The 72,089-nt window shown below is 44.8% G+C and overlaps 1 protein-coding gene across 2 annotated transcripts; it reads left to right on the top strand.

Annotated features, from left to right (window-relative positions):
* The first annotated feature begins 20,969 nt into the window (after window positions 1-20,969).
* Vps51 (vacuolar protein sorting 51) lies at window positions 20,970-70,127 on the top strand. 2 transcript variants are annotated; one of them, XM_077645716.1, is made up of 19 exons: window positions 20,970-21,127; window positions 21,450-21,595; window positions 21,691-21,834; window positions 21,925-22,080; window positions 22,148-22,221; window positions 22,280-22,412; window positions 22,474-22,562; window positions 22,638-22,761; window positions 27,114-27,229; window positions 27,690-27,789; window positions 29,258-29,575; window positions 36,075-36,194; window positions 37,932-38,039; window positions 38,112-38,204; window positions 45,068-45,115; window positions 63,070-63,417; window positions 66,826-66,938; window positions 69,854-69,932; window positions 70,021-70,127. In XM_077645716.1, exons 1-19 carry the CDS (start codon window positions 21,109-21,111, stop codon window positions 70,048-70,050), a joined length of 2,358 nt encoding a protein of 785 aa, XP_077501842.1. In that variant the 5' UTR covers window positions 20,970-21,108; the 3' UTR covers window positions 70,051-70,127. The 2 variants fall into 2 exon arrangements, with proteins under 2 accessions (XP_077501842.1, XP_077501843.1); XM_077645717.1 differs by having other exon boundaries at window positions 21,123-21,384.
* The last annotated feature ends 1,962 nt before the right edge of the window (window positions 70,128-72,089 follow it).

The following is a 72,089-nucleotide window of genomic DNA, read 5'->3' as shown; positions in this document are numbered from 1 at the left end:
CCAGCAAGCGTTAGAACTACGCCGAAACGCAACCGCTCAGTCAGCAAGCACGAGACAACCCTCACTAAGCTCTGCCAGGCTCTTTCCCCTTTTATACTACTGCCTAGTTCCTTACAGTAGTCAAGCAGCACTCAGAACGCGTCCACAAATGGGAAAATTGCACAAGAAAGCACGTCATCACTTTGAAACACTAAACAAAAGCAATATGTTAAAAATCCTGCCTCAGGAAGAAAACATCAGTAACAAACAACTTTGAGGCGGATTCCTACGTTAGGGGCCTCGACTTAAGCCATCGGCGTTACCGTTGAGACTCCCCTTTTTGTAACGCACCTCAAAGGAATATTGTTGCAAAGCGAGGCTCCAGCGCAGGAGGCGGCCATTTTTGGGAGAGATGGTCTGCAGCCATTGGAGAGGGCAGTGATCCGTCTCAATGATAAACCTCGAGCCGGCTAGGTAGCATGACAATTTCTGAACGGCCCACACGAGACACGCACACTCTTTCTCGGTGGCGCTGTACGCCTGCTCACGACAGGTCAGCTTACGACTAGCATACAAAACGGGGTGTTCCACTTCTCCATTTTCCCGTTGGCACAGTACAACGCCCATGCCTCGCTCACTAGCATCGCACTGAACAACGAACCCTTTTGTGTAGTCTGGCGACCGTAGCACAGGCTGGCTTGTTAGGGCGCTCTTTAGGGCGCTAAAAGCTCTTTCCTTTGTCTCGCCCCAGACGACTGGTTGGGGCTCTGTTTTTCTTAGAGCATCCGTCAGGGGAGCCGCGATATCGGAGTACCTGGGGATGTACCTCTTATAGTAGCCGGCGACACCTAAGAACGACCGAATATCGGTCTTCGTGCGCGGTTGCGGGAAGTCTCGCACAGCGGCCACCTTTATTTCAGAGGGGCGGCGACGACCCTGTCCAATCACGTGACCGAGGTAGATAACCTCGGCCTGTGCTAATTGGCACTTGGGAGCCTTGACTGTCAAGCCCGCTTCGCGCAGGCGGGTTAGCACTGCCCGCAAGTGTGCCATATGCTCAGACCAGGATGCGGAGAATATCGCTACGTCGTCTAAATACGGTAAAGCGAATTCTTCCTGTCCCCGCAACACTTTGTCCATGAGGCTTGAAAAGCAGTATGGCGCGTTCTTCAAACCAAAACTCAAAACTTTAGGACGGAATGTTCCCATTGGTGAAATGAACGCCGCATACCTACTAGCCTCTTCTGTAAGTGGAACCTGCCAATAACCCCTGACAGGATCTAGGGTGGAAATAAACTGAGCGCTACTAACTTTCTCAAGGCGCTCCTCGATGTTAGGGATCGGATAAATTTTATCCTTAGTGATGGAATTAAGCCTGCGGTAGTCGACGCAAGGACGAGGTTCCTTGCCCGGTACCTCAACTAAAATCAAAGGGGAGGTATAATCACTCTCACCTGCCTCAATAACACCGAGCTGTAGCATTTTCTTTACCTCGGCCTCCATAATATCGCGCTGGCGGGGTGACACCCGGTACGCCTTGGATCGTACTGGCTCTGGGGAGGTAAGTTCTATATCATGAGTAAGGACAGAAGTCCTACCAGGCCTCTTAGAGAACTGACCTTGAAACTCTTGTAAGAGTTGGTGTAGCTCGGTTTTCTGCTCAGCCGACAGCGGTGCTTTAATGATTAAGTCACTAATGACCTGATCAGTGTCTTCCCTGTTCGTCACTGAGCCTAGTCCCGGAAGCTCGACCGGAAGCTCTTCTAACTTTCCCGTGTCGGGCATTTCCTCTCCAGTACCTGGTGCCTTCAACGCTACAGGCTCAATTTTATTCAGTTCGAACGTGCTCTGAATATCAGCTTGCTGCGCCTCCGACCCTTTCTCATTGTTCGACAACGTCGGCCCCGCAACTACCGCCTTTGCAGCGAGCTCCCGAACTCTCGATCTGGTTAAGGCCTGAACGCTAGCCTCCCCAAACAAAAGCCCCTTTTCGCGCAGGAGGTGATCGGACCTGTTCGAAAATAGGTACGGGTACTGGGGGGGGGGGGGGCAGCACAGATGACACCGCGGCCTCCGTCTCAAGTGCTCCGAAAGGTCCTTCAATAAGCACTTTTGCTACGGGCAGACACACGCTATGAGCTTCCACGACTTGCTTGATCCATGCGCACTCGCCCGTGATCATATCGGGTTCTACGTAAGAGGGGTGAACTACATCCATTGTAGCTGCGGAATCACGAAGCACTCGGCACTCTTTCCCGTTCACGAGGAAGTCTCGCATGTAAGGCTCGAGAAGCTTCATGTTCTCGTCAGTGCTACATAATGACAAACACACGACTTCTCTTTTTGTTTCTGGACACTGCGCCGAAAAGTGACCCGGCTTCTGGCACGTATAACACACGCGCGCTTGCCTCCTCGCGAACCGCTTTCTGCGTTCGGCTTCGGCTGCCGCCGTCTCCTTACGTTCGGTCGGACTACTTTCACTCGCATCCGCACTACGTGTGTCCCCCCTTGCTCTCATGGGTGTGAACTTCGGCCTCTCAGACTTGGAGCCAAATTCACCCTTTTGACCGTCCTTAGCTCCGCGAGCCCGACGCGTCACAAACTCCTCGGCTAGCTCGGCGGCTTTAGCCACTGTACTAACGTCTGGCCTATCCAAGACCCAGTACCGCATGTTCTCAGGTAACCGACTATAAAACTGTTCTAGCCCGAAACACTGCAGAATTTTCTCGTGGTCACCAAACGCTTTCTCTTCTTTGAGCCACTCCTGCATGTTTGACATAAGCCTGTAGGCAAACTCTGTATATGACTCGCTTCTGCCTTTTTCATTTTCCCGAAACTTCCGACGGAATGCCTCCGCTGACAGCCTGTACTTTTTTAGCAGACTCGATTTCACTTGGTCGAAATCCTCTGCCTCCTCTCTCTTCAAGCGAGCGACTACGTCGGCCGCCTCGCCGGGTAACAAAGTGAGCTAGCGCTGTGGCCACGTTTCCCGAGAGAACCCCTGCTTCTCGCACGTTCGCTCAAAGTTAACCAGGAACAAACCAATGTCCTCTCCAAGCTTAAACGGCCGCATCAGGTCAGTCATTTTGAACGATACCCGTTCTCCTGCACCGTGTGCCTGACTTCCGTTACGAGCGCGTTCCATCTCTACCTCGAGACGCTTCATTTCCAAAGCGTGTTGACGGTCGCGCTCTTCTTTCTCTTTTTGCTCTTTACGTTCGCGCTCCTCTTTTTGCTCTTTACGTTCGCGCTCGTCTTTCTCTTTTTGCTCTTTACGTTCGCGCTCGTCTTTCTCTTTATCTTTTTGTTCTTTACTTTCGCGCTCGTCTTTCTCTTTTTGCTCCCTCTCCTCAATGGCCTCAAGGCATTCCGACAGCTCGTCATCCTCAGCCTCCAACTCAAGAATAGCCCTTAGCAGTTCTGGTTTTCTGAGTTTGTCTGAGACATCCAGACCCAACTCTCTTGCAAGCTCCAACAATTTCGGTTTGCGCAACGACTTCAAATCCATGGCTGCTCCGAATGCTGCTTTCTCTACTGCCTACTATTGTCTTGCCGCAAACTAACCCGGCAGCAACGACAACCACAATTACCAGCTCTGTTTCTGACACTAACAAAATCCTGGCAAAACTCAGAAGAAGAAAGTCCCGCACTCACCAAACCTCGCAGCCAAGAATTCAACGCAGTCGTTCCGCTGCAGGCAACCAGTCATCACACAGGGCTCGTTGCACTGCTCCCGGATGGTCGTTGTGCTGCTCAGCATACAGTTGACCGCATATCTTCGCTGCTGGCCTCCGTTGTCGCGATCTCACGGCTGGCAACCAGTTGTTGCAAATGGGTTGCAAGCACCAAGGGTAGCGTTGGCCTGGCGGCCTGGGGCACAGCTGGAAACATCCGAAGGTCCTGGCAAAGGATGAGTCGACTGGCAACAGAACAACTTGTTTATTCTGGCATCGCAAAAGAGCAGCCGGTCAGGGCGACCACGTTACTCGACGGAAGAAATCGAAGTCTCTCTTTGTCGTCCGGGGCAGCTGCCTTTATACCCACGGAGTCGAGGGCAAGAAGGAACGGCTCGGGATGAGGCGCCCGATACGGCGACGCTCGGACATGTTCAGACGTGACGTGCGCGTCCGCCGGGCCGGCGCCGGTCAGACCTCCTCGCCTCCCAGTTGGGGAGCTCCTCTCCCCGGCTGCCACGCTTTGACAAGCGTGGGCACCAACATGCACACACATACACGCACACACGAAGACACGTGGCATTGAAACCTGCCTGGACGCGCTTGGCGGGAGGCGTTGCGGCAGCGATGAACGGGTCCAAATGAACTTTGAACGCCACTTTGAACGAAGCCCCGGCGTCCGTTGTATCCGCGCCGGCTATACCGCGCGTCGTAGGCGAAACGTAACAACGGTAGTTGCTGCTGCTGTGCAAAAGGCCGCTAGCGTGAACGCGCGGGAGGCTTCCTGCAGAATATTGCAGATTTTTTTCTCAATTCACGGAGTTTAAAATTTTCCAGTGTAGGAAATTAGGGGACTAGGCCTTACATGGCTGAACTATCACCCTCAAGCTCGGCTTCAAGGTTTATAAGGTGCTGCTATGCTTCTACCTTGTCTTTGTAGTCCCTGCATTGCTTGCACTGTAATGATTTCATCAGACGTCATGACAGGGAGATGTTTTCCTTGCCCAGGTTTGTCATAAATAAAAATGTTTTCTATTCTACAGGGAAGTTCAATTGCTGGTTGGCAAGACGTCTTGACATTTTAAATGTAGATGCCCACAATATCACATGCTTTTGGGCCAATACTATTGTCAGCTAGTCATCATGAAAGCAACTTTGCTTTTAATACGCTTGCTGTGCTTGCGAACTTGTGCAAGTGATCTGCACAGACGTCGATGAACATAAGTAAAGTTCTGGCAGTTTTCACAGTATGCAACATAAGTGGTTACAACAAACATTTTAAGAGTAAATAATGTGGTTTTCTCTAAGCCGTATTTCCCGAGAAATGGAAGCAGAGGCTGTTATTCAAGCGAGCATTAAACGCTGAGCATGCATATATACTCCTCACATGTGGTGCATGAGAAGCACTTGCAAGCTAACAATCAGACCACCAGATTACTTCCAAGTGACAAACACATGAAGGGTGCTGGCCCTTGCTGTTCTGCTGACTGATTATGTCATCACCTTTTGACTAGCAGAGCTTTAAAGAGACAAGGAGGACAAATTTAAGTTCGCCTCTATCCACATGGCACTGTGTTCTAATCGTAAAGATACCACTTTCACCAAGAACAGAGCTTTTACATTCTAGAAAAGACAAAACGACATACAGGTGTCGCCACCATTGGCTGCTTTTGCAAGTCAAATGTGTGTGTCGACAAATTTTTTTGCATGGATCCCAGAGGCAATGTTGCACCACCACTCACTTCAAAACAGTGGCAATCCGTCCTTGTTGGTAAGCATCTCATGAGCTCAAAATTGACTGGCGGAAAGATCTTTAACCATTTGCAGTCCCTAGCAGGGGGCAACCCCTGACGACGTAACACGGCTGTTCTGGTCTGCTGTCGAGCACTGCCCAGCAAGCCTTTTCTTGGTTGAATTGTGCACGTTTCCTTCATTATACATGATGCGCCATCTCTTAAGCCAAGCGCTATCCAAATATCATTGTAGGGCTCGGGGACATGAACAAACACCAAAAATAACATTCCCTGAGTTGTTCTTGTACAGTTTCTTATTTTGCGGCAGTAAAAACTAGCATAGTAGTTTCAGTCCGGAATTACTGCAAAGTGGGCAAAGTTTCGGGCTGCAAAGGAGGAAGCCAATTTTCTCAGTGATAAGTCTTCTTGGTCATCAAAATACCTAAAAAGCAAAGAATAATTAATTGTTACACAGAACAACAATTGCATCACATTGTCCCTAGTGTCCCTTTAAAGGGAAGTGACCTTGACTTTTCTCAAGAGGTTATAGATGTGGATCTAGCAGAAAAACATAAATCTCACGCCCTCATTGTTGTTGGATTGGTCTGCACTTTGTAGCATTATTAGGCCTGTCCACAGCTGCGGCAGGGTGCAGTGTGTCTTGATGTGCAAATATATATTCTTGTTATTCCAAAGGAAGGCCATGGACACAAAAGCCTGCTCCCACTAATAAAATGCGATGTGCACTCTCATCAAAGAGCCGCAAGAGGTGATATGCTCCATACAGCAATGTCGGAGACGATGGATTCTCTTCTAAAGATTCACTCGACATTATTGTGCAGTCAAACTTGCTGTCAGTCATGCTCCAAGCACCTTCAGGTGTGCTGACGGGCAGTGATGATGAACAGGTACTCGCAACAGAACAGGTATTTGTGGTTTGCCTTCTTTTTCTACCTGTGAACAAGGCGACAGGCATTGTATATACAGGTACAGTGAATGCTTAAACTGAATTCGCAAGATGAGTTGAATCAAGGACAGCTATCACAAAAGAACAAGACTCATGCTTTCTTCCAGACTGTATAACTGTCCTAGTATGGTAGCGGGAAGCATGCGCGGCCATTTTGATATAAACTAGAAGGACTGCGGTTCTTCATGAGATGTTGTGCGCGATGCAGGCGCTTGTTTCGACTAGACCACGGTGCATATGGGCACCGTGCAGGAGCCCAGGGAGCAGCACTCTCGGCGAAGCGTGTTTCCAAAGACCCGAAGCTGCAGCAGCGGAAGTTCCGGTTACGTCACTAAACACAAAAACGCAAGCAAAACATAATGATTACGCCGCTTACATTTGTTCGAGCATACCACTTTTTGCACAGACTGAAATGCACTGTTAATAAAATGGTCAGCTGCATTAAAACTTCTCAACCGCAATCCGCCGCCTACATCGGCTGCGCATATCGCACCATCTACGCGCGATATGCGCAACGGGGGCGTGGCGTGCTCGCGTTCGCTGGCTTTTGCTTCTGCCGCGTGTGCACGTCTGCCTGGCCCATAGAGTTTCTTACTATTAACTAGAGGGAAAGCTGGCGCCCCGCCTATGGGAGTTTGCATGGAACTTCCTAGAGATCACCTGTACCACCATGGGCGCTCTATGCATCATGGGGCGTAGAGCTACCAACTGCAGAACTACAACTTTTGGCCAAAAAATAATGAAAAACAAACGTTGTTCGATAATGAAGAATGTCCTATCATTCAATATCCTGTCTATAAATTACAACGAGCAGAAAAGCATGTAAATGCAAATTTTGCTCAAAATAAGCGATGGCTTGCTCTCCTTTTGGCCGAGCATTGCAGACCACAAAAGCCAATATTTCGTGCTTAAAAGGCGCATTTTGAAAAGAAATATGTTTTTGAAAAAAAAAAATGTCGCTTACACATTTTAAAAGGTTTTTCCACAGCATTTCGTAAAACAAAAACCTTTTATTGGCATCGTGTGCTGTTGCGTTTTAGCTACTATGGCTTTTGCGCACTACTTTTACGCCGAAGTCGTCTGCACGCGGAGCACACCGCGGATACGGAATGGGACATCTCAGCAATGCCACTCTGTGTTCGTGAAAAGAACCTACTGTCGCGCAGCAAGTAGCTCATCGCCCCATGATGGTTTGCGCGCCCATAGAGATTCATGTGCAGCGCTGCCAGCTTTCCCTCTAGTAAGAAACTCTATGGCCTGGCCAGCCTGGCTGCGATGTTAACGCATCATGCCTAAGGAAGATGTAGCGGGGTGAAATCGCGCAGCGGACCGCCACTGTGCAGGTTCGAAAGGAAGAATGCTGTAGGTGTCATATGCCGCAGCACACGCGGTCACGTCGGGCTCCCGGTGCGTTTACTTTGCAAAATTTTGTTCAGAATTGGAAACCGCTGAAATGCGATCTATGCTAGTTATATATACAGCTTGTCGGGCCTTATACTTCAGTGAGGTTGTCTTTGAAAAACGACTATTCCATTTTCAGCCTCATGACAGCGAGACTGACCACAGCCCCAAATGAAACTATATGCCCGTCTTTGAATTTCAGCACACCGTTGTATTCTTCAATCGACAGAGGTGCACATGAAAACGTTCTGCCAGCACAGACAAAATGCATTTGCTTTCAAGACATTGTACGCCACCGTGATAACAATCTGCATACGAACAGAAGTAATAAATTTTGCATGGCCTTTGTTATAAATAGCGACAAGATAATTTTTTAAAACGGTGGTTTCTGTAAGATATGTGTATATGTAAGGCAAAAGTTTGGTTGCAAATGCAAAACTCTGTATGCACTATCTTAAATTTATTCTTTTGTTTGTGTGTGGCAGATTTCACTGCCATAAGGTTTGGCAATGTTGCCTTGCTGACTCTAACAAGGTGGCGAGCTGACGCAACCGTAGATGGAAGGCCACGGTGCATGTTAAGCCCAAAAACATGACCGAAAGCTTGAAAAGCTTGGGCACCGCCTAACCTCCCCTTAGGAGTGTAATTCAATAGCACAAGATCCCTCCCACACAATAACTCCTCCTCTTTCATGGGTTCGTAAATTGTGGGGAGTCCTCATACCACTCTTGGCACAGTGGTTAAGCCATGTGCCAGTGCCCCGGCAGGTGGCTGTTTCAAACAGAGCCACGGATGTAAAGAAATAAGGAAACGAAGAAGCAGAAACAGCAGTTCCCCGGAAAGAAGCGCCTAGCTTGAGTAAAGTGCTACAAAGCAGAAACAGACGGCAACAGAAACCTGGGCGCCCTTGGAGACACCCGAACGGCGGCGCCCCGAAGAGAGCGGACAAAGACCACCAACAGCCCGGCGCCTTTAATTGGCAGCGACATTAGGGAGAGCAGCGCGGTCGGCTACAGACGGCGCTCCAGCTACACGCCCGCAAGCGGTCTCCTTCGCGAATGAACTCCAGATGTCAAACACGGCGCAAGTGTGGGGGTGGGGACGCGACCACCAAACCATGTGCACGTGCGGGTGAGAGAGAAAGAGTGCCTCGTGGACATTGAGGGTGAAAAAGCGGGTGGACGGGGTCAGTGCAAAAAGAAGAGTCGTCGGAAGAAAGGCGCGCTCACACTAGCGGGAAGCTTCCCGCACCGGCACAGCGTCAACGTCGACGTTGCCTCGCAGCTCCTCAGAATGACGCTCACACTGCGCGCGTTTTCTCGCTGCGGTTGTCTTGGAATGTGGAGAGAGGAGGCGCTGAGGGAGGACCCGAACGAGCAGAAAGAGAAGGGGATAGTCACGTGACACCAGAGAAGACTGGAAAGCGCACTCTTTTCTCGCGTCGTCGTCTTGATCGTCTGCTAGCTCCCCTCCCGTCGCCCTGGCAAAGCAGCCGCCGAGTGCCCGGCCGGCCGGCCGGACGCGCGCAGCCTCCGCCTCCGCCGACGGGGTCACTCAACACCCTCTAAATACTTTGGGTCACTTAACTGGGACCGACGTCACGGTTCACGGTCGGCGCCCATTGGCTGTTCTCGTCAGCGGCACGGGAAAAATAGGTCCCGGACCCATCGCTGGCGGGACGGCAAAGGAGGCTGTCCGCGGGAGAAAAACCTGCTTGCGCGGGAAGCGGCACGCGGAAAACGTCCTGCGTTGCGCGTTTTCCCGCTAATGTGAGCGCGCCTTAATGCCTCTTGAATATAGACAATGTTTTTGTTATCGTTAAACAGTTTTGTCCCTGTGTGATTTTTCCGCTGTTATTCGAACCCCAAAAGTTTCAAAGTTCAGAGTTGTAGCATTATCGCTAGATTTAAAAGAAGCTACTAGATATACATTACAACGGATGGGGCTTGCGAGACATGGGTTGCTCCTCCCGAGCTCCCGCAAGGCTCATTTTTGCGGGTAGTTATTTGAGGGGCTGTCTTATCTCATACCCAAATGAGCTGATGCGCAGTTCCATGGTGAGCAGGTGGGAATTACATTGAAATTATTTGAATTAATTTCACTGCCACCTGCTTTTTCGTGACATGGATGGACAGAGGCCCACTTTCTTGTGAATGGGACCTCTAATGATGTCGCATTACAAAGGAATTATAAATTCCTTTTGCTAAGCTCCCATGTGCAGTCGCGTAGTGAGCCACACAGCGCGAGCATGACCACCCAGTTGAAAGCCTCACAGCTTTAGCATTTGGGCAGTAAAGTGAAATCACTTTTTATTAGGTTCTTTGCTGAGGGACTGCCAGCATTCGGAACCTGTACACCTGTGTGAAAGCAGACTGGCTGTTGAAGACACTGCAGGCTCGGAGCAACTTCCTAGTAGTCATTTAAACCTAAGAGTATCGTGCATATTATCTGTGCTGCAACAAAAACACGGCACGGTTGTCAGTCTGCTGAAAAGGTTGCAAGAGAAACTTCCTGGGCTTGCAATTAAAAAATCAGCTGGCTTCATCCTGACGGATTCCCTCTACGAATTAAGATAGCCTCGTAAGACCTTAGCAAAAGTTCTCTTTGTTAGCATTAATCGAAATATATTTCCATGGTCTAGGCATTCCAATGAATGTACACAAGAAAATTTCCAGGCATTGGGCTACCATTTATCACTCCATTGGTCTCTACGTATTGATAAACCTAGAATATGGCCTAATGACACAGATTTAGTTACTGACATACTTTTCTGGAAAGACAATCCAGAATTACAATATTAGCATGAAGCATGAGAAACTTGTGAGTTATTTGGCCACCGGGAGTAGAAAGTTAATTAGAATGTAGAAGGCTGCTAAGAATGCCCCTGTTACACAATTTCTGAAAATATGTCAACGTGGGAGTACAGTGACTACTTCCTAACTTCCAGTAGTGCTTAGGCTGGAGAACTGGTGCGTTTTTTTTATATTAAAATGCCATAAGACACAAATGCGTTAAAATACATGTAAAATCTGACAAGAATATAATGAAGTTAAGTATTCCAAGCCAATCCTGTCTCGGTGATGAGGCGCGGTATAGTTCAGTGCCTTGGATTTATTTCAACTGCCTGGAGTTTTCACGTGATTTGCAATAATGTGCAAATCAAACAAGGAATCAAACATGTAACATAGTTCGTGCAACAGAATGGCTTCGTCACTGCATCACCACAGAGGCCAGGTCACATTTTCTGGAGGTTTCACTTGACGACATCAATGAAACCAGCATGGCAAAAGAATGTACAATAGTAAAGGTGAACATGGAAGAGCAAAAATATCAATGAGAGCACTGAATTTGATACATATGTAACAATGATGGTCTATGAAGCTACACGCAGCAGTGCAACGTAATTTGTTACTTCACACTTACTCAGTAGAAATCTTTCCACAGTGGAACATTTTTCACCCTGTTGATGTGGCACACAGACATCAATATTGTGTTTCTGGTTATGGTTCATGTTTAACGTCCCAAAGCGACTCGGGCTACGGGACGCCGCAGTGGAGGGCTTCGTAAAATTTTCAACCACCTGAGCTTCTTTTATGTGCACTGACATCGCACAGTACACGGACCTCTAGCGTTTCACCTCCATCGAAATGCGACCGCCGCAGCCAGGATCGAACCCGCACCTCTCGGGTCAGCAGCCGAGCACCATAACCACTGAGCCACCGCAGCGGCTGTGTTTCTGATTAATTATGATCAATTATCTTTTCATTCGTATATCAAAACCATATACATACTTAACTTTGAACTACTTTATGTAAAGTAAAAGGCTGTTAACTTCAATAGTTTACCTTATGTGCCGATTAGCACATTGTAAGGGGCACTGACATATAATTGAATTGGGTGCTTTCAGGATGCCTATCAGCTTTCTCTTCATTAGGAAGTAAAAAAGAAACAATGCAACTTCTGAGCTTTTAAGTGAACTGTGAGCAGATCGCTTAGTGCTTGGACAAATAAAGCATTCATGAATTAGTTTTAGTTAACTGCAATGAAAAAAATTCTTTCATCGGCTTGAATCCATCTCTAGCACATCATTTCCTTTTACTCTCGGAACAGTGTTGTTGTGGTACCAAGCATGAACACTGCTTATTAATGAAGTACGAATGAGCATAAAAAGGATGCTTGAAAGTTAATGCTTACTGTATATTGCTGCAGAACTGACACACGGGCTAGTTGGTCTTCATCATCAGACGGGTCACATCTGGTACTAGGACTATCGTCTCCCATTTATCTCTATTTACAATGCCTTGCCCTGTGTCAGCTGTGGCTTCTTAAGTTCAGCAAGTTTCCAAAGGCCTGTGACTGTCTGCAGCCCATGTTTTGCTGCTGTTTTTCTGGTTCTTACCCTGCCTTGGAATGTGGGTGTCAGCTAATAAAGTTTTGTTGTTCTGCAGTCTCTTAACATTTGTGCTATCATTTTTCTTTAATAGGCGACTGTGCTATCCTTAAATGGGGGTTGGTGCAGGAGGTAACATGAACACAGCATGGCACAGGCTAGAAAGAAGTATTCTCTGAAATAAGCATACATACGGGGAGCAGTGTTACTTTTTCCGTATCAACTGAAAAAAAGCATCAAATCTAAGCCACTGTTAAGCACATGAATCATATCTTTTTTTAGAAAGTTAAAGCAAATGACAGCAATGTAATAAAAATAATTTATTCCTGCACGTGAATAGTACATGAGTTCGCTGCATCACCCAAACTGCAACATCTCGACAGGGTATAGTACCTGGCAGTCAGTACAAGTGGTGTAACACAAATCAGTTGCATAAAAGATGCACAAATCATACCACAAACATGCAGATAGGTTTTCAGTGAACTTTTTCAGTATGCACAGAAATCCCAGTGAGGTGCTGCATCTGCATTTGTGGATGCGACTTGAGCAGCATCAGAGCATTCTGTATGGAATGCAGTTCCTACAAACACAGACGAAATGAAATGTGCTGTAATCTGGAAAGTCATGTAAAAAGATATTAAGCCAGGCATGCAAAATGAGCACAGATAATCACTTTCAAAATTGGCGCCTCAAAGTTGCACAGTAGCCCTGGTATAGCTTTGGTAAGTTTGTCTTGGTTTGCTTGTCTTGCAAATGTTAACACATCAGGATGCATAAAATGTGCCCATTTTGTTACATAGTGACTTCATATGGTAGGAAAAAAACTATATCATTCAGACCTTTAAAACTGTTCTGACCCTTAATTTGCACATACGTGGTTGTAGCATGGTATAGTGGTCCGGCCGCCAAAGATGTTGACATTCCCCAGCACACCTGCCAAGCGTGAACAGATTCGATTTTTCATGGCTGCACAGTGGAATGGCGGCAGCATGCTGTCCCACTCGCATCTGACTGAGCGGGTCCTGTCAAATATATTTTCTGGAAACCCGGCAACGACTTGTGTGGGTACTTCTCCACAAATTTGGTGACTCTGAACTTCGCTTCTTTGCCCTCTGCTCCTGACCTGCGCTTGCCTCAACTGCTTAGCTAGACCTACCGCCGCCCAGAGCTCGAGTCCCCGGCTGCATTTGCCTGCCTGCCTTCCATCGTGCAAGCCACGGCCATGGATTCTTTCGCTCGTGCATCTACTCCGTTGCCTCTTACGCCACCTCCTCGCGAGCCCGTAGTCTCAGCCCTCAAGCTCCCCAACTTCTGGTCATCAGACTCAGAACTTTGGTTCCTGACCATCAAGGCCTTGTTCCGTCAGCACTATGCCACTTCGCAGGTGACCATGTTCGGCCACGTCATTTGGTGCGCTCACGCCTACAACTGCTGCGATTGTTTGCGACGACCTACGCTCTCCGCCTGCCGATCGCCCTTATGATCATCTTAAGGCGACGCTCATCCAGTGCACTTCTGAAACGGAGCAACGTCATCTGCAGAAGCTCCTTACCTCGGAGATCGCAAGCCTACCGAGCTGCTGTGTCGTATGAATGCCCTGGCTGGAAATGTGGCTACTGCACACAACAGCGCATTCCTGCAGTGGCTGCCTCCGGAGGTGCGCATGATCCTGAGCGTGCCTTCGTCTCAGACCCTGGAATCCCTTGCTAAGCTGGCCGATAAGATCGATGCCAGTAAGAAGGGAATCGGGTAGCGTTCAGGGACTGTGGCCTTGTTAAGCGCATGGTAATCACCGCACGGTCGCCAGTCACTGCTCTTTTTGGGCACCATGTGAAGGGGCAATGCCCAAGGACTGCAGGAGGGAGAGAGGCATGAAGCCAAGGTCCAGCATCTGTCCAAATTCATGTTTGGCAACAGCAAAGCGATACAGTGCGAGCCAACGAGCGTGAGCAAACATTGGAGGCCCCAGTCGTCACAAGGTTGTGAGAGAGCATAATTGATCACTGGAGAAGATAGAAATTTTTTCTGTGGACACTGGCATGCCCCTTATAAAAGTCTGAAAATTTTCCTCCCTTTGGTTTATGGGGTTTAACGCCTCAAAGCGACTCAGGCTATGAGGGACGCCGTAGTGAAGGGCTCCGGAAATTTCAACCACCTGGGGCATCGCTTAGTGTATACACAGGCCTCTAGAATTTTTCCTCCATCAAAATTCGACCGCCGCGGCTGGGATCGAACCCGCGGCTTTCAGGTCAGTAGCCGAACACTGTAACCACTTAGCCACCGCGGCGGCCCTTGGAGTATAATTAGTGCCTGAAGGGATGTATGACTTGGAAAGTCCACGTCTTAGAAAGAATTTCTAATAAAACAAAACATCTTGCAGTAAAAGGTTTTCAGATGATATTCTGAAGGACATGAATGTCTGGTTATCACTATGTGTTTTCAAAATTGCTGGTTATAATTTTTGTTTGAAGCAATTCTCTTCTAATAAATGTGCACAAGGCAAGATAGTAGACAATTTTTGTCTGCACTGACATCACACAGCACATGTAATTTTTCTTCCATCAAAATGTGGCGTGGATTTCATCGAGCGGCCTTTGGCTCGGCAGCCAAACGCCACAGCCACTGAGGTGGGTGGCTTTGTTCACATCCACTACAGTACTCTCACGGTGAAATCTCTGTACGTGTTTGCGTGGTGCTTAATTTTGCCCAGAGATCTGCCTCTGCAGAAGACAACAGGGTGATCCTCCGAAAGCAAGTGTGCAGATGGTGCTATTACGCTCTTTACTCAACTGCAACCATGTGCAGGCCAGAAATGCAGGAGGACCTCCAAAGTGTGACAGAATCTGGCAGTCATCCCTGAGTTTCAGTGCGAGCATCAGCTTCAATAATGTGGAATCTCTAGCTGTAAAGTGATTCTCTCTGCCAGTGTGCTAGCAGATGGTGTCAATAGCACACTACTCGGTACTAACAATAGCCAGGTCACAACAGCAGAAGGGCCTCCAAAGAATTTGGTAATCACACTGAACAGAATCTGCGATGTCACTCTTATGCCCTGTCTTCAAATGCTCCTGCTCAGGTCTTTTTATAAACAGGTTCATTATTTAGCCATTTCTGTCACTGCTCACAATGTAATCATCAAATAGCTGGAAGATGGAGCACTCACTTGGTTAATCCCATCACCTGAGGTTTTTGCGCGCTACATCAATGGCCCTTCCATATCAGAAAGGCGATTCACAACACATCCAAGTAGCATCGAAAAGCCACCCAGTTCACACTAGAAGGAGAAGTGAATAGACAGTTCTTTTTTTGAACCACCTTTTGATGCCGCGCTCTCATTTAGTGTGTACAATTAAGATGTGTGCCCACTCATGGCCTCTAAAAAGAAAGCAGTTTCACTCCTCTTCCCTCGGGTAAATACAAGCACATGGCCAAAAGACATGAAAGGCGACGAGAAAAATGTCTGCAAAGATCTTTGCGCAAGAGGCTACTCAAAGCCATCGTAAACTCACCGGAACGGCAGCTGCCAGGCTCTTCGCAATGAAAAGTGGCAGAACAAGAAACTCGTGAACACCTCATGTATACGTAGCAGCGAGTCATTGGCCTACATCTCACGGCCTTTGGATACTGAGGTACCAAACTTGAATGTACAACAGCTGACGGCATGCCACCAACAGACACACATTCGGGCGTGATTTAGAGTATCCTGTGAATTTGATCGAGTATACATTAGTGAAACGTTAAAAAAAATTCCGAGGTGATACACCACTGCTAAGGTACTTTTGAGTGAGTTAGCTCATAGGTGTAAATCGGGACAGTTCCTGTATGCGTTAGTCTGAGTAGCACTCTTCTATCAGACATACCTTGCCATGTCTACAAAAACAGGTCCTCAAATGCGCTTACTGAAAAACACTGAAGCCAAAGGCCGTGCACTATAGACTTGGTCAAGCAATGCATATTGAAGAAGGAAAAGAACCTGCAGTGCCAGACATATCTGGAATCGCGGAATAATCGAACCACCACCGTAGTCTCGGCAACGGCGCCTTTTTGCATGCTTGTGCCCGACGTCTACGGCACATGCTGCCACAAATTGCCACTCGTTTTCATCATACGCCACTTCACGTGAACAAGGCCCCCTCGATACATTAGTGGTGCGGGCGAGGTCTTCTTCTGTCGACCTCAACCCACAGTACGTGAAGACGGCTCCTGGGTGGAAGCCGAAACGTCCCCAGAGCAAAACTGAATCATTTACGGCCACTGTTCTGATTCTCTCGAATTCATGCCTATCCAAGAACTAACGGTTGCCATCAAACTCCCGACTTCCTGAGCTAGTGAGCGCATTGAATTGTATTTCTGGCGTCTACGTATAACATTACTGCAACGCCTGATTTCCTTTTTAGGCTTGATAGAGGCGTCGGTTTGTTGACAACAGTGGTTCCCGTCCTAACCACCAGGTGGCGCCACTGGGCTAATCTTCCTAGTGGCACATCAACAGGACCAGATGGGATCCCGATTATGTTGATAAAGAAGTTAGGACCAAAATCCAAGCAAACATTAATACAGGTAGTGAACAAAATGATAGTGGATGAGAAAGTCCCCGATGAATGGCGATTAAGTAGAATGAACATGATATATAAGGGAAAGGGGGACAAAGCAGACGTAAGTAACTATCGCCCCATAACAGTGACATCTGTGGTTTACAGGGTGGTGATGCAAATTATAAAGGATAGACTGCAGGCCTGGGTGGAGAACGAGGGGGTGTTAGGGGAACTACAGAATGGGTTCCGGAAACAAAGGAGGTTGGAGGACAATCTATTTTCATTGACACAGTGTATAGAAATTGCAGAAAAGGAACATAGGCCCTTATTGCTAGCATTTCTGGATATTAGGGGAGCCTATGACAACGTTACTCAGGAGCATTTGTGGGACATATTGGGCACATTGGATGTGGAAAATGGAGTAATTAATCTTTTAAAAGATATATATAGAGGTAACAGAGTGCTCATAAAATGGGAAAAAAATGTATCAGGGCCTGTAGAGATACAGCGGGGGCTTAGACAAGGATGTCCTCTGTCCCCTTTGTTGTTCATGTTGTACCTGCAAGGTTTGGAAGCCAAGCTAGAGGGGAGTGGACTAGGCTTCAACCTATCTTTTTTCAAGCAAGGGGAATTGATTAAACAGACATTACCGGGACTAATATACGCGGACGATATAGTGATAATGGCTGACAACAAGGAAGACCTGCAGAAGTTGTTAGACATATGCAGTACAGAGGGAGATAGATTAGGCTTCAAGTATAGTAAGGAAAAATCTGCAGTCATGATATTTAATGAAGAGGGCGGCGAGCATAGAATACAGGAGTTCGTGCTAAAAGTAGTGAATGAGTACAAGTATCTTGGGGTGTGGATAAATAACAGTGCTGAGTATCTGACAGAGCATGAAAAATATGTAATGAATAAAGCTAGTAGGAATGCAGCTGTCATGAAAAATAGGGCACTGTGGAATTACAATAGGTATGAGGTGGTAAGAGGGATCTGGAAAGGGGTGATGGTCCCTAGCCTGACTTTCGGGAATGCGGTCCTGTGTATGAGGCCAGATGTTCAAGCAAGGCTGGAAATTAGGCAACGGGGAGTAGGGAGGTTAGCTTTGGGAGCACATGGCAATACACCAAATCAGGGGGTACAGGGGGATATGGGATGGGCGTCTTTCGAGAGCAGAGAGGCTAGCAGTAAGATAGCATTTGAGGATCGATTGAGAGGGATGGATGAAAAGCGGTGGGCTAGGAAAGTTTTCAGATACCTGTATATAAAGAATGTTGACACGAAATGGAGAAAGCGAACTAGAAAATTGACAAGCAAATATCTGGACAGCAGTAAGGGGGCAAATCAGCAATTATCGGTTAAGAAAAAGGTTAAAGGAACAGAGAGAGCGTTGTGGAAAACAGGGATGCTGACGAAATCGGCACTGGAAACATACCGGACCTTTAAACAGGAAATTGTCAAGGAAAATATCTATGATAATTGTAGGGGAAGTTCTTTGCTGTTTGAGGCCAGGACTGGAGTTTTGCGGACTAAGACGTATAGAGTCAGGTACCAGGAGATAGACACTTTGTGCATTGCGTGCGGAGAGGAGGAGGAAACGGCTGAACACTTGATACTTTTCTGTAAAGGGCTTCACCCTACAGTGGAAGGCAGCGGGGCTGACTTACCCAAGGCATTGGGGTTTAGGGATAGTGAGGGGAAAGTGGATTTTAAGAGGTTAGAAGTAACCAAGCGAAGGTTATCTGATTGGTGGCTAAAAGCAAGACAGGAGTAAAATTTCACAAGACATGGCTAGGTGGCTTGAGCCACCGCCCGATGTAAAGGGTTCAGCCGTATCCATCCATCCATCCATCCATGCATTTTTAAAAGCGAGAATGCTAGAAATTGTGTAACGTCCGGCAAAATAGCTGCATTTAGGGTACGTAAGCGTGCACACGGTTATGGTACGTAGACAGCATGGATTAACTTTTTGCCATATCTGTGTTCGCCGTGAGCAGACAACGCACGGCCGATGAGCGGAGACGCGGTGGCCGGGAAGTGTGAACGATGCAGCTTTTCGGCGGCAGCGGATTTCGCTTGCTCTCACGCCGAATGTCCGAGTGAGAACGCGCTTACTCTAAAGCCCCTTGATGTACAGCGAATGCCACCAAGACTTCGCGTAAAATTTTTGTAGCATGTCTCAACGCCGACAAAACCACTGCTATAGACCTGGGTGACGTAGGACGGGTTACGTTCACGTGAAGGGTGCTCCAAAGGTATCATTATTTGCAGTCCCGAAAAACAGAGCTGAAAAAAAAATGGGTGAAGAATCTGCACCGCGCGGACAGAACCCTGGAATATATGAGCGCGGTTCGTGAATTGCATTTCGAGCCGCAATATGTGCTTCGGGACTATTTACACACCATCGAAGGAAAAGAGGTACGAACTCCACGTGGGAAGCCGATTTTTCGTGATGACTTCCAACTCGCTCGGTTAACACGTTTTCTCGATCAAGGGGGACTGCTGTACCCGTCGAGTGTGCCCTTCGACTTTGTCAGCAAGCTTGAAAACCTTTTCACTGAATTGCTTCAGTTGCCATCAACTGCAGATTGACAGCATCCTGGACGTGCTGGCAGTTGTGAAAGATTTGGACAAGAGGTTGGCTGCTCAGCTCACGCACCTATTCTTTTTGCCAGGATCATCAGCTTTTACATAATCTCTCGGCTGCACTTTTATGTGAAAGGGATAAACTCCAAGAATATGGGCAACCGAGAAAAAGCAATTTAGCATCTTAAGCTGAGCCATTGCTCATGATGTAAGTGTGGAAGTGCTTGTAACTGTATTGTTGAATTAAGTGACAAATAAATTTTGTTTGAGGCCTGATAACGAATTACTTTTGTCAGGCCCCTCTTCACAGTGCATACATTAATCACGTAAAAGAATGTTAAGAGGACGCGTGAACCACGGTATAAGAGAAGCATGCGCATTAAGGTTTCACTGCACAGCATTCGCCGACGATTATTGACTATCTAATGTCCAAGATAAGCTTCAAGGAATAGTGCATGCTCTCAGAATTTCCGTTCACATCAAAGACTACCACACATTTTGTCCTACAGTTAGAGCTACAATCTGTATTTAGTTGGCCTGCATGAGGCTAAAAATAAAAGGTTAGATGACCTCTAGCTAACTGCTTGATCGATGTCGCCAGACTTAAAATCACTACCTTCAGCAACATGGAAAAATCGGCGCAAAAACCTGCCAGAAGTAGCATTTACTTTGGTACCATCTGTCTCTATCAGATCGCTGATGATGACGTATTGCTGATTGGGTACCGCGCTGCATCTCGCCCTGCTTGGGGCATAAAAACACTAAATAATGAATTGCTTTGCAGATGATGTACGGACCGTTCGTCAGCCATTTCCCTCATAAAAGTAGGTGCAGGAATTAAAGCAGCGCGTACATAAGTGTGCGCGACCGAGCAGCACCGTAGGCTGGACCAGCAAGAAGCTACAGTGAAGTTTCTGGTGGCGCCACCTCTCGTACTTGACATGAACGGCTTCAGGGAACCAGGGCCAGTGAACTCACTGTCACGCTCCTTGTGGCTTTCACATAAACTATCCAACTTTAAAATAAATGCCAAAAATTTTCAAAATAACTGCATATTTGTCACCTAGGTGGGGTCACCATTTGTTAATTTCAAAAATGTAGCTTCAATATTCGCCTTGGTTTTGTTTCGAAGTTTTCCGAGTTCAATTCGTAGAATTTGAGAAGCTGGTGCCAACGTTTAGGTCCATTCGTTTCGGCTGCACCTCCTGAATGGTTCACGTGGTGCTGCACACTGCCATTCGTTTCAGCGGTGCAGCCTAGCGCCCTCTGCACCCTATCCTTCGTTTCAAAAAGTGCAGCAAAGGTGCAGTGCTGGTTCACGATATAATTATAATTGGCTTTTGGGGAAAGGAAATGGCGCAGTATCTGTCTCATATATTGTTGGACACCTGAACCGCGCCGTAAGGGAAGGGACAAGGGAGGGAGTGAAAGAAGAAGGGAAGAAGGGGGCTCACGAAATTTCTGAACCCCCCCAGTCGGAGGTTCAACGGTGGTGCAGAGCGGGACGCATCAGGCGATGGCAGCAGGCGAAATTGACGGAGAACTGAACGTGCTAATAAATGGCCAGCTGACGACGCTGCGACCTGTGGTGGACGAAAACGGGGCCCGCGCTCGTCAGGGTGAAGGTTTTGCATATCTTTTGCAAAACATCTGCACCTCAGCATTCGTTTCAGAGTGGCGCTAGTATCGTGCTCTAACTGCAACACTGTACTGCGGCTGTAAGAGTGCTGAACCGTCCGTGCACCGCAGTGAACCGACTGTGAACCAGTTCAGGAGGTGCAGCCGAAACGAATAGACCTAGAAGCGTTGGCTGGTGCAGTGTGATCACGTGATCACAACAATGGCGAAGGAACTGTCAGGTATGGTTTCGGGTGTGATTGCAAACTCACTTATCTGTGTGAGAGGTTATTGCACACGCTAACTGTTAGTGTAAACCTCCGAATTAGTAGTCTAAATGTGTAATAAATTTGAACCGTTTGGGTCAACATATTTTGAAGGGGTGAAAGCAAGTTGTAGGCTTGAACACGAATGTTCGGCGGTAATTAATACTGCCCTGTCTAATTTCGTTTTTCTTCAACGAAGCTACGAGAACAACTATCGTGCCATCTTTATTCCAGTGAAAGTATGCTTAGTGTAATTGGTTACTAGTTGTACTGATTTCGTTTGTGCATGTCGTTTCAGGGGACGAAAAAGAAATGTTACGGAAGAAAAACCAAAGGAAAATGTTGAAGCAGTTTTACCATGGCTCAGCAGAGTCTGCTGATGCTGGATTTAACCCGTACGACATCAACGGATCAGACTTCAACCCTGATTTGTACTTGAACAAGGTGACACTATGTTGACGATTGATGTGCAACCACCTGCGGTAATCTGCGAGGTGTCAGTCGGCATGCACTAACTCTGCATTTGTTTCATTTGATAGCTGCTCAAGGAATGCACGCTGACAGATTTGATGGATAAAGAGCAGGAGATATACAAACAGATTCAAGCACTGGACGGTGAAATGCAGACACTGGTTTACGAGAACTACAATAAATTCATTAGTGCTACAGACACCATTCGCAAGGTAACAGCGCAGTTGGCAAAATGGTTGGAACGTAAAAGTAATATGTGCATGCTTTCTGGAGTGCGTAATCATTTAATCTTTTTTTGCTAGATGAAAAACGATTTTAAAAGGATGGAAGAAGAAATGGACCACCTGTCATCAAACATGGCAACAATTGCAAAGTTCAGCAGTAGCATTGCTGGAACATTACAAGGAAGAAGGGAACAAATGATAAAGCTGTCAAGCACTCATTCTTTGCTGAAAAAGGTAACTAGTGAGCATGAGTTTCCCTCTGAACTTCAAACTGGTATCTGTTCCTTTTTTTTTATTTCAGCTTCAACTCCTGTTCGAACTACCACCACGACTGAAAGCCTGCATTGAAAGTGAATCCTATGAAGAGGCAGTGACGTATGCTTGAACAAATGTTGTGTATTGGTATGTAATACATGCGGACTGTCCTTTGCAGGTACTATACAAAAGCTCAGAAAGTCCTTAAGCAGTACAAGCACATGCCATCCTTTTCTGGAATACATGATGACTGTGCTGCTATTGTTGAAGTGCTCAGGGAGCGCCTTCGGAAGAAATTCCACGAGCCAGAGGTGATGGCAGTCACTGATATACTGAAGTGAAAAGCATAACCTCCAATCTTTTCTCTTCTAGGTGACCAGCAGAGAATTGTCGGGTGTTGTAGAACTTTTGTTTCAGCTTTTTGAGCCAACAAGCACATTGTGCACCGACTACCTCTTGAAGTATGCTTCCACTTTGCAAGAATTTTTCACACTGTTGCCAAATTGTGGTACATTGTAATTCTCCAATATTTTCAGTGCGCGACGCCCGCTGGACCGGGACTTGAAGGAGCTACAACGTCAGGTACAAATGCTGATGGATCCTGCAAGCCTTGGTGCTACAGAAAGGAAAGGAAAGGATGCAGTGCTTGACCTGCCTATGGTAAGAAATGACAGGTTTGTGAGAAACAAATGCAAACAAAAACTCTTCACTATTCGCTCTCTTTTTCGGAGGGGTTGCGACCATCTTGCAGAAGAGTGGACACATGTCTTGTCTGTGATCTGGGCCCTATATGATTTATAGAGACATTGAACTGCAGCAGATACAGAAGCACCACAGAGGAGGCATTAGTGGAATGATTTGGGGGTGCTTTGTTACACGATGCCTAGTCTGTAGACATAAGCAGCATTTTAATCTGCAGTGTAAGGTCACCTCATGTAATGTTAAGACACGAAATGTGCAGTTGGGATAACACAACATCCTGCAGTATTCTAACTTTAGCCCTTAGTTTTATTTTTGCTGTGTTTAAATGCAGTGAAAATTCTTCCATAAAACTGAAGTAATATGAATGTCCTTGATTCAAGGTATGGCATTGATAGATTGCAGCTCATTGGTACCTATTGACTTATTCATGCCCTATATGCGTCATAGTAAGCTGCCATTTTGGTTTGCTAGTAGTAGTGTAGTTTACAATTTCTCGACATGCTTTCACTTTTTCAAATTGTTAATGGCGTCTACAGACGGTTGCTCATACTGCCGAATATGAAGGATTGCAATGTACGCTGCTAGGTAGAAGTAGCAAAAATTGACATACAGTCAAAACATATTCCTTTCTATTTCTTTTTATTACTTTTATGGCTCTGCACCATCTTGACATTTACTGCTGCTGATAAGCACAGCACCTGCCCATATAAACTGCTTGGATTTCAATGCAACAAATCAATGGGGAGATGCGTTTCTGAAGTGAACGCAAAGAATCATGGGAAAATCGTCTGCGAGCTACTTCTGGTCCCAGTTACCTTCAACACACTGCCTTTTGCATTGCAATCGCCATGCATGCGTGCATCGTTTATTCATTCATTTATTTTTGCTGCGACATCGCTCATTATACAGCATCATTGTAAGATCAGAGCAAGCTGCATATGAACGTGTCCTGAGCGCAGAAATTGGCAATAACGAAAGGTAAGCATGCTTTGTTGTGCCTATAATATGCCAGAGTAGGCTGGCTGCTCTGTGTATGCACGGCAGTCGTTTTGATGTGTGTTTGAACTAGTTTAATGCGTTGGTCATTATATATTTGTTTTTTCGCCGCACTACGAAGGGTTGAAACGTGCAGAGCTAGCAGACGATGGGTGTATTTTCCTCATAGTGTGCAAAGGCTGCCAGTGGGCTAGCAAACTATTCATAAATGCCACTGTGTGTGCAGCGCGTCTCGAACACATCGCACTGCATGCACTTAAAAAGCCTTGTACCATTTACATTATTTTGGTTGCATTTAGTGCAAAAACTAGTGTCACTACAAAGCAGAGCAGAGTCTACGCTGCATTGGTCTTGCAGTTATGCAGTGCAATCAGCGATGTTGCAGTGAAAATAAATTTGTAGAACAAGCATTATTAACATAGCAACTGCCATCAAGCAAGCGAGCAGTGGGAGAAAGTTGGAACTGGAAAGCAGTAGCAGGTGACTTTGCAATGATCCTTTGAGCCGACTCCGGAAACACACCTCATCCATTGTGTGGGCCACCATGGTGGCTCAGCGGTTGTGGTGCTCGGCTGCGGTGGTTGCATTTTGATGGGGGCGAAATGCTAGCGGCCCATGTACTGTGCGATGTCGGTGCACGCTAAAGAACCCCAGCTGGTCGAAACTATCCGGAGCCCTTTGCTACGCCGTCCCCCACAGCCTGGTCGCTTTGGGACGTTAAACCCCATAAAACCAAAACCACACTGAATCAATTGTCAGTAGTGCGTTTCCATGTGCGCCTCTCTTGTGGACGTGTTTCTATGTTGCACTTACTTGTTTCCTGTTAGAGCAGACTGAACACTGACTTGTACTCTATTTTTTAGGTTACGTGACTTAAGTGCAGGGCTTGAGGTATTAGTTACTAGGCAGAATAAATTTGTGGAGTTAGGCAAGCACTTAGAGAGCTGCTGGCAGAAGAAAGAAAAGTATCTATATTATTAGTGAAGTTAAGTCTAAGGTCTGCATAAGACAAGCTAGTCGGGGCGATCTTTTTTTTTTTCCACATGACGTATGCATCACTGGTGAATTGGATGAGTTGTTCCCCAACGGGACAAAAGAAACTACCAGTACAAGAGTTAGCTGTGTGAAAGTGGTGACCCAAGTTAAAAAATGTGAGGATGAGGCCATGAAAGGAGGACTGAAATAGGTGGGCACGAACGAGACAAGAGGACGATGCTGTTTCAGTAATGGCTTGAAACCTGAGCATGTATGAGGAAGCATCAGTACAAAGCAGTATGCTAAATGTTCTCGTGCGCATCTGTAAGGGGAGATGATTGATAGAGTATTTTAGAAGTGAAGAATATCAGTGATGAAATAGAAGAGTGAAGGCCTGAAGTCAGAGGAGTAGGTCTAAATGGCCTTTTATGGGAAAATAGTAAAGAAAGTTAATGAAGAGGGAAATCTCCACATTGCAGATTGCAATCTGTGTAGTGAAAACAAGATTATTTGCACAGAAAGGAGTGATAGCCATTAATAGAAGCATTTGAAAGTCTGAAGAGCAGTGGCACTGATTTACTTGTGTAGGTGCGACAGGAAAACTGGAGACTATAAGTGTTGATGAAACATGGACATAAAGAAGGCAATTTCAAAATGTGAAAAATTATTTGCAGCGTTTTGAAGCCTGGGAGGCAAAAAGTAAGAACCAGTATGAAAATCATTGTGGCAAATGGAGGAGAAATACAGTGAAACCTTGTTATAGTGAAGCGGCAAAAAATATTAGAATAGTTCGATATAGCCAAAATTCGTAATATAAAATGCCGCCAAAAAACTTGCGATGGAGAAGCTAAATGTAGTCAGTGAAAGAATGGCAACTGGTAGAGGCCTTTTCCGTAGCTTTAGCACCGTTCGAAGCCGCTCGCAGCGATTGCGGAGGCCGCAAAAAATCTAGCGGCAAGCAGTAGCTAAGTTGGCTTTGCCACACACTGTTGCAGTGTGCGGCAGTGGTGGAAGATTGAACGCCAGTTGTCATGGTGTTGCTCGCATTGGAGCGGTGTCGCATAAAAAATTGGACGCCAAGACGAAAGCTATTGCTGTTTTCAACACCTCCACTCCGGATAGTCTACGGGAGCAGTCAAAGGCTTCTGGAAAGCTACAACAGCCGAGCGTGTCGCTGGTTCCGGGGCACTATCATCGGGCGCAAGAGGCATGAATGGGTGCCGATTGCCTGGCTAACCACGTTTCTCGCTGCTATATCTTCTGTGTCACTGTTGGCTAAGTGAGGTACAGCGTGCATCGTGGCGCAAACGCTTGCCGCTCCACCACCAGTCACCCGTGTAGTGAGGCAAAGCCTGTCGCCTGCCATCTAATCGGCCACAAATTGGCTCTCGGCAGTTCGATATATCCGTTTAATAGCAAACCGCGTTCAGTATATAGAGTAAGAAATGCATGTGTTTGTTGTAAATATTTGTTAACAGTTCGGTATAGTCAATAATTCGTAATATCCATGTTCATTGTAACGATGTTTGACTGCATTTTCAGCAAAGTTTAGGTACCTGTTTTGGATGTTTTGTGGGCAACAGTGGCAGAGAATGGGGTTGCTTACTAATGAATGCTGGTACCAAGACAGAGAACAAAATGTACTCTAAACTTGAAACAGTCAAAGAGATTTTGTGGCAGTTTATTGGACTGAGAATATGTTGGCTACACTGACATTAAAGGCCTTTAGGAGAGGTAAAGTGCTACATGAAAGCAAGTTTTTTTTTTATAGTTTGTAGGGAAACACTTTGGCTTTTGGGGGTAGGATTGAGACAGTTGAAATGATGCAAGTGTCTAATGACAGTGACGATGCTGCTTCTGCGGATAAGGCTGGAAAAAAACAGTGAGCATGTGTGTGCATGGCCCTACATTCCCAAATAGATGGAAAAAAATAGAGTTATGTTTTCAAACACTGGCAAGGAGTGGTTGGGGATTGATGGATTGCAGCCAGGAACTGTGATTGGATGAGAGGTGTCAAGAAAAAAGGTAGCTCAGTAGTTGGAGCAGTAACAACCTCCAAGGTATCTGTTACTCGCTGAAAGGTGACAGCAGCTATGGTGCGGGCATAGAGGGAAAACAGTTAGATGTCCGATTATATGTGCTGCTTTTGTGTTAACTGCATGCGTGTGTATGCAGCTAAAAAAGAGCTAAGCTTCTACATTGTCTACTCTTGGGATGTATGTGCATGATAACCTACTGCTGTTGGTAATGCACAGTAGGCAGTTGTGAGCACGCCTGATGTATGTATGTCATATTATGGCAAGTGGTAAGGTTAATGGAATTTATTTTCTCTTTTTCAGCATATACTGGAGTTCACCAACATGGCATGCAATTGCATTATCACAGGGTTGTGCAACATCATTGAGTCCTACAATGATTTATTTATCAACCGGTTGCCTATGGAATACTACGAGAAGTAAGCAAAGAAAGATGCTCAGCTGATACTTCTAAATCATGAAATAGAAATTCATTCTATGCATTGATACCCGTCAAGTAACTAACCTTTTGAGATTTCGCAAAGTAACTTCATACTGATATAAACATGACTGATATAATACTGATATAAACATGATGTGGGTCCGGTGCAATAACCAACTTGAATGTGAGTAATGGATCGCAATCACGAAATTTTGCTGAATCTAATTTCACAAGCAGGTGTATGTGTAGGCCCACCTTGTGTTCAAAACACAATACTTCTATGTTTAGCATGAGCTTTCACTTAGTTACTTAAGCAGAATTCTGTATTGTCCAGATGCATGTCTTTTTCTTTTTATGTAGTGCACAGTAAACTTGTTGATTTCATGGTGGGAAATTTTCAGCAGCAGCATGGAATAGGTGTAAGTTGTTATGTACTGTATTTCTTTTCTCCATTTCAGTGGTGAGACGGATGCTGTTGTGGTACAGAAGTTGAAGGCGTTTTTGGATGAGATCATGCTGCAGCTGCTTGGTGTAGTGGAACGGAGAGTAGCTGCTGAGGTGAGCAGTTTTTGGTACAGGGCTGCGTGTGTTTATTGTGCTGCTTTTTTGTATGCTTGTGCATGTATTGAATTTAATCTTGCTTGTCTCCTCTCTTCTAGTTTAAAATCAAGGTAGGTATTGAGGACTGAATTTTCTTGTTTCCAACTTCTTGTATGCAGCAAGACACCTTGGTGTCTGTCTGCTGTGGAGCTTTGAGACATTGCATGCATGAATCTGCACGGTATGGGATGTGTTTCGTCTCGGGTGTAGATGGTAGTTTTGCTGCACAGTATCAAAGGGAATGTGGTGCCATGGGTCTGTTCTGTTTAGTTTTGTTCCTTGGTGTGTGCAGTATGGGCCACCTTTCTCATGATTTCACGTCATCCATAGAAGTGTTCTATCACTGCATTCAATTTTGTCAACCGTGTCAGAGCTGCGAATTTTGCCGATAAATTTTGGTCTTTCACCAGTAGTTCTGTAATACATTGAAAAAGTTGTTAATCAATGTTTTGCTAAATGGGCTTCATTTACTATTACACTGCCGGGGTTTTAGGCACCTTGTCTTGGAAGTTCGTTGTCACCTTTAAATCGAGTGCAGCTGAGAGCAGCCATCATTCTGATCTTTGACGACTGCCACGCACACTTTTTGCTATCGCCACGACTAAATTGTTTCTGTTTGCAGGCGCAGGTTAGCTCAATAAGCAGTTTGAGTTTCATGGCAGTTTTTCGTCTGCCGTAGGCATCTGCGTTTGTGCTGTCATTTCAGCCACATGACAATGTTGTTCTGCATGTTGTAAGATGTTACTCGTGCTTATGGGGATAAAGACAAGGAGACTGTTTCCCCGGGTTAACTTGGTTTGCATTCGCACACAAGCCAGATGCAATTATTTACTTCTCATCAGCATGGCATTTGTTAATGAATGTTGGAATGTGAACATTTCAGCAGAGGTCTGTCCGGTCAGGAGGCGAACTAGAAAGGAAATAACTTTGCAAAAAAAAAAAAAATGATGCGAGTTTATTTTTTTAGTAAAATAGAAATAAATAGTAGAGGAGTAGGCATAACATACTCTGACTGTGATTCTCTTTCACATTGTGGAAACCACACCTTAGCTTCATTGTTAATGCAGCAGCTTCTAGCATGTACTCTTGGCTTCAGGATGAAGAAAAAATGTATGTGCACACTTATTTGTGCCCCGGATGCAGTTGGCTGTGACCATAGCAAAGGCTGACGCGTACTAGTACTATGAAGTGCAAGATGCATAGCCCTTTGAGCCATTGTTTTTCAGCAGCGCAGGGGACAAAGGACGAGACAAGTACACAGACTTTGTCCTTTCGTCCTTTGTCCCCTGCGCTGCTGAAAAACAATGTCACACCAACTTGCCCAAGCTTCTACAGTATCAGCATTTTGAGCCATGCACCTTTCTGTGTGACCTTGTTGAGCCAATGCTCAAGTTCACAGATCATGCTATCATGTGGTCTTATGCAGACCCGACGGGTGGACAGCAGCGTGCTGGTGAAGGCACTAGACCGGTTCTGCCAGAAGCTGCAAGCATTGACCAAGATGATGCCTGCTGCTGATTACAGCCAACAGGCGGCCCATATTGTAGAGCAAGCAGCTCGAGACCAGTGCGCGTTTGCTTTGCAGTCTCTGGGCCAGTTTTTTGCAGAGCGACTCACAGACGTACGGCACAACCTGGCTCTGCCACGGACTGTAGGTCAGGACAGTCTAAGCCTGGCTGACCTCCATGCAAGCCTACATAGCCTCATCCTTGACCAAATGCAGTCACTGCTGCGGGGCCTACGGGTGAGTCCTGTTGGCATGGAGGAATAGGGCCGATTCGTTCAAAACAAGCCAGTTTTGTGGCTGCACCTAGTATTTGTTTTCTTGTGCACTTTGCAGTAAGTAATACACAGTTTAATTAAGAGAACAGCTATGAATTGATTAAAACAGTTTTCATCTTGTTTAGGTTTTCTTACGAGTGTGTAATTATCATTCAAATAGTGCATAGAAAAAACATTAACATATGATGTTCCTGAGTGTGAATTGAAAAGTGTGTGCCTGCCAAAGCGTTATGGTAGTTTTGTTTCAAATGATTTATTCGTGTGCATTGTTGGAGCACTTGTTTTTACCTCTTCTTGTGCTGTTTCACAAAAGTATAAGCTGGGACAAATTGCATATTGAAAATTCATGAAATAGAACAATGTTTGTTGTGCGCAACATCTCTCTGTCATAAGCTATTGATTAGACAGGCTTATTTATAAGTATTCAATGCTGTCGCTGTTGCTGTTAATTTATATTTTGTTACTATACCATCACTCGAGTGGAAAAGCACAAGTTTTACTTCATTTCAGGGCAAGCACAAAAGTTTATAGAGTATCAGGGTTTTCAGTGGTTATTAAAGAGCTTATCTAAATTGATGAAGAGCCAAAATGGTGTTTGAACAGTATGGTGTTTGGAATCTAGCGTATTATGTATCAAATATTTTTGCAGGAGTCTGGTCTCTACATTTGTAGGTTGTATGGAAATCTGAAATGAAATGCATATGGCACCCCAAGTTGAACCTTGTTTTCACACAAAATTTTTTTTTGGTGAAAGCAGTAGTCTAGCGTTGCAAGGTGGCGCGTTGTGTTGTTGTTCTGGTCTAAACAGCAAGGGCGCATCTGGCTTAGCATAGTGACAGTCTTTTATTGTTTGCTTCAGTAGTGGGTTTTTAGAGCTTTCATTGCACTTGCATACCTGTCCCAAGGTTTTCTGCATGTTGAAAACTCTGTATTTATACAGTTTGAGGTTTATTTATACTTCATTACATATTTTACATGGGTAGTAAACAATAAAGAAGGAGGTCCTGGGGTTAGACTGTCAGGGGACCTCTTGTTAAAAAGCGGATAAAAATAATTCCTTATGTTGGGCAGCATAGTAAAAATAAAGGAAAAGCACGACAAATGATGCAACAAATGATGCAGGCTTACGTAGAAAATACCAGTTAGTAACCACACAAATTCTAGCTTGAAAGTACATCGGTGCATTACAGTTTTTAAAGAAAACATATGCAGCAAGAAAATAGTGTGAAAAGGGAAACAGTAGAAAAGGCAAAAAAATTAAAAAAAAATACGCAACCAACACACGTAGTAATTATGTCAGTGCAAGAAAAAGGAAGGAACACACTAGAACAAACAGTTGTAGCAAGTAAAAAAAGGGGGGGGGGGGGAAGAAAAAAAATCAAACTATTAAAACTGTTAGAGGGGACAATAAATGATTCCTCGAAATGACCTGAAAAGATGTTTGGGCGTGAGATGATGTGACAGTTGTGAGCAATGGATTCCATAATGACATGGTGGGAAAAAAAAAGTGTTTTACATAACTAGTGTTGACTTTTTTATAGAAACAAATTGTGTTCGGAAAAGGTAGTGGAGTTGTGTGTTTTGAGGTACTGCGTATTGCTCCACTACCATACATGTCTCTGCAGACTGGGGGCTCCACCTTGTCGCCAAATGTTGTCTGTTAGTGTAGCGCTGTTCACTATTATCACCTGCTTAGGGCAATTACTTGGTTAAGTAGGTTTCTCCATTGAATTTAAGGACTCTAAAAACAATGCAGAAGTGTCATGAAAATGTGTCTTATTATGGCTACTGCAACGGCTAAGCGGAAGCTCCATTTCTGTTAGCAACCCGCCGACAACCTGATGCTCCACCCTCTCGCTTTGCAACCCGGCGATAACATAGCTACCCACCTTTTGGAAGTGAACTTCCAGTTGCGATTTTGTTCAACAGTTCTATCATTTAATATTGGCGAAAGCATTTCTTTCTGCAAGCAGAGTTATTAGTGCTTTACCAGTAATGAACAACCAGTGGGACGTTAATTGCTGGTGAATTGAATGCTCAGGGTTTAAAAAATGGCAAAATAAACTTTAAGTGACCTTTCGCAGCACACGAATACTTCATTATATCACCGAAAAAAAACAAATTAATTCATCCGTGGGAAATAATATTCTCTGAGAAAAAAAAAACTGAATTCTCATATAAACACTGAAGAAAGTCCGCCAAATTTTCAAAACATAAAACCGAAAAGTCTAGGTCATAACAATATGTAATGTGACTGTATACAAGAGTACAGTGAGCGGGTAATTCCTGGCTGAAAATGATGCTGAATCTTAATTAGCATGTGGATGCCAAAAGATATTTTAGTTGTAAGAGACTTAGCATGGAGATCAAACTTCAAATGTTTGTCATGGACAACATCAAGAAAGGCAATTGAATTAGATCATTAAATGATACGAGTACCTAAACAAAGATGAGGCGTAGGTGCAAGTTCTCTATTGTGAGACCGAAATATTATGAAATTTGTTTTGCAGGATTGACTTATGGCAGGTTATTAAAGCACCAGATTATAATGTTTTTAAATTGCTATTTAATTTTCTCATTAGAGATGTTATCAGATGAAAATGTGGTAGTGTCCACATAGAGGGTACAATTAGAATTAATAATGGTTTGAGTGAAATCATTAATGTATGTTAAAAACAGTAGAGGGTCCAAAATTGAACCCTGCAGAACCCTGCATTGATTATAATTCATTTGTAAGCTGCCGCGGTGGCTCAGTGATTATGGTGCTCAGCTGCTGACACGAAAGATGTGGGTTCGATCCTGGCCATGGTGGTTGCATTTCGATGGGAGCGAAATGCTAGAGTCCCGTGTACTGTGCGATGTCGGTGCACATTAAATAACTCCAGGTGGACCACCCAGGTAGTCGAAATTTCCGGAGTCCTCCACCACTGCGTTCCTCATAGCCTGAGTCGCTTTGGGACGTTAAACCCCATAAAACCAAAAAACCCTATTCTTCAGTCTGAAAATTTGTTTTTGAATTGAACTATTTGGACTCGGTCATTGAGATAGTTGCGCAGAAGAGTGAGGACTGGGCTGCGCTGCGCTGCGCACGCCCAGTGCATCAAATTTTGAAAAGAGAACATCATGATTCAACAAAACCAGCGCCCACAAAAAGTTCCTTGTCAAGTGCAAGTTTGATAAAATCGGTGTATTCTATTAATGCTAGTTCTAGGTCTAAAACCAAACTGACGAGATGCCAGATGCTAAACTTGGTTGCAAGACGTTTGTCTTCTGGCATAAAATGATCATTGACAAAAATGGGCTTGTTTTGAGGAGCAAACAAACCGATACTTTCAGTTGTCAGCCGTGCCTTTCTAGCTTTTTATTCAAAGTCAGCCTTTTTCTCGAATGAAAGACGTGGCAGTTATGTTTGTTTTATTTTTTGTCGAACGCAGTGCACTACTTCAGTGTCAGTGCTGGCAATGGGGCAACCAACATTATCGCCAATGCATTAAAGAACTGCCGCACAGTTCTCACCCTGCGTGGACGGCACGGCACACCTTTAATTTCCACATTTTGGGCCGTGATTATTGCTGTAGCTCAGCAGCCCGCTTTGTGAGCTGCTGGTTATTGTTTGACAAGGCTTTATTTTCTTTCTCAAGGGCCTCGGTTTTTCTTCATTGTCTCGTATATACTGTTAATGAGGGTGAGACTGCCCCACAATTCTTCGATTTCTTACCTCAGCGCAATCATGTCTTCTGTGAATTCAGCATTTGTTGGTGTCCTTAATGAGACTGAAAAGTATCACTAGGTATGTCGCATGCACAGTGGTGTGACAGAAGAAACAGTGCATAAGGGAAAGGGCTCAGGTGATAAAGATGACTGACCTGTGAAAACAAAAGGAGAGTCGGGAAGGCTGCTGCACTGCTGTGATCGCTGGTGACAAGTGAAGATACCACTGGAACCCTGCTGCTAACGGTGGCTAGTAAAGGAGTTGAAACAGGAGGGCAGCGACACTTGAAGGTGCATTTGGAGGGGCGTTAGTTTTCGGGTACAACCTGGTTTAACCTGATTCTAACAGCCTGAGGATATTTCTGAAAAATTGGGTTAAATCTGATTTCTGCCTAAAAATGCGGCTTCAAGAAAGCATAACTTGCCTGATTACAAGGTAGAAGGCACAGCACGGGAACTAGCAGATGTCTTATACTTATTATAGATTGGTGTTCTCACTTATTGGTGATATTAAACTTTTTTTAACACTTAATATTAAATCCATGGTTTGACTTAATCTGAAGATAAGTTCGGAAGTATGTTCTGGAAGCAACAGATGGGGACACAACTATAATGTCATAACGCCTGACTAATGCCGTTGTATGAGCACTACCTACACTGATGGTGTCCTCTTTCAAGACTGAGAGGGAGAAAGGGGAAGGCAGAGAGGGTCTCTAAGCCTGTTATGTATTTAAAATGGCTGCTTTGACATTTAATACATGTTTTTGCTGCTTACAAACAAAGGCAGGCAGGTTCAGCATAGATGCAGAGGTGCTGAAAATGGGTATGGTGTTATCTGTAGGAAATAAATAAAAAATAGACATGTTCCTAATGAAACCAGAAATTTCTACATTGTTTAAGAAAATGATGAGCAAAAATCAAAGCATTTCATGTAATGACACAAAAATGAGTGCTAATAATCGACTATCTCCGCAGCAAAAAAATAACCTGAAGAGTCCCAAACTAAATTTTTTTTTTTGAATAACCTGATTTTTGCCAAAAATTTGTACTCTGTAAAGTACTGCTCAATTTTTACCCCTCGTGTTTGGAAAAAAAAAAAGGAATGAAAACAAAGGGCCATAAGTATTCATTACTTAAATTGTCTCGGCACCATTTAGCAAGAACTCATGCACTGGTATGCAACAGGGAGCAATTTTTTTTTTATAAATGGTAACGAGATGTTGACGTCAGTGTGACATCAAAGCGAGACTCGGGTGTGGTTTCTCTGAGCTGACGATTTAATGATTTAATTGGTGGAAGTCACATGTCCAAAGACACTCTCCACGTTACAGTTGTGCTGCTGCCATCTATATTGTTGTTTAAAGAAAATAAGTTAATTTACACTGCTAGGTTATAGTTTCAGGAGCTCTACTAGAGCTTTTTGTAGCGAAAGCTACATTGGCCACGAACTCGCAGTTTCGCGGTGCTCGCATTCCTACCGTGCTCGCATTCCCACCGTGGTCGCACCGCACCACGTGACTGGTCACATGACCAACCGCGTGACGAACCACGTGACAACAACCAGCCAGACGACCAGACTAACCTGGACTTGCAATCAAGATTAACCAAGGCTAAGCAAGCTATGCCTTAGCTTTCGCTACGTATATCCTGGCATAGCCGAGCTAAGCCACTGCCAATTTTTTTTTTTTGCATGATAAGATGGCTTGTGTGGCTGAGATAATTGTTTCTAAAATATCCAAATTTCTTCAAATTTTTACTTCTGCTCCTCTGTGTTTTTTGGGATTTTATCATATTTATTTGAAAACTAAGGCTGACGACAAATAAGTGATGCTGTGGTTGAAAAGTGAAAAGGTTAAAGGAAACAGTAAAACTGTGATTGAAAACCCTGGCACTATGGCTGTGGTGCACTTTTTGTGAAGTTGTCTTAATCGACATGGGCCCTGTTGCTGTTTTCAGTAATAAAGCTCTGCCTCGTGGCAACTCCATGTGAATAAGAACAACTTAAAAGAAACCAATTTCTCACACACCTATCACTACATGGGGTAGTCATAGGGGACGATGGTGCAGTGTTGTGGCTAGCAAGAAGGTCATGCTTCTTCATGTCAAAATAATTTATGCATAGTATTTGTGCTTGTGGTCACAGATCTGTCTCAGTGTTTTGGGCCAAAACTTTCAATACTTGCACAGCTGCATTCTCCACATCCTTAGCACCTTCCTAGTCTGGCATCATATCTTTGGGTGTTTACAGTGGTGGGTTCCTGTACTTTGTCTGCCCCAGTGGTCTGGTCATTTCCAGTTACAGCTGTGCTTTGAGATCTGAGAAGGTACTTTGGGTGATAGGTTGCTGTCCAACATTGTGATCTCTTTGCTAGAATAAGTTTTATCTCAGGAAATTGCTGAGATTTTGCTTTTCACTTTGGCTGAACAAGCTGTAGTTGGAAAATATTGTTGATTCTCCTGACTTTGTTGCAACAAAGGGGGTCAGAAAGGGTGACCTTAGAGCTGGCAAGTACCGGCACAAAGTATGGAGGCAGTGTTATTGCTGGATTCACTTTCGTAAAAGGCAGTTTTGCTGTACTCTTTGTTGAGTTGTATGCCAGGCACACCAATTAGAAACCTGCGTGCATGCATCTTAATCCCAGGGGCCTCAATCTGAAATGCCTTGCAGCCCCTCTAGAACTTGGTGCTCTTTGTTTGCAACTGCCATTTTCATGAAGTATGTTAATGCTGCTGGGAACTTTTATTTCCAGGCTTTTGTTCAGGCAGAGGTTGAGTTTTCGAAGCGGGCGAACTTTCAAGACATGTTTTGCTTGGAAGTGCATGAAGGCATCGTTGTAGCTTTCATACGCACCATCAACAAAAAGGCCTTGGTGAGTAAGTGCTCCCACTAGGAGCATTGCTATATTTTTTGTTTTCAGCTGTCTAGATAGGCTTTTGTTAAGAACGAGTCGCACACTCATAAAAGACAAACACAGGAAAACAGTGAAGATGGAAGATCGAAACAATTGTGCTCTTTCTGTCTTCATTGTTTTCCTGTGTTTATCTTTTTGTGTGTGCAACTTGTTCTTAACAGCAGCCATGCAATAACTCGCCGAGCAAGAAGCTCTTCTAAACTGGTTATGCTTGCTGGCTTCTTGTGATATGACTCCATGCAGTGAGTAAAAAAAAATTGTGTGGTGTACCTGATGGCTCACAGTGAGTGGGAAGAAATACCATGAAAACGAATCTTCTATGAGTACAAATTTGTCTATTTTTGCTAAAGCAGCAGAGGGTTCACATGGTATGTACAGCAAAAATGCTAGCACAGTAAAGCATTGCTTTGCAAAGTGTAATTAATGTCCAAAGTGAATAGTTTCTTATTGCACCTAAAGCCATGGGATGTGCCAGTTACCTCAGGAGCCTCCAGAACTCTGTGCTGGGACCACTTTTGTTTTTGTTGCACCTAAATGATATTGCAGTTGGCATCTGGTCTTTATTCGGGATGTTTGCTAATGATTGTGTTGTGTATGGAGTTATAAGAACCATGTAGGCTTCACAAACTGCACAAGCTGATTTGGACATTATAGCAGGCTGGTGCATGCGTTGGGAAATGTCATTAATGATAAGAAAGCACTGTGTTCATTTGTATAGGTATAGAATTAATATCACTTTAGGTACCAGCAAGGACCTTGAATGCGCAGGTGTCTTTACCTCTAACCTACAATGGAATACGCACTGGTAGGAATAAGGGAGCATCAGTTATGGGCTTTTACACTGAAATTGAGTTATTTGCTAAGTAATTTAAAAACACGCGGCTGTATTTTAGCCACACGCATTTAGTATTTGAATATGGATATGTTTGTTGGGACTTGCATACACTAGTGCTTATAAGTAAATTAGAAAATATTCAGAACATCGCACTCAGATTCGTACTAGGAAATTATAGCCAGGAACTTAGCACGACAGAGAGTAAATGCAAACTCAAATGGCAAGAACTGAGCGACAGCAGAAGTCTGAGATTAAAATTCGTCCAAAAAACATTTACTACTCTAGAGCCGGCATAAAATCTATTCAGCTGACAACTTCCCTATTGAAGCTACTACGCAACCGTTTAAAGATCAAGGAACTTTATTTCTTTTTTTTTTGCGGGGGGGGGGAGCTGTTTGGCGTTTTTTGTTATTCTTTCTTTTTTTGTTCTGGCTGAGATTGGAGTGGTGTGCCATCAAGCATTGTTTATACCTCCTCCAGCAGTGCTTTTTTTCATGGTTTGAATGACTAATCTGTTCTTTTAAAGGTACTAACATATTTCCCCCTCTGCTGTAATGCTCTATGTGACGGTGCAGGTAACTAACGATTAAATTATAAATAAATGTTTGACATGACCACTTGACCTACTGGACCAGTAAATTGTAGAAGAAATCTTATGCATCTTATGCATGTAGTAAATATAAATAAATAGGTCCTATTCCAAATTGGTGAACATTCAAGAATGGGTTCAGAGAAATTTCTGAAGCAATTTCAGTAGATTATAACTATATGGGGGAGGGCACCATTTATTTATTTGCATAATTGGGATTTTTGTAGTACTGTATACTTTCACTCAACATGTGCTTTTGGTGCGTTTGCAGGAGTTTTGTGAGACTGCAGGAGAAAAAAGTGGTGGTGCACCTCCAAGCCTGCTGCTGCTGTTGTCTAGGTTTAGTGTGGAGATGAAGAATACACTTGTGAGCCGGCTGGTAAGGATTCCATCTGTGCCTCTTGCTATTTCCCTTCTGTGAAAGCTACTGATTTACTCTCTTTGGCTGTAGCTTGCAATGGCAGACGAGCACTTTGGGATTCCTGATGCCAAGAATTTGACGCCTGCATCACAGCTGATACAGGAAACCAGTGATGTGGCTCAGGTTTGTCACATTCCTTACTTTACACTCCACGGTGGCTCAGTGGTTAGGGCGCACGGCTACAGAGCCTGAGTACCCGGGTTTGAACACGGCTTCTGTGGCCAGGTTTCAGTGGAGTTGAAATGCAAAAAACGCCTGTTGCTGTGTGATGTCAGTGCACGTTGAAGATCGCCAGGTGGTCTAAATTCTGGAGCCCTTCACTACGGCACCTCTTTCTTTTTTTTTTTCACTCCCACCTTACTCCCTTGCCTCATTGTTTGTCCATCGAGAAGTGGGTCAGCTACTGCGCCTTTCATGTCCTCAAAACCAAATTTTCTTATTTCTTTACTTTTTTAAGTGTAGAGCATCTCAGTACTCTTTTCAGATTTTTTTTCAAATGCAGTTAAATTCATTTATAGACCAAAAGTGCACCTTCTTAACTACATCATCTCATCAAGAGTGTCAACTCAATTCAAATAAAGCAAAAAGACCAAGTAATTTTCAGCTCGAGATGAACATTGTTTTCACCAGAAGTTGCTGGTTATTGCATAGATGGGTGAAGTGCTGTTTATAGAGCTAATTTTCAATTCAGTGAATGCTGGTTGAGGAAATGTGCTACTGAAATTAGAGAAAATGCAGTAATAATTTTCAGGAAAAACAACTTCATATTTATCGCTCTGGTGCCCAGGAATGGTTGGTCACTAGTATGCTCTGGAGAATAGTGACGGCTTGTGTGTGCATGTCTGTGCTGCTGTCTGAACAGTGTATTGCTTCTTGTGTCCCAGATAATAGTCTTAAGCCCATCACACACACTACTGCCGTTGTGCTTAAGGTGGGAGTAGTAAAGTCTGTACGTATAAGAAATGTACTGGGCACTTGCAACAAAATCTAAATATGTTTCAAAGTTCATTTGCTCGGACTTCCAACTCATTCACTTGCTGAAATTTTTTATGCGAATTGTAATGAATAATTCAGAGCTGAGTTGGCAGCTGTGTTTGTGATTGCTGTCTTTAACGTTAGAGTTGTTGTGCATATTAAAATAGGGAACCTCATCTAACATTTCTTTTTTTACTTGTGGTTTACTTTAGGATTGACCACTTTACTGCTTTCATTTTTCTTGCCTCCTCCTCTATTTTCCACAGTGAGCTGCTGTGCAAGCATTCAAGCTGAATTTTTTTATTTCCTCTTGAGGGACACATGCAGTTCTAGTGTGGAAATGGCCAAAGTACAAAACCTCAACTTGATGCTTATTTATTTACTCAAAGGCCCCCTGTGGAGCATTATATACAGGATGGGCATGACAGCTATAGGATGATGACATTGATGGCATTCTTGAATTGGATTGGGTTAATGTGGCATACAGTGTCCGATGGCAGATCATTGTTGTCCTGAGATGACGATAAAAAATGACTGGTGATGAGTGATGTTTTTTTGCAGCAGGACGGCTTTGATAGCTGAGAGGGCGATGAGCTGGTGATATGACTGATGCACCTAAAGGAAAATGACGAAGCATGAGAAAGACACAATTGAGAAATTTTCCATTGCATTTTAAAGTTTGGTAGGTTAACCCTGTACTTTAATACAGACACACTGGAGTAACATGAGTCATCCTAAGGAATGAAATGGATAGTGTGATTTTGTATTTTATCTAATGTCAAAAGAAGCTAGACTGGTGAGGGTCTCATTCTGCTGATGTGTATTCTAGTTTCGGGCGGACAAACTTTGGATATGCTAATAATTTTATAGATGGAAAAGCGAATAACAGATTGTGGAGAAAAAACAAGGGTGTGGTTGGTCTTATTAGTAATCTTCATGATATGGGACGACCACATTAGATTGTGCGTTATAGTAATGCCCGAGTACTTACACAAAGATATGGATGACACTTTAGAATCACCACAGCAGGGGCCTAGTGGTTTGAGCACCCGCCTCGGGAGATGCAGGGTTCGATCCCCAGTGCCACCGAGTACCCACTGGTGACACAGTGGGTAGTAGCTTTCCCCTGGCCTCGTGCTCTGCTTGTTTAGGGTGAAATGTTTGGGAAATGGGTCTTTGGCCCCATCTTGAGAAGAAGAAAAATACCTTGTGTCATGGCGCTGTTTGTCCCCATATGTCCTTGCATCATAAAAAATCACAATCTTCACTTCAGAACCAAACAGAATGTAGTATTTGGACGGAATGTATGATAGCCTGGGATGGAAGGAAGTCAAACATGTTGTAGTAATGTTAACTGACATTAACCAGTCTTTGCACCGAAATTCAATTTAGGCCATACCTTGTTGAAGGATGTGAGCATCAGTGCTGTTAATGATGAGACAGCAAATAATTATCCAATGATCAGCAAATAAACAGACGTTAGATGAAATATTGCCAGGGTGATTGTTAATATTGGTTAGGAAGAGCAAGGGTTTGAGTACCGTGGCTTGTGAAACACCTGGAATAAATTGATAAATGGATAAATGGAATAAATGGACTTAAGGGGGGATAGAAAGTGCTATTACAATTGTGCTGATGATTCATTTTTCCTCTTGGTACCATTCCGCAAAATCCTCATTGCCGCACTGGTCTTTGGGACCAAAAAATGACCCAAAAATTAATTTTTTAAAAATGACATCTTTTGGAGCCTATAACTATTATTCTTCAACTCTACCAGTTTTTTCTTCCAGGAAGTGGTATTTTGACCATAATATTAAATTTAGATCACTGTTTGGGCTCAATTTGTTCAGGAGCAGGCTATTTAACACCATGAAAATTTTGGACACCTGGCTGTCTTAGTACGTCAATAATTCAACATGTTTTACTGAGACTTATTGACGTCAATACGTCAATATGTCTTAGTACGTCAGTCTCAACGTCTAGGACAGAGAGACATGTCATATTGTTTGCTAAGGGAAGCTGAAGGCGCAATGTATGCAGTAATCGAGGCACAATTGTTCAATCACGTTTCAAGCATTTATAATTTTGCAAAGTTTATCGATGCACGATATTCACACTTTGAATGCTGGTATTCTAAGTGCTGTAAAATTACTAATGAGGGTAAAATGGAAAAACTACTTTGATTATTGCACTCTTTACTCATCATACTATGTAGCCATGGGTTAAAAATTATTTTTTATTGAGCCATTTTTTTGTACCGAGGTGCTCATGAATTACTAATTAAAATTATTTTAGGAACTAATGAATTAACTTAAAAAAGCAATTTCTTATTTGAAATTACTATAAAAAAGTGAGCAAGGTGACGCAGTTTCATTAGGATTGGACTAAAAATAAGGAAAATAGGTCTAAGGTCAGTGTCCCCCCTTAAAGGGACTCAGAAAGGGGGTCTCAATAAAGGTGCGATATGTCTGGGATATTAAAAGACGACGGTTCATAATTACCCTCCAGCACGAAATATTTTAATGCGTTTTGTGGAAGCTGAGTTATATGCAGACAAAACTTGAACTTCCGCGTCTTCGCGCCTTTCCCTCTCCTCTCGCACGCCAAAACGGCGGCGCTCCTCTGCCGGCCTCACCCACTCGGCCCCTCCCCTACATCCGCCGGCTGCGGTGCGCGCGGAGTGGCCTCGGCCGCGGTAGCGCGTGACGTCTGCAAGAATTTGGCGCTGTGAACCAATGATAACCCCCGGCTGCAGACGTCATTCGCAAGACGTGACGTCGTCTGCCAGGTTTTCCCGGAACTGCGCGTCGCGGCGAGGTGCGAAAGTGGGAATTTTAAAATATTTATTGTAAATGTCCCTCTCGCTTTTGAGGTCTCGTACGCGGCATGGACTCTTGGTGGCCTGTACTCTACATAGTGCAAGCATTTTGAAGCCAAGCTCAAACACCCCTTTCTGTGGTCCTTTAACATAGCTAAACTGCTCTCTGTTAGTCAAAAACTTGGAAATCCATTCTATAATAGAAGGGTTACGGTTTAGGCTTGAGAGTTTTTGGAGAGCCTTTAGTGTAACTTTGTCGATTGCCTTTTTAAAATCTAGAAATAGAGCGTCATTAGGAACGTTTAAGTCATGTTTGCAGTGTAAGTTGTTTATAAAAAATGTTTTTTGGGCATCCTAGGACAGTCTCTTTAAAAAGCCATGTTGGTTGGGATGAAAGAATTGAAGGAATGCTTATAGGCATGTCTAATCAAGGAAGCTAGTGTGTCTTAGAATACAGCACTTCAGACTGCATCGCATTGCATTGCAGTGGTAGGCTGAGGGCAGTCTTTGATGTCAAGTGGTGGAGAGCTTTGCTTGTCATTTAAACATTGATGGACAGGCACAAACATGTTATGTGGGCTTCAAAACTAGTATAACTGAGTTTCTAGCAACCATCAATGATGATGATGATCATCATCATCAGCCTGACTACACCCACTGCAGGGCAAAGGCCTCTCCCATGCCTCTCCATTAACCCTGTCCTTTGCCAGCTGCACCCACCCTCTGCCTGCAAACTTCCTAATCTCATCCGCCCACCTAACCTTCTGCTGGCACCCGCTATGCTTGCCTTCTCTTGGAATCCACTCCGTTACCCTTAAGGACCAGTGGTTATCTTGCCTTCGCAGTACATGCCCTGCCCAAGCCCACCACTTCCTCTTGATTTCGGCTAGGATGTCATTAACACGCGTTTGTTCCCTCATCCACTTGGCCCGCTTCCAGTCTCATAACGTTACGCCTATCATTTTCCTTTCCATGGCTCGCTGTGTTGTCCTTAACTTAAGCTGAACCTTTCCATCAATGATATTAAGCCTATATGAGCACCGGTAACCAGGTCTAGCAGCAGTTACTGAATCATTAAATGATGATTTGTTATGTGTGAACCAAGGAAAAGGAGCAGCACAGAAGCATGCAACCACACAAGAAGAAAGGGCAAGACGCAAGCGATGTTATTAAGAGATATGGCGACACTTGCATAAGCACTCCCTCATTATCAGTTCTTGCAGCAGAGGTACACCTTTTAGAAGCAGTCAACGTTTGATTTTTTCATGTCTTGATGCTTGCTTGGGCTTGCTGTTATCTTTCTAGATTGTTTGCTCTCCTCCTTTTCACTCCTGTTGCTCACCTTAATTAAGGCGTGCCTTCCTTCAATAGAATTCAGTTGTTAGTCAGCACTTGTGTCTTGTCCTTTCTTCTTGTGTGGTTGCATGCTTTTGCGCTGCTCCTTTTCCTTGGTTCAAAATGCACCAACTAGCCCAAAAAGAAGTTTTACTTTGTTATGTGTGATGGTGGAAACTAAATTTCGTGCATTTCGTGGAATGGAAGACATGAGTGTGTGTGCTGTGAACTGTGAAATTTGGCCCTGTATTGATGATTTCTTCAGGCATTGCACACGAGTAAAAGGTGATGTCGCTAGGCATAATAGTTTAGCGCTAGTCTTTTGGATTTTTCTATTCTTTAAGTTGATTCGAAAGCTGCTCACTTCAAACACATTTCACAGACTGATACGTTTCTAGTGAATGAGGTTTTTTTATATTTTCCCACGGGGTGGTTGCATGAGGTCCACTCTGAAAGCAATGCCTCCTGTTTTGTTCTCTTGGCCCTCATTGTCAGAGGCATGTGCTGGTGGTGCTGAATGTAACTAGAAACCTTTCGCTTTTGTTCCCCTCAGTACTTTGCTAGGGCTGTCTGGTATGGAGTGTATATGAGACAAGAGGGTGTACAGTTGAATTTCTCCACGGAGGAAGAAAAACACATCCACTAGCGTTCATTAATGCTTGCTAAATTTTCTTAGATGTAACGCATTGTGTAAGGAATTTCATGCTGGGGTGACTGGGATGTTGGGCAAGTCCCATTCTCCGTGGGCATATGCAGCTGTTACACTAGGAAATGATGAAGAGCTGTTGTCTTAATTGAATGAGCCATCAACGCTAACTGCTGCATTGGTATGCTGACTTACAATGGGGCTCAGATTTTTGAAGTGAGGCTTTCTTCTCATCATAACCACTTGTGTGCAAATGTTTTTTGGTGCAGGTTTGTAGCTTTTAGCTGATGTGGGCAAAATACACTCAGTAATAATATGTTTTTATTGTAAATTTGGTTTGTACCGACACCTCTCACAAATTACGGCATGCAGATGATTTATTTCAGTCTTCCACAAGCACTAACTAAACTACACCTCACTGCAGAAAGCCTGCATACATTAAAAAAAAAAGAGTTGATCGCTGTGATTGCATAAGGCAACCGCAAATGATGTTACTTGAGTGTATCATTTTTCTAATCATATGACCAGTTTTTTTTTTTCATTTATTTTCTGCCACTGCATGATATTCTGTTGGTGATTTCTGTTTGGTGATGATTTGCTGTTGACGATATTCTTTTCCCTGCTGCCGCTGTTGATGTAGATGTTTGTTCTATGGGAGGTGAGGCCTGTCAAGCCACAAAACCGTGGCTTTTTTCTCTCCTTCCTTATCACAGTTTACATTACAGCGTTTTTCTCGTATGTTTCTATCAGATAAAATTCTGACTGTGGTAGAATAAAGAAACTCAGACTCAAACCCCTGATATATTTCTATAAGCTAAAGACATCGGTTTGTAAGAATAAATAGTTAACTGCATGGTGTGTTAATGCGGGAAATATTTGAGAAGTTGGAATTCAGGAAATTAGTGAAAGAAAAAGAACCTGTACAGTAACTTAACCTGAAGATTACATTTAAACATGTCAGTGCACATTAGAGATCCCCAGGGGGTCGAATTTTTCGGAATCCTTCACTACGGCGTCCCTCATAGCCTGAGATGCTTTGGTAAACCATAAACCATAAACTTCTGTTGTGCAGTTATCGTAAAACATTATTTTTTCATGTGTAGTTTATATATATATATATATTAGCAATAAATAAACCTGTTTTGGCAATGTATAAAAAGACGTGATCATGCTGAAGTATTGCTCTCTTTTCGTATCTTTACTTTTTTCCAGACTCTCATCGACCAGTTTGTTCGAGTTCAAGGACTGCTTATTTCACAGGTGAGTGATGTCATTGCAAAGGTGTAAAGGGGACTTAAAGAAACAGCAAACCTCAATGTGACATCATTTTAGGTCAATAGGTTATCTTCCATGGATGCCAGATATGCAGATTTTGCTGAGCTTTGCTGAAAACGCAATCAGCGTAAATGTTGAATATTCGTAGCAGCTCATCATGCACTACTTCTCCACACTACAGGTGACGATGAGTTTGCAGCGAGGAAGTCCAAGCCTCGTAAATTGTTTGGAACAGATAACTAAGCTCAGAGGATAGTAAGCAAGGTATCTTGTGGCTTTTAAGTAGTTTATTAGTATGGAGTTTGAATAATAAAATCTAAAGCACAAGAAATACAAAAGTGATAGACCCCCTCCCATGTAGCATTGGCACAGGTGGTCAGCTGGTTTTGACTCCCTGCTTAGTCACGGGAGTGCATGGTCTGTGCAGCCAAGTCCACTGGGTATTTTCGTGTTTCTATTCTGTGTGATTATTACACTAATGAAAAATGAAGTTGCATTATTAGTGGGGAAGAAAAAAAGGTCCGGCTTCACTGTAAAGCAGTGAAAGCAACTAAGTTGAGCCCACTTATAATGAACCTGACAGTCATGCGGATTGCGCTCGTTGTAATTGATGTTTGTAATTAAATGGACTGCGCATACTGCAGACAAAAGGCGTTTATTCCTTAAAATCTGCGTCATGCGCGGCTATTTCTGCAAAGCAGGCCCCAATGCTCCGCTTTCCAGGCTCTTCAGGATGGCCATGCTATCCGTGCAGAGATCCTTGCTGCCAACAATCTGCTTTAGGGGCCGAATAAGACTAATCGTGGTTGCACTGTTCCGCGCCCACCCCACTTCTGTTTCCAGTTGGGTTGCTTCTCCCAGACGGCCCGCATGCAGGCGATTCATCGACGTTATGGGCCATTGGGATGCTTGGTTGGCAGTTACCTACGGTTTCATTGCTGCATTTTTTATTTATTTTTTTGGGTCGACACATTCTTTCTGGGGTGGTATCGCAGGAGCTGAGTGACTCTCTTTGGTCTCCACACTAAGATCGAATAGAGAGTTTCTCAATTTCAGGGTTGAGTTTACGCTGCCTCCTATTCGATATAACCGAGCGGTGTGGTCACAGTTGTTTGTTGTATCTGAGACTATAGTCGGGTACAACTTTAGAAGACAGGAGAGGCACCGCCCAGATGACCGAAGCGCAGCAGCCAATTGCCTCCGCGACTCAAGAAATAGTCCCGCTCAAAAAATTGTGACTGCTTCTAAAACGCGTATTACTCTGTATAAATAAGATTTGTGTATCTTGATGAGTGGTTTAGTAAAACTATCATGATGCAAATGCTTCAGCACATGCCGGATCGCGAGAGAAAAATAACTCCGTGCCTTCTACAACGCTGTGCGTCGTCTGCTACGGAGCGAGATTGACGGCACCGGGCGTGTAATTACAAAAGAGTCTGGCTCAATAGCATAGGATTCATATGTACTTTTTGTGTGTTTTCACAAGCTTATTTTTTTAATGTGTGAGGCTTATTTTTCAATTGCTACTTGTTTCTTTTTTTTTTTTGCGGTTGCAAACCTACAATCTCGTGAGTTCACGCACGTTCGCGCACGGCATTCCGTACCTCTTTTCCGCCATGGAGCCCAGCGAGGTGACATCGGAACGCGAGCCTTTGTTGCCGAACGAGCCTTGTGTCGCATCGATGATCACACCACCAAGGAGCCTCGGCAAGAGCAAGAGCGGCCGCATCCTGAACAGCGATTCACGCAACATGATCTTCCACTGCTACACGTTTTGGCGTAACAGGGAGCCTGAACGCAGCGTAAAGGAGACGAGCAAGTTTGTCGCTGACATGCTCGGTGTCAGCGAAAGGACTGTGTTCAGGGTGAGGAAGGAAGTTAAAGCTTCGCATTTTTCGGGTGGCAAACTGACGACGCCGTCCCGAAAGCGCCCACGCAATGCGGAGAAGAGAAGACGCAGCGCGAAGTTTGACAGCTTCACGTTGTGCGCGCTGAGGTCATGTGTGCACGATTTCTTTCGCCGCAACGAGATACCGACGGTCGAGAAGATCACTACCGAGTTCTCGGAACGTATGGAACTCCCATCACTAAGGCGGTGGACTGTGGTCGCCTGCTTGCCGAGATCGGCTTCAAGCACGAAAAGAGAAGCCGCAACTCGCTGCTTATCGGCCGGGATGACATCACCGATTGGCGGAATCGCTACCTCCGTGACGTGGAGCGCTACCGAGCGGAAGGCCGAAAGATCTTCTACCTGGACGAGACATGGGTGACGGCGGGACACACTCGGTCGATCGTGTGGACAGACACCGTGGTGCAGAAGCGCGGACGCCTGTTCGCTCGAGCAAATGGCCTAACGACGGGTCTAAAACAACCTTCTGGGAAAGGTCAGCGCCTGATCGTCACGCACATCGGCAGCGAGGATGGCTTCGTCGACGGCTGCTTGGATGTATTCCGAGGCCAAAAGACAGGTGACTACCACGAGGAAATGGACGGCAATCGCTTTGAGGGCTGGTTTAATGGCGTTCTGCAGAAGTAGCCAGCTGGTAGCGTCATTGTTTTAGACAATGCACCTTACCATAGCCGGCGAGAAGAGAAATTGCCAACGATGGCCTGGAAGAAGGAGAAGATACAGGAGTGGCTCACAAGCAAGATCACCTACACTGAAAGGATGATAAAGAAGCAGCTGCTTGAGCTGGTGGCATCTGTAAAGTCACGCTTTCTGAGCTACATCGTAGACAATGCAGCTGTAAGCGCCGGTTGCATTGCACTCAGGCTCCCGCCGTACCACTGCGAATTTAATCCCATTGAGCTTGTTTGTGCCAAGGTCAAAAGTGGCATCACTGCGGACAACAGAGACTTCAAACTGTCCATGGTCGACGCCAGCTTGAGGGAGAAAATCAAGCACGTAGCGGCGGAAGACTGGGCGAAGAGCATTCAGCACGTGATGGACTTGGAGGCAAAGTTCAGACTTGACACGTCTGGGAGTGAGCACATTCAACCCATCATCATCCAGCTGGGTGAAGATGACACTGAAGAAAGCGACTCCGACTGCGAGCTGTCTGGCATTGAGCCACTCGACGAAGCATAACGGCTTCTTTTAACGAAAGAACAGCCTTTATTAAGGCTACCAAAATTTTTCCCGTTGGTTCGCAACAGACAACCATCCATTCCGTGACCTCTGAAATAAATAAGCAGTTCCATTTATGGCGTATTCCTTATAATAGAAGCTCAATTCTGATGAGCAACGTCCAGCACACATTGTGCTCGATTTAAGAAGTGGCATAGAAACATGTTTAAATGCTGGTATAACTGAATTGAAACACAACTGTTAACTCTGATTATCTTTGGCGGGCTCAAAATGCTCATTCAGGCAGCCACCATCTAGTTTGACGGGCCCCATGTTGAAATAACAGTATTCAAGGCACGCTTTATAGCTCTGTTAGCAGTCTACACTGGAAATCGCAGTCATGTCATAGCCAGTGCTGCTGCCATACCAGTAGTCAACACGAAACTGACAGCCACTGTTAGCAGCTTGCACGCCAAAGCGCATTCATGTGGTTGCATCGTTTATTTTGGTTATCTGGCTCACACAAGTAATGAGAATAAGAGAATAAATATAAAGCATCATTAGCTTATTGAGGCCCAAAATGCTCATTCAGGCAGCCATCGTCGAGTTTGACTGGCCCCATGTTGAAATAACAGTAGTCAGAGCACGCTCTATGGCTCTGTTAGCAGTATGCACTGAAAAGCGCAGCCTTGTCATAGCCAATTTTTAATTTATTTATCTGACTCTGGCATTAACGCGAATGCAAGCACAATTATTAACGTGAATAACTTTGCTAGCATTTTTTTTGGTCATATTTACGTACCGGAAAAATGCTCAGCAAGGTTGAACGTGTTTTAGTGAGTCAATTTGTTCATTACAAGCCGTAGCCAAAATGACGGCTAGATTCAGATAGTGATATTGGTGAGGTGATAAATGGTGAAAGCTGAAAAAGCTCTCACAGCACTGCTTTGCTGGACTCCATTCACTAGAAAACTGCATTTGTAATGATGAAAGCGTCAAGACAGGAAATGATAATCCACTGCACAATGTCATGTGTACCCCCACATGTGACGGGCAGCGAAACCATCTTTTTGTTAAGACTGAATGCAACAACATCGCAAGATGCTGTTGCACAATATGGCACCCTTTCATGTGCACTCCTGGCGAGCTGCCGTATGCACTGATGCATAAACGCGTTAACAGGGGTAAGAGACGAAGTTATTGCGCAAGCCACGTGATGCTTTTAACATTTTGTATCGGTCAATGTTTCTGTCGTCACAGCTGATAGAAGTTTCTTTAGTGCAAGTTGGTTAATCACGTTGCGACAACAGCACAAGAAGCAAGGTCAGAATAGCAGGAGAAAACACAGCAAGATGCTAGACTGAGGAGGCAAGGTAGACAAGAATGTAAGGATTTAATGACATCGAAGAGGCCAGCCCTGCTATTCACAGGACTTGGTGCTTTGAATGAGACGAGTTAATGAAATTGTAAAGGAAGAGGTGTATGCAGCATGCTTACAAGAACAAACACAAAAATAAAAGGACACAAATAGGAATAATAAACACATACACGCACAGAAGCACTCACATATTCACACACATGCACACAAACGCGAGCGTGAAAACTAAGATCTAAAATGCAAAAAAGGGGAAAATAACAAATATAAACAAACACGCAAGAAAACATGCACACACATTTAATGCAGACGCGAGTAGAGGTATTAGGAGTCAGTTCACAAGCAGCTGTGCCTACTTTGTCGTACTTTTATTTGATGTACATAATGGCTCTGTTGCCTTCACTGTCTTGGAATTGTTTTCGTAGCAACATATCATAACAATCGAAAAGCAGCGCAAAGCTGTGTTGTGGGAAAGCAAGTCGAGCGCTGGCAGCACAACTGACGTGCGATTGTGTCACAGCAGGCATTCTACAGCTGGTGCGTGCAGTGAGTGAAGAATTCTAAGCCATACAGAGACGCGAATTCATGCCAAGCTCCCTTGTACAGGCACCAGTGTATCGGTCATAATTTTGTATTAGTACTAAGGCTGACATTAAGGAAACAAACACTGCTCCCACACGCCTGGCCGTTAATAATCAAATGACATTCGCTCAAGCAGCGCGTGTTAGTCACTGATTGTTAGCACTGGCGGAAAGTGATCAATCGACGGTGCTACACAACACTCGAACGACGCCCTGCTAGACGCTCGGCTATCTTATCATACTGCTGCCAACGATCGATTGTTTGCGCGCTGAGCTGGCAGCAACAAATCTTTGCGTTGGAGGTTGCTTCCACAAATCTTTTCGGTTGAGGAACTCGTAGGTTGGTTTCATTCGCGCACGCATTTCTCATTTATCCTGAGAATGGTTTTGCTCCATCACTTCGCCACGTCCGACGTGAAACGTAGGGGCACAGTACACTAACACACCCGCCGCTCACAGTAGGTACCAGACTTTGGCAAATTCTCCTCGTCGTAACTTCACTTAGGAGCAAAACAAAACACCACGGAACAAACACGCACGATGTTTGTTTGCAGCGGTGTGCCGCTGCGGGATCTTGTTTCCAGACGAAGCGCAGCGCAGTCACCGATGTTCGCTGTAACCTTTTTTCGTCGCCTCACGGCTCAGAACAAACGCACGCGGCACAAGTTGTGCATCGTAAGCTTGCAATAATATTTCCGACATGACAGACGCCCACAAACAATTCGAATTCACTCTGACGAAGGGAGACGCACACAGCTGACGCGACTCGGCCCAGTTCGAAGCGAGGGCGGCCATGTTAGGCATGTTCTCCGTCGGCGGGGTCACCGGCCCTCCGGCTCATGACGTCACCTGAAGTGCGCGCCTATTGGCGGAGGCTCGTGTGCATCCGCCTTTGAGGGGCAAATGCCGCTGCCTTCTTAAGTTGTACCCGACTATAGCTGCCATTGTCATAATGCATATTTTGACGTTTGCACCGGTCTTGTTCGTAATAAGCGAGTGTTTGTTATATCTGCGGCTGTTGTAAGGGGGCTCAACTGTAATATAAACATTGCATTTCATCTATGTTTCATCTTGCATGCAATATGTTTGCTAAATGCTTTTTCCAACTGCCACGGTTGCACTTTGAAAACTTCTCTACTACACATAAGACAGCTAGCTGGCAGAGATGACTCATACAGTGAACAGTATTCGAATTGAGTCGCATGAGAAACAAACTCCAGCTTGGCTGCATTCATTTCACAAACACAAATTCACAAGCACTTCCTAGCACTGAAGTTCTGCAAGCACTTCCTAGCACTGAAGTGCTACATAGGAGTTTTTGTGTGTGTTCCACTGCATTCTGCAAACTCCATGGCTCCTATGTGTTGATATATATGTTCTCCCTAGTTCATGCGCTCTCTCTGAAACTCACTCAAAGCCAGCTTTTCTGATGAGTCATCTTTCAGAGGGTCACCCATCTTTGTAAAACTTGTAAAAGTGCCTTGTATTCCATATGACTGTCTATCGCTATCGATCGGACCCTTCCTGTCCCAACTGCCCCTGCATCTATGCGGACCTGGCCCATTGCCTCTTCTATTGCCCGGCTGCTCAGCAGTCGGGTTCCTTCCCCCCACCCTTTCTATCCATCACCACCTGGCTCGACTGGCTTGGCGCTGAAGGGGAAGAAGAACAGCGGCTTCTGGTCGCCCAGGCGGTCGACATGCTCGGCCTATAAATTATGGTCGAATAAAAGTCTTTACTACTACTACTACTAAAACAGTAATTGTTGTGTCTTGGGAGGGGAATGACACTGTAGCCGAGGTGTAACAAGAACTCAGGTATAATGTCAGCCGGCCTTCAGACTGCGCGTCCAGCAGGTCGACGACTGCCCGTGCAAACCAGCACGCCATGCACTTATATCGAGATACAGACAGGCCACGTGCCCAAACACCGGCACGTGGCCATGAGTTCGCCGTTTGCTTATCGTAATACAAACACTACATTCCCTCTTCCCTAGACGATGCATGCTCTCATTACAATTGGTTGACATTTATAACGAATGGTTAGCTTTTATACAGACATAACAGAAACAAGTTAACTGTTCAAACTGTAGCTCCAAATGTTGGTTGGCACAATCACGGCTCTGGTGTGTACCGATCCGAGAGGCGTCTTTCCCTTGTCTGGTACCGATGTCGTGTTGAGGTTTCGTCGTGTTGAGAAAACCCCGAGTCGTGATCGGTGTCTTTTGAACCGAGGGCTGCCGTCGATACTCCGCCTCCTGCGGTAACCGCCCCTGGATCTTCCTCAGTTGTGCTCGCTGCTTGTTTCTGCGGTTGCACGGCACTCTGGTCATCAGTACCCGTCGGTGATCCAGATGGTTGCCACGGCTGCCAGGAGTCCTCACCATGGCGCCGCAACCGTGGTTGGCAGACGGTGCCTCCGGTTCTGCCTGCCTTGCGCGTATGTGGTCTTGATGCCTCTTCCATTCCATGACACCACGTGGTGTTGTCACCTGTAACACATAAGACACGGGCCCCGAGCGTGATGTCACCGTTGCCTCCAACCATCTTGGATCTTCTCTAGAGTTTCTCACAAACACTCTGTCACCAACAACAAAGCTTCTCTGAAGTTCTCTGCGACTGCGCGTTTGTCGAAACTGCTTTTGCTCGACTGCTGAACGAGCACTAGGCTTAAGTAAATCGAGTCGAGTTCTGAGGTCGCCCTATCAAAAGCGAAGCTGGAGATTGCTGGGTGGTTGCGTGTGGTGTATTCCGGTATGCTAGAAGGAAACTGGCTAGTCGCTCTTCAATGGGCCGGGCTCTGGTGTCCTTTCGCAGGGCTTCTTTCACTGTTCGGACGAATCTTTCAGCCAAACCGATACTTGACGGGTAATATGGCGCGGACCCTACATGTCTTATTCCGTTCATCTCGAGGAATAACTGAAATTCTTCGCTGCAAAACTGTGGTCCGTTGTCTGACACAACCTCGGGCAATCCAAAACGGCTGAAGAGGTCACGCAGCTTACCGATGGTAGCTTCTGCCGAGGTCGAGGGCATCACGAACACCTCCGGCCACTTTGAATGGGCGTCTACTGCTACCAAAAAATTGCACTGAAGGAACGGCCCAGCAAAATCCAAGTGGAGTTGGGCCCATGGCCTCGTAGGCCAAGCCCACAGATGAAGGGGAGCTTGGTTAGGCAGAGCTCATTGCTGCTGGCAGGCCGCACACATTTTCATGGTGTTCTCCATGTCTGCATCAATTCCTGGCCACCAGACGTAGCTCCGGGCAACCTCCTTCATCCGCACCACTCCAGGATGCCCCTCGTACAGCTCGTCCAGGATTGTCTTCTGTAAATACGGGGGAACCGCAATGCGCATTCCCCAAAATAAACATCCTTGGTTCACCGACAGCTCCAGTCTTTTTGAAACGAATGGTTTCATTTCTTCATCATTCACCCGCTCGGTCCATTGTCCCATTACCGCTTGAAGAACTCGCCGTAAGGTGTGGTCACATGTCACATATATTAAGGAGCCTAAATTAAATTTTATAGGAAAGAGTTGTGAAGAAGATGACGTGAATTAACCAAAGAATAAAGAAGAGGAAGAAGAAGCATTCGGTGTGGTGGAGGGAGATGATTGGTGGAGAAGCATTCGGTGAGGTGGAGAGAGATGATTGGTGGAGAAGAGAAGAAGACGACGACAAGGCTTACGTGGACTAACACCGAGGCTATAAAAGGGGGAGTGAGAGCGAGGCACAGGGGGGAACAGCAGAAAAGCGGAGGCTCCGGCAGGTCAGGGACACATCGGCTGGAAGAGAGCGACGCCGGCTACTGCTCCGGTGAGCTCGCGTTCTATGTGTGGAAATACAGGGGAAACAAAGCCTTTCGCCCCGCCCGCACTCCCACTCCGCGGATGCAGCGTTCCCGCTCGCTAACCGCGGAGGGGTTCGTGCTCGAGGGACAAAGGGAAGGGACGACACAGCGTTAACACTCATATGCTATTTATTACACTTGCAATTAATACATTGAGCGGGCCAGCTAGCTACAAAACATCAACGAGGCATTCCTCGGAAATAGACGACTACATAAGAAGGACTTCCGACTTACCGGCTGGGGCAGGGGCGCGACTTCGGAGGTATCGGCGGCGAACGTTTGTATGCGCCAATAATGGCGGCCGGGTTTTCCCGTGCGCGCCGCATTCTTGGGGCAAAGCCGTTCCCTAGCATTTGCTGGGGAAGGCGACCAGAGCGCGCGTTTGCTGCACTCGCTTCGCTGCCTGGAACCAGAAGTCCAGCTGCAAGGCACAACGGATCCCTGTGCGCCTGCCGCGGAAGGTGACGAGAGCATTCGGCTGCAACCGGTCACGACACTGGCCGGATACCGAAGGGCCTCTCTCCGGTTCCGCAGAATTCCGCGTAACCTACGAGGTGGCGCTCCCGTCGCCGGTCCCTTTCCCCCATGAGGGAGACTTCCCTCCTCGCCCAGCCGGGGGCTGTCCGTCCCGACGGCCGACGGTGAAGATGGGCCACATGGAAATGGAGGGGGGAAACAGGTTTTCCACATACGACATCGCATTGTGGACTTCCTGCCATGCCTGAGCCTGTTCCGGGGAGCCAACAGAGGACGCTACCACCTGCTACGGCCAGGGGTGTCTCCAGCGCTGTTGCCACCCATCCGGGTGGTGCCCCCAACGCCAACAACATCGGCATCACCTCCACGGGCGCTTGGACCGGGAGCTTGTACAACACAGCCAGCGACGCCGCCAGCGATGCCAGCCCAAGCACGTCGAACACCGCCCGCAACGCCAGCCCAAGCACGCCGAACGCTGCCTCGACGCCGGCTACGGGATCCATACAACACCGCAGCCGCACCGAACCAACCGTGAGCACGAACGCCGACCATGAATAGTAGAACGCTAGTAGTAGACGCTGGTAGTAGTGTGCCCGGGTCGTGTGTATTTATAGCCTTTGTGTGTTGTGTTAGTTTTGTTAGTTTTGTGTTCTAGTGTGTGTGTCACATAGGGTGTATTAAATGTGCGTTTGTGTGGGTACACCCGTCGCCTAGTCCATTCTTTCAGTCCATGCAAACATATTGAAAAAGTACGAAGAGGCCCCGTACGGTACGCCCCTAAGGTAGCATGTTCGGTAGTAGCCGAGACAGGTGATGTTGCCGAGGTGCCCACGTGCAGTGGGAAGGAAAATGCAGGAGTGGATGAGGTACTAATGAAGCCCAATGTAAATCAAGACAGATGATCACAGCTCTACTCCAAATCAAGATGTGGTCACGTGATGTCTGTCGCGCAATGTCCGAGCTTGTTACTGGAAAAGTCTCCCACTGAAGTACGTAGCAAGTGGTAACTTTGTCGTCCTCTTCCTTCTCGCCACTCCCGGGCAGCGGTAGGCGCGACAGGCAGTCTGCCTCTACGTTGCTTTCCCCTGAACGATAGACGACATCGTAACGGTAGGCCAACAGCGTGATTGCCCACCTGTGCAAACGCGCAGCGGCAATGCTTGGTATTGCTGTTTTGGGGCCGAGTATCGTCTGTAAGGGCTTGTGATCAGTTACCAAGCTGAACTGTCTGCCATAAATATAGTAATGGAACTTCTTGATTCCGAAGACTAATGCTAGTGCTTCCCGCTCTAACTGGCTGTAGTTCCATTCACTTGGTGATAATGTGCGTGATGCAAACATGATCGGCCGCCTGGAACCATGCTGTTCCACTTTCGATAAGACTGCACCCAGCCCATAAGATGACGCATCGCACACTACCTGAAGCTGGGCTTCTGGATCATAATGTGCCAGCACTGGCGCTTTTGTTAGCAACCTTTTTATCTTTTTAAACGCCATGTCGCATTGTTCATTCCACGCCCACAGCGCATTCTTGCACAGCTGCCGATTCAGTGGGAAGGTGATTGTTGATAGCTCTGGCAAAAATTTTCCGTAGTATGTTACCATGCCCGTAAACGTTCTCAACTTTTTTTTAGTTGGCTAGGACGGGGGATTCTAATATGGCCTTTACCTTCTCTGGTGATGTGGCAATTCTTTGTTTCCTGACCACATGACCCAGGAACTGTAATTCTGGTTTCAAAAATTCACACTTCTCTAGCTTAATCCGCACTCCCCTTTCGTGCAACCGGTTTAGTAATGCATCTTGGTTCACTAGGTGCTCTTTTTCGTTCTGGCCTTTGACGAGAATATCGTCTAGGTAGCATATTACACCTTCCAATCCTTTTAACATGCTGTCCATTATCTTTTAAAAAGTCGCCCGAGCACATGCGACCCCGAAAGCTAAGCGATTTACTGCATACAGTCCTTTGTGTGTATTGAGGGTGACGCGAAACCTTATCCATCACGATTTGCTGATATGCTCTACTGAGGTCAATCTTCAAGAACACCTGCCCTCCCGAAAGCGTGGCCAAGATTTCTTCGATCTTGGGTAAGGGGTAGTTGTCAGTGTTTAAGCAAGGGTTCAAAGAGGTCTTATAATCTCTGCAGATGCGTACGCTGCCATCTTTTTTTACCACTGGTACAATTGGTGAGGCGAAAGAATTGTTCGAAATGGGCTCGATCACGCCCAGACTAACTAGTTTTTCCAGTTCTTTCTCCACCGCTTCTTTCAGTGCGAATGGAATGTTTCTAGCTTTACAAAACTTTGGGTGTTGTTCCGGCTTCAGGGAAAGTTGAGCTTGCTCACTTTGATTTTGGCCGAGTTCATCGTTGAACAACTGAGGACGTCTGTTTAAGACTTGTTCCAAGGCCCTGCGGTCTTGCGCAACCACGTGATTAACGCTACTCTAATTGAGCCTGAGTTGATACAACCAGTCTCATCCTATCAGAGCAGGACCCTCCTGGCAGAGAATGTGCAGAGGTAGCTGGAGAGACTAGTGCTGATGCTTGACGTTGACTGTTACCACCTCTTTCGGGCGCACACACTCCCTTGTGTAAGTACGAAGCAACACCGATGCCGGACGTAACTTCATCTGTGGGAAGCATGAGCGAAACAACCTGTACAGCATCACCGACACTGCTGCTCCAGTGTCGAGCTCCATGTGAAGTGGCACACCCTGAACACACATCGTAAAGCTTATCGGCTCTTGACGCGGTTTTTTGAGCGTTGTTTGCAACAGTGGCTCGATGTCTTCCTCGGTCTCAAACGCGCCGAAGCTTTGCCTCCGGGGGTTTCTTTTCCGTGTGTCTTGTCTGCTCGCTTTCGAAGGGTGCAAATTAGATGACAGCTGGGAGCGACACACCTTTTGAATATGCCCTACTTGGTGGCATCTCAAGCAAGTGGCTGTTCGGAACTGGCAAGCCCGGTTGCAATGACGCAAGCCACATCGCGTGCACGGCGAACCGTCCCGTGCAGGGGATTCTTCCACAGAAAGCTTCTGAAAGTCCTCCTGGGTTGCACTGCTAGGTCGGCACTCTGTGACGTTCTTGGAAGCCACCTCTACTGATAAGGCTATCTCAACTGCCTTTTTGAAGGTCAGAGATGCATCCTCAACAAAAAGTCTCTTCTGGATGGCAGCGCTGGCCAAACCACACACAAATCTGTCTCTCAGAGTTTCTTCTAAGTTCGCTCCAAAGTTGCATGTTTCTGCAGATCGCTTGAAGCCTGCCACGAACTGCGTGATGCTCTCCGTTTGTAGTTGCGTTTTACGGTGAAACTTTGCTCTTTCCGCTATAACCGGTGGCTTGGGTGAAAGATGCTCTCGTAATGCTTTCAGCAGTTCTAACAAAGACTAACTATCCGGCGTGTTCGGGGCGGTCAAACTCTTCAATAACTTGTACGTTCTCGGACCCACGATACTCAGGAAGGCATCTACTTTGTTCTCATCTGGAATCTTATTCACTCGCAGGAATGCATTAATCCTTTCTTCGTACGTTTCCACTTGCCCAATCGTGACCATCCTGGATGTTTCCGAGTCGCTCCATCGTTCTTGTACGCCTGGCTGAATATCCGTCTTAACGGTCTCCGTGGGAACGGTCATCAGCCTGCTTCAAGATCCCATCCTCGCTGCCAAAAGTTGTGTCTTGGGAGGGGAACGACACTGTAGCCGAGGTGTAACAATAACTCAGGTTTAACGTTAGCCGGCCGTCAGACCGCGCGTCTCGCTGGTCGATGACTGCCCGTGCAAACCAGCACGCCATGCACTTATATCGAGATACAGACAGGCAAGGGGGCGGTGCCCAAACACTGGCACGTGGCCATGAGTTTGCCGTTTGCTTATCGTGATACAAACACTACAGTAATATTCTCAGAAAACGTTCTTCACTCCAAGGCACTGATGCACCTGACCAAATGAAATAATGTGAGCTGTTATATTGCAAGATGGTGCTTCTTGGGCCAGTTGGTTCATATGCTCAAGAACATAGAACAGTTTGTTTAGACAAGAGAAGCAGTTGGACAGGACAAGTTATATTGGCTACATGCTGGCCATGTACAAGTTATGCTGGAGTTATGCTGACTGCTTCACCAATTTCACAAGATACACCGCAGACCTATTTATTGCATATCTTGTTTATGCCTCATGGGTTAATGCGTCACGTTTGACATCGCCATTTCAACCTATTTGTGCGAAAAATAAATGAGTTATTTGAAGGGTAGACACTTGCGCTTGTTGGTTGATTTCAAGGGTAGAAAACATAGAGCAAAAAAGACAAGGACTCAGAAAGACAACACACATCTTTTTTGGAAGTTAGCGCTGTGTGTGTGTTGTCTTTCTGAGTCCTTGTCTTCTTTGCTCTACGTTTTCTACCCTTGAGTTATTTGAGATCTCTTGGTTAAAAAAAAATGCACCCTTGCATGGAAAAAACGATGGAGAGGTAATAATGAAAACACCGATTATATTAAGGGAGTAATTACAGTGAAACCTCGTTGGTACGTTCCCGGTTCATACGATTTCCGGTTCGTACGCTCAAAATCGCGGACATTAAAAATGTCCCATAGAGTTACACTATATTTTTCCTGGTTAATATGTTCCAGGAAAACATGATTTCCCGGCTACTAAGTTTAAAATTTCGACAAATTGTGGTTGTATTATGCGTTTATTGACCAACTGCACATGTGCAAACATACAAGTGAGTCGAACGAGAGGGCACGCGACGTTTTTTGCGGCAGTCACCCGCCGTGTGGTGGCTTCTCTGCAGTTCCTCGATGTGACGAGGCGAAGTACCACCATCATCAAGAACAAAAAAAAAACAAAAAAAACTGCGCGCTAGCATTCGCGATGGCCATTTCTGCAGGGCGCAATATGAAGAGGAGAAACGCTGAGGTTTCTTAGCGGTGCAGAAGGGAAAGGAGACGAAGCTTGTACGAACGACAGCGTTGCGCTTATATACGAACGGGCCGGGTCTGGGAAACGCAGCTTAAAAAGCAGAAACGCTGCGACAATCAGCCGCCGTGGTGGCTTTCCCACAGTACTTGGGTGCAAAGGGGCGAAGCAACCGCAAATGACAAGGAAGAGGTTTTGGTTATTTTCGTCACTGCCGTCGACGGACCGGATGCGTTACGAATTTTTTTCCGTGCTAAAGATAGCGCGAACGCGGACTGAATTCAGCGAGCACTGGAATAGGATCTCTTCAGCTCGTGCCAAAAATGCAATCGACGTTTTTGTTAAGTGAAATTGTCGATAAATGTCTTTTTACCTCATTCAGCAGTTGCATTTCTCAAAATCAGGCGGTTTGGATCATACGATTTCCCGGATAATGCGTTTTTTCCCGCAATTAAAAAAAAGACATATTAACGAGGTTTTACCGTACTCATTGGCAACCACCCACGCACAACCGTACGGCTACAGAGGAAAGCTGTACAGCTTCCACAAATACATCCGACCAGTACTGCTCCCACTTCGAGTTATTGATCAATTTTTGCTCTCGCCCTACCATATGCTAGCCGTCCTGGCTAGCTCAGTTGGTAGAGCGACTGCTCCGGTGAAGCTGTGGTACCGGGTTTGAACTGCGGGCCAGGACGAATTTTTATTTTGCTACGAATTTCTGTGGAAGCTGTTAAGCTTTCCTCTGTAGCCTTGTAGTTGCGCTTGGGCGCATGCAATGAGTAACTACTCCCTTATTACAAATCTACTTCACCCAGGGGGATTCCTCTAAACATCTGACCACCATTTATATTCACCTGCACTTGAGAAACAAAATTTTCAGGAGTCGAGTTTATGGTCTGTATAACTGTTTGTGCTTCCAATGAGGAGTGCTGTCAGTGATTTACATGTTAGTTTCAAGAAATGTGTGCTCCAGCCACGGTAAAAAAATTTGTCTTGGCATTGGAAAATACAGCTATCTGGCTTCTTTGACTAAATTAGCAGGTTTGACTTCACGGTTGGTAGTGGCTATAGGTTTATGGTGTGAAATCTGAAGCATTTGTACATGTAGTGTGTGTGCACAATAAAATACACCAATTGGTCAAATTTCATTGTGCTTTGTTTAGGTTTTGCTTTTTCTTGTAAATTTGTTGACATTGTTATTATACTAAGACTATTTAAGAAATATTAGCCTCATTTTTTGTGGCACAACATGACAGGATTGTGTTGGAGCTGGGCAGGGTTAAGCAGAGTTATTTTGTCAGAAAGATGGCATTTCTGTTATTCATGATTGGGCTCATCCCAGGCCAAGTTCAATAGTATGTCAGATTTTTCCACTGTTCCAATGCTTCCTTTGATCAGCTCCTATGCATAATATCAGCTGAATTGCTTGATGCTCTCAAGCACTTTTTTCCGATTGCAAATGCTCCTTGTCTTGATGTTTAAATGTTGCGTGGTAAAATAGGAGCGAGGGAATAATTGGGTCCCATCATTGTTGAAGGCTGCTTTTGCTTGTGTTAACCAGGTGGCCAGATTCTTGATGTGAAATGGTGGAAGCACAACTGCTGGTGGAGGAGTTTTGTTGTTACAATCCAGTGTCATGGCATGGTGAAAGGTGTAGGGCATAAGCACGTAAGGTCACTGCTTAATGTAAGGAAGTGATGCAGGATGTAGCAGTGACTACCATCTTTATTGGCTTAATGGCCGGTTCTGGCACAACAAAACCAGCTGTGGAGCAAACTTTCCACTCAGTCTAGAGGCCAAGGTTATTGGTTGAAGTTCTGAAAGGCGCAAAAGACACACACACACAGGAAAAAAGGGGGGATGACACAAAGAGCGCCTATTGTGACACAAAGAGGGGATGACACAAAGAGGCGCTCTTTGTGTCATCCCCCCTTTTTTCCTGTGTGTGTGTGTCTTTTGCGCCTTTCAGAACTTCAATCATGAACCAACTAGCCCCAAAGCAAGTTCTTCTGCAAGGTTATTGTTTCTTGGCATTGCACTGTGTGGCATTTGAGCACAATGCTGTAATGGCAATAGGTATAATTTTGCTACCACCAAAGTAAAAGCGTGATGAAAAGAAATTCATGTGCCAAGTTAGACATTTTGAAAAAAAACAAGGCGCAGACTAAAACATCCATATTGTCTCTCTAAAAATTTTCATCCACCTATATGTATTATTTTTAATTTATTCATAACCATAGTTGGCCAAAACAATAGAATGCATAGGCATGGCACTCCACCTCTACGTGATGAAACATTTTCTGCGATTTGCAAAAAATCTTGAGGGCAAAACTGATTGCAGAACTCTTTATTCTATTCATCAGGTAACGACATATAAAATATGAAGTACGCTTGAGAGGTCGACCAGCCACGCTTTAGTAGTTTGAGGGCCAAATGAAGGCAACATCCTACTGCAGGGCTCTCAACGGCGTTTCGAGCAAACGTAGCGTGCTCACTGACCGTGGCGAAGTGAATGGCAACCGCTCTAGAAAGTCGAGATAAAAATTGCGCTAGCGCACGATAATTCGATGTTATGTTTCTATAGGATCCAGAAAGAGGAATATGTACCGTAAGGTCACGGCCTTCTGATCGCAGAGACAATTACTGTGCTTGAGCGAGCAGTGTCTTCCATTGCGTAAAGCGATCCTGCGAGCGACATTAGCACGGCATTAACAGAGCCGAAGAGCAGTGGTGATCACTCATTGGCTGTGGTCGAAGTACTCTCTTATTTGCCCTGCTTTATTGTGCATTAGTGAGAAACAAATGAATAATATATATACAAGATTGGACGACCACTCTCTAATTTCCTTTGAAAGTTGTTGCGGGTGTTGGTCATTTCCTTAATTTGATATAGCATCAAGTGATTCGTGAAACTGCATGCTAGGCTCATCATGTCCTTACCCCAATCAAGGAAACCGCCCCTGATAGGAGCTGCGGGCAGAGCACACGGAACAAACAACTGTGGCAGCAAAAAAAAAAAAAAATGGCACCAGCCTAATACAGAGTGCGCAAAAATGCAGCTTTATTCCTTCACCGTCATCACTTCCAGGAAAGAAAAAGTGGTCTTTTATGCGCTGAGAAGCTTGTTTTAGTTTATGAATTTAACAGAGGTTGTGACGGGGAATAAACAGGCTGTTCACACGCTGCAGGCAAATTCACGGGCCGCTTAGCTTAAAGCTAATAATAAGTTATTGTGCGCTAGCATAGTTATTTCTTTTTTTTGCATGGTTTTATCTATGCGGAAGGTGCGGGGTTCGATCCCCAGTGCCGCCGGGTACCCACCGGTGATACAATGGGTACGAGCTTTCCCCTGGTCTGGTGCTTGGCTTCTTTAGGGTGAAATGCTGGGAAATGGATCTTTGACCCCACTTTGAGAAATGGAAAATACGTTGTGTCATGGTGCTCTTTGGCCGTAGATGTCCTTGCGCCATAAAAATCCATGATCATCATCATCCTCATAGCCTGAGTCGCTTTCCACTCTAAGCTTTTTGTGTACTCTTTAGCTGGCTGTTTGTGTGAATGGCAACGTGGCCTCAAAGTGCGCAATTATTTTTTTTACATTGAAGTCTAATATAACCTCTTAGAAGTTTTTTCATTTCTAATGCCATGCTTTGATGTCTTGCAGATGCTACGGAAAAGCGTTGAAGCACGGGACTGGATGAATGCTCTTGAGCCTCGTAATGTGCGGGCAGTGATGAAGCGTGTCGTAGAAGATGTGACAGCAGTGGATGTGCGCGTGGGCCAACTCTATGAGGAAGGTGCTCGCAATGAGCGGAGCAGTGATTCAAGCCGTCGTACCTACCCATACAGTGCCTCGGGCCGTGCACACTGGAGTGCTCGGTGGCCTTCGAGCGTTGATCACAGCTTGTTGAGCAACATTCAGAAGCTCTTTTCAGAAAAGATAGACATCTTTACCACAGTTGAGTTTTCTCGTGTGTCAGTCATGACAGGCATCATCAAAATCGGCTTAAAGGTATGAACCGCTCATCCATTTGTTTTGCTGCTGGACTGAGGAATTCTGAAAATTTAATTATCAAAGAATTTTCAGCTATGTAAAATGACCTCCATGTCTGCTTGTACATTACCACCATCTTTCTTAGAATGCATCAGGCTTTCATCTTGCAGTAAAGTGGAATTGCTTGCAAAATGTTGGCTTCAGCAGACTTTTTGACAGGGCTAGATATCCACACAGATTTTTTTTCTTCACTTGGCCTTAGTCTGGGAACATAGATGCAGATGATTGTAACTGGCATTGGAGGCGGTGGGAAATATTAAGGTTAGTTTTATCATGTTTTCTTGAAGCTAGCAATTCTTTAATGTTTTTTGCTGGTCATACCTAACATGGTGTCAGTAGCTAAATCATTAGTTTTATGTTTTTAGATCAGAGAATAGAAAAAAGATCTGAACAGCCTTTTTGAAAAACTTGAGCACTTGTAAAATTTTTCAGGTTACCTGCCATCAACTTAAATATTTCAGGTGGTGTTTGTTCCCCTTAAAGTAATATATATGCCATTGTCAATAATGAAAAGCAGTAAAAGGTTTGTAGACTTGTTCCCAATTTTTTTTAGAAGTTTTTCTGCAGATTAACCTGATTTTTGTTGGTGACACTGGGTATTGCATTGTAGTAGGTTGAGCATTGCATGCACAAAGGTGTTCGAATGGTGTGCAATTATGAGTTTGCAGAAAATGGTAGTGCCTTGAGAACTATAGACACCAAATTTTTGCTTGCGTATTTTCTTCCTTCGAACGATGCGTTAGACATTGGTGTACATGGGGCACCCCGTAGTATTCACCTGCGGCTGTTAAATAATGTATAATTGAATTTCTTCTTGATGCTGTTTTGGTTTCGGCTTGGTCAACTGAACAATGTTTTGTGATATGTAGTTGGTATTTTGGTCACATGAGGCAGGAAAAAAACTGCAGTATAACTCCTGATGCGTCATTTGTTGTAATTCTAGCTCTTGAAGCAGGGTGGTTTAAGTGTTGTGGTGAGTTAAAATTGTGTATCAGCGTTTATATTGCAGTTTTTCTGTGCCCCACATGACCTAAAGTTCAACTACACATCACAGCCATTGTTTGGTTGATGAAACTGACACCGAAACAGCATGAGAGAAGAAATTCAATTATATTTAGCGGTCGTAGGCAAATACCACGCAGTGATCCATGCATGCTAATGTCATAACGCATCACTTGAAAGAACAAAGCACGGAGTAAAATTAAGTGTCTGTAGTCCTTTAATAAATATTGCCATCTAGGCAGGCACACTCGTTTATGTTCAAAAGCTGCATTTTAGTTGTGTTCACGCCAGGCACAACTGGGTCAAAAGACCTCCCGATTGCAGAAATTGTAGCTGTGATGGAGACGTTTTGATGTTTATATGCAGCATTGTTGTGCATAACAAAACTGCAAGCTTTGTGGATTTTCTAGTTGAAATTATATTGATGTCAACTGCATCAAGTTTGAAAGCTTGAGAACCAAAGCAGCATTTTAGCAAAAATCTCTCGAGTCAGTTATTGCATGCTGGGGGTTCTTGTTGCGTTTGTTAATCGATCAGTAATATGTATTATCAGAGATTATGATTCAGGCTGAGCTCCTTGTTCATGAAAACTTAAGCGAACGTGATGGCGGCAAGCGAGGAGCAGTGTCGTTGCGCGAAGTGTTTTGCCTGTGTTGCTTGCCTCGTCGCTTGGTTCTGTATGCAAAGAAAAATTCATTCATCACCCGGAAATCCCTCCACGATTAGCCATGCAGACTGGCTTTTCCGATTTATCACATAGCTCTTCCCCCAGGGTCTGTCTTCGCCTCAGCAAGTGCGTTCTTAGCGTCTTCGTCATCTCTGCCATTGCTCCACCAGCATCGTAGAAAAAATATTTGTCTTGCTGTAGCTGTGAGTCAGATCCGCAGCATTTAAATAAAGAGGACAGTCTGCTTGTCTGTAACAGAGGGTTAACAACATTCGGAGCAGGTACGAATGGGCATACTGCAGGGCAAGGTACGTGTCGAGCTGCAGATGAGGGCGCTTGACACACAGTGCCGCTGCGCTCCAGCTATAGGTGCAGAATCTGCCTTTTTCACACGGCTCCTTTGCGCATGCACGCCGCCTCTCCTACAACTCCAAGGGTTGAACATGAACCGTCACCTCTTACTGCGCATTAGCAGTTCATGTTAGCAATAGTCAGTCACAACTCAGCAATGCTGCAGTGAAGCCCCTCAAACAAGGCCCACCAGCCAATGGCATTGATTGGTTTTCAAGAGTAGAGACTAGGCAAGAAAGGGAAGGAGAAGGGTCTTTGTTCCAGTGCCATAGGGAGTGGGTTGTTCATTTTTCGGGCTAGGGGTGCATAAAGCCCCTCCATAGTGTTTTCTGTTGACCATAGAGGGGCTTTAGGGGGGGGGGTGCTGAGCGGTTAACGAGCCTCAAGGCGCCCACTCCCTCACTGTAGGGGTAGCTAGGGCTGAGGACAAAGGCCCCAGTCTCTTTCCTGCATAGCCTCTGCTGCAGGGCCAGAACTGGAGCCTCTTTTGAGAGGCATTCGCTGCTCCATTCTTGAGTTGTAACTTACTGTAGGAGCGCATAGGATAGATGACGGCAGCTGTCAAGCACACACTTGTCACTTCGGGTGTGCAGTTAAAGCCTCATGGAATCGGACCGCGCCTGCGTCTCCCACATGCGTTTGTTTTCAGCCAGTAGAACACGAATTTTTGCCACACTCCAGAGGGCACCACATCTTGTGAAAAAGGAGGGTTACGCATGACACATATTCTGACTTGCGTTGTTTACTCACAAGCTGACCGAGGTGACAGTTTACGAGAGTGTTTACTAAGCCGGAGTGCGCAGGCACCGAAACCACTGCATATTGCCTGCTGTCTTCACTTGCTTGGGGGTTACCCACTAAGAGAAGGAATGAATGACTACAGCTATCACCACACTGCCTTGTCACATCGCTCTCTTTTTCGTGCACATGGAGCTCCCTTTTTATGAATGGAATTGTAGAAGATTCACTGAACATTTTGAGATGTCTACTGCTTTAAGAGTGCTGAAAGCTTGGATTATGCTGTGAGTACATGATTTTGTCAGTAAAAGACTACTTTTTTATTATGTCTGGCAGTGCTGAGACAAAAATGATGTAACTCATTATTTAAAACCTGTCGTAGCCTTTCAGCGGGCAGCAACTCTAAATAGGCATTCATTTCTTTTTCATATTTATCCAAGGCCAGATTTCATTGGCCTTGTTTACTGATCTCTTAGCCACAGAAAAATCACCGTAGGCTAGTTTGAATATGCTGTTGTTCTGTAGACTTCTCTCAGAAACAGAGGAATCACAAGTGCATTAAACTTTCTATTCTACAAGAACTTTTTATTAATTTTATTTTTTTCCAGACATTTCTGGAGTGTGTACGCTTGAAGACTTTTAGTCGATACGGGCTGCAGCAAGTTCAAGTTGACACCCACTACCTTCAGCTTTACCTGTGGCGGTTTGTCAGCGATGAAAAGTAAGCTGTCCTTGGTCTGTAATCAGGCTTCTGATTTTCTGGCATTTATTTTTTCCAGGGATCTACATTTCTGTGAGTGTCTTTCCATAAATCACTGTATTTCACTATGTGGTTGTAAAGATCCTAAAATGGGTGACTGCTGGTGAAAGGGAATATTCCAGTTTGTCGTGCAGCACCAATGGGTCAGCAGTTGTGAACTTATATGCCTGAACTCATGGGAAAATTGATTAAAACTGAAAAATTTCTTCAGAAATTGGTTTCAGGAAAATGCGAAAGGTGTCAGAAATTTTTACTGTTCCTTGAGGCTTGCATTACGCTGTTTGTTGTGAGTGCTATAGTGAACTGGTATGCAGGAATGTTTGGAGTAAAACTTGTGATGAAAACCTGGTGCTATTTTCATTGACTTCTGTAGCATGGGCTCACAGGAAGTGCATCTGCTGTGTTTCTAATGTGCACTGCAAACACCAGTTTTAGCCTTTGAAGTTTTTGCACTGTTCTAAGCAAAGCTTGTCTCCTGCCATTTCCTACCTTGCATTTTAACAAAAAGATCACATCTAGTCCACTTCAGTCAAAGCTGCTTTACCCTGCAAATTTAAGCAATTGTACAGTTGCTGAAATTTGCAAGTATGAGAATATTTGAGAGAATTTCAGTCAAATTCATCCTGTGTGAAAAGCTTGAGTCTTTTTGTTGTTTTCAGTGGCTTGCATCAACCAAAATAGTAAATGATGATATTTTAAAATTATTTTCAAGGTATTGGCCACTGGACGAGACAGCTGCTGTGCATCTTTGAAATGCATGCACCAGAGGCCTCGAACGTACTGAGCATTGAGTTATGTACATAGTGTGTAGCAACCAGCGGGCTGTATTTGTAGTGGATTTCGTAGAAGAAGTTTGTGGGTTGGGGGAATTCATTGCCGTGTGTTGCAGTATTTGTACAGGAGTCAACAGTTTACAGTGTTAACATATAAGGGGCTCTTATTGAAAAACAACACCTTTTGTTAGAAATATTGGAGCACTGCCATTATATTCAACAATGGACTTTATAAGCACAAGCTCGAAGAGCTGGAGACTTGTGCATGTGGCTAGCACAGTCTAAATATAATGCGTCTTGGGTAATTTGCAAATGCTGAAAGTGTCTTGAGAAGCTGGGTAATTTGAAAGTGCTGAAAGTGTCTTGAAAAGCAAGGCCTCATCAGTTTGGTCCTCAATGGCTATCTACCAAGTGTTTTTTTCTCCAGATTTACTCAGGAAAATTTTCTTGTTTATTGTCTCAAATGTGCAGAGAATGCATATTCTGATGAATGCATTTTCAACTCTTTCTTGGTTCGCGCTTCGCAAACATTTATCAGGTGGAAGAATTGTCGTTTATTGGTTGTTGCCTGCACAGGCATGTGGTCCTGTTTGTTGTCGACTCTTGTTTTTATCCTATTTGTACTTGGGTCCTTGCACCATTATGTACATAGGAAATGTTAACCAGCTTCTTGTGCTGATTCAGATAAAGTGAAGTAAAGAAAATTTTCGACTTGATGGTACCAAATCATACAACTGCAAGTCAAGAGAGTACTTCTCTAGAAGTACTAAGCTTTTTTTGTTTTTTGTCCCGAGATGAAACACAGTTAAGTATATGAAGTAATGTAACTATGTTACATACTCCAAATGTTCTGTGCACAAGTTCCTTTCATTAAATAGTTTATCGTTTTCAAAAAGATAGCAACAGTTGGGAGGTACTGTAAGGACAAAAGTCTCCAGGACACGTGAGTTGCACTCTGTGCATGTAGGCATGATGCGGACCAGGGATAATCTGATTTCACCCACACACGCTCTAGAGAACCGAAGTACAACTTTTTCCTCTACATGTGTGGTCTCGAACATCCGGACAGGACTTTTATCCCCTAGAGTTCGTTAGAAATTCAGACTTAATGCTTTTCATACTTTTTTTTTTTCTCAGCATGGTTCTCATTCTGAACCACACATATCCGTGTGTTATAACAAAGGTGTTACTTTGTTGTGATAGTTTACAGAAGCCCTACACTGGCTTGCATATAACAAAAATAAGGCCTTTTGCTGCAGGTTAAACATCTTGTTTCTGGATTTTGGGATATTATCTCGAATTTAAGAAGCATTGTACATGTAGGATATTAAGCTCACATAGGTTTAATAAACCATTCGAGCAGGATAGACCACACGAGAGGCTATGTAGAATGCTAATTAGAAATTGCGTCCACTTTGTGTAGTAGTGGCGGATTTGTGACAGCCACCTCTATTCAGGAGAATTTCTGTAGAGCCAACTGAAGTAGTTTTATTCCAATTTCAAATAGCTTTTCATATTCCACTTCACACAGCAGTACTCATTCTGCATGCACGCTTAAATGTGGCTGGGATGTTTTGTCTAGGGTGAGTATTGCATCGACAAGGAGCAAAAAATTGCTTTACTAGTTGCTGCTTGTCAGTGTTTCTTGGTTAAAAACCAGGAAGTTGGTACCCTATCTGGCATTTAAAACATGCTAAGGAGGTTGGTCACAAAATTATTGGTATTCATTTTTTATTTTATTTCAAACATTCCTTCAGACACAATTCAGTCTTTAAAAAGCAGATGCTGTCTCTCTGAAGGCCCTGACACCCATACCCTGGTCAACAAATACAAGAAAAGGAAAACGTTATATAAAAGCTAATGCAAAAAACAAAAATAAAAACACCAACTATGCAGTCTGAACAAGTTTCAGAACATGTATGCACTTTTTGCATGAGACAACCATGAAAAATGCTGATTACATTGAATATGGCTGTGGGTGAGCAGGTAACTTTTGGAAGCCTTTTTAAAACTTGCAAGCGATCTACATTGCTGCTATAGAAAAGTGTGAAAGTTCTCGATTCAATGCAGTTTACTGATGGAGCGAATTTTGTTCCCCTCCAGCCTTGTGCACGTGCTGCTAGACGAACTAATGGGCAGTGCAATTCATCGCTGCTTTGATCCAATGCTGATGGAGCCCAGTGTAAGTAGAACCTTCTTAGATTTAAATGGGCGGGAAGCCTTTTTGTCAACCCTACCTTGGCTGATCTTCTTTATTCTTTTTTTTGCAGGTTGTAGAAGTGATCTGCGAGCGGGGTTGAATGAATATGCAATTCTAGTCTCACCAGATGTGGCCTTTACTAAAGATGGCAAAATAAAAATTCTTTTCCACCTTGTTGTTCTCTGTTGACTGCCCTTACTGATTTGGACTGCCCTTGCTATGCTTGCCAACCCAGCCTACCTACCATTTGTTGTTCTCTCTCTTTTTTTTACAGTACCATCAGTTAGAGCCAAGTGCAAGCATAGCGTAATATAAACCCTCATTGTGAAACAGTTGCTGGTATTTCAAGAACACATTAAAGGCGTTATTTTGATACAAGTGGAGGACCCGGAATGACCTATATTTATGTGGTAATCACAGCCCAACACTTTGCAAACACTCAGAAACAAACATCGGTAGTAGTAGGCATCCCTAATTGTCAGTATGACTACATTTGTCATGGCGCAAAAATGTGCATGCAGTGCTAGGCAACCACTTCAGTGAATTTTCAGTGCAATGCCTTTTTTACTGTATTGACACTTTCTGTGAGGAACTGTGTTTGCTGTTGTGCGCTCTGATGCTCTGATTATTGCTGGGTAGCGCATGTGTGTGCACGGTTGTGAAAAAAAAAGGTCACCCTTTCCCTTCTTCGAAGTAGACTTCCGCCGGCAATTATTCCTTTTCCATTCCCTCAGGCTTAGCCAGTGCTTCATGCTCTTACCACGATGAAATTGGTTTCATGAGTAGGTAGCATAGGAACATGATGGTTTCCTGTCTTGAATGTCCTGTTTCAGAAGCAGTTAGTCATTCAGTCAGCCATTGATTCTCTGAAATTTTTTTCCACAATTTAAAAGAGAGAGGAGGGCTTGAAAAAAAAATAGACTGTTTAGCATGGCTAAGTGCGGAATATTGTACAGTAGCACTATCCACAGTAGACATTTAAGGTCCTTACATACTAAAGGCATTTGGCCTAAAGGCCTTTACCACAACGGCATTCACCTAGGTTAAGGCCTGCCAGGTGTGTACACCTGGCAGGTTGCCCACAACCTGAAGGGCAGGTGGGCCGCCTGCCACAAAGCAAGCTTCAGGCACATGCGTATGCCCGAAATTTGAAAATGTGCCAAATAATGCTACTGTACTAAAAAATTGGCTATGCTTATGCTATTCTGTGTAGACTTTGTTATTAGGAATTAATACTCTATGTAAGCATTCATTTAGATTTGAGTTTTTTCTTGGGAGCTACTAGGCATCACTTTGTGAACTAACACTAAAACATGAAGTGAAGCTATCTGGGGAAAAGTTCTGGGAGAAAAGGACAAATATCAAAAGCATTTAAAGGTGCTTTGCACAAGTAATACTGCCTGAATCGACTCGCACCATGTTTGCTCTGAAACCAGATCTATGCTGCGTGGTGCTTGGAGTGGTGTCTAGATGTCAAAAATGCACCCACCAATACGTGCAGCTAATGCCATTGCATGCACTGAAGCCTTCTGACAAATCTTTTGACCACGGCTGAACTGGAGGCGCACATCAGGGTTTTTAATTTATGGACTTTTGTGTTCCGATGCTATACCCATGGACTTTGGGCACGCAGAGATATATGTCTACATGAATCATACTGTGTTTGCATTTCATCTCAAGCTTTTCAAGATGTGCAAATGGTTAGAGTTTAGAAGTCGGGTCTTAAAGGCTCTCTGCCCTGTCTCGCAATTTGCTGGCACAGAAGTGGAATCGGCAGCTCATATCAGTAACTCTGCTGTTTGAGCTAGAAGTCTGTCTATCAGATTGCCCTAGGAAGTTGAGCACAAGCCATTCACAAACGATTGTTTTGCTGGCACCAGCTGTGCGTTTCAATTTAATGCCAGCATAATATAAATCGGAGTGTTGTGTTTGCACCTGGCATTAATTTACAAATTTACTGTGCTATAGAGAATGGAATTTACTGTGCCAGTTTGTTTTTGTCATTCTACAGTTAGTGCATTTTGTAGCGCATGTAGACTGCTACAACTGCAGCTAGTACCGCAACTATGTGTTTAGTCTGTCCTTGCACATCACTAGTGGCCACTATTTACATCGCACTAGTGCTTATCTGGCAAAAAT

This window comes from Amblyomma americanum, chromosome 1, assembly GCF_052857255.1.
Source record: "Amblyomma americanum isolate KBUSLIRL-KWMA chromosome 1, ASM5285725v1, whole genome shotgun sequence".
Lineage (NCBI taxonomy): Eukaryota > Metazoa > Arthropoda > Arachnida > Ixodida > Ixodidae > Amblyomma > Amblyomma americanum.
The sequence above is the reverse complement of the archived record's forward strand: the minus strand, read 5'-3'. Positions and strand labels throughout refer to the sequence as shown.

What these genes read in the sequence shown, in the direction of transcription:
- Vps51 (XM_077645716.1), top strand. An exon ending in AGAAATTCCACGAGCCAGAG is followed by an intron (nt 22,413 to 22,473) that starts GTGATGGCAGTC and finishes TTTCTCTTCTAG; the next exon opens with GTGACCAGCAGAGAATTGTC. An exon ending in AAACCAGTGATGTGGCTCAG is followed by an intron (nt 38,205 to 45,067) that starts GTTTGTCACATT and finishes ACTTTTTTCCAG; the next exon opens with ACTCTCATCGACCAGTTTGT.